General features: G+C 32.7%; 1 protein-coding gene and 2 long non-coding RNA genes across 3 annotated transcripts; all 3 read left to right on the forward strand.

Moving 5' to 3' along the window:
- Positions 1–2,501: 2,501 nt before the first annotated feature.
- Positions 2,502–25,315, forward strand: LOC127720065 (uncharacterized). The gene is made up of 3 exons (XR_007990610.1): positions 2,502–2,533; positions 19,858–20,028; positions 25,111–25,315. It is a non-coding gene; the product is annotated as an uncharacterized LOC127720065 (long non-coding RNA).
- A 4,932-nt stretch (positions 25,316–30,247) lies between these two features.
- Positions 30,248–57,374, forward strand: LOC127720902 (uncharacterized). The gene is made up of 10 exons (XM_052227642.1): positions 30,248–30,452; positions 31,331–31,373; positions 34,699–34,859; positions 36,518–36,691; positions 37,519–37,731; positions 38,175–38,217; positions 54,068–54,234; positions 56,000–56,164; positions 57,017–57,226; positions 57,328–57,374. Exons 1-10 carry the CDS (start codon positions 30,365–30,367, stop codon positions 57,372–57,374), a joined length of 1,311 nt encoding a protein of 436 aa, XP_052083602.1. The 5' UTR covers positions 30,248–30,364.
- Positions 57,375–57,539: 165 nt separating this feature from the next.
- Positions 57,540–60,047, forward strand: LOC127720063 (uncharacterized). Its single transcript, XR_007990608.1, has 3 exons — positions 57,540–57,574; positions 58,443–58,603; positions 59,886–60,047. It is a non-coding gene; the product is annotated as an uncharacterized LOC127720063 (long non-coding RNA).
- The last annotated feature ends 901 nt before the right edge of the window (positions 60,048–60,948 follow it).

The raw sequence follows: 60,948 nt of genomic DNA on the forward strand, positions 1-60,948 counted from the left end.
ACCAAAAACAAAGTTTTGATCTGTTCAACGTTTTAAAAATAGAGTAAGTATCAAGTTAATTTATTTATTTAATATATATATTTCCAACGAGACAAAATAATCTGTTCTATTAACTTATACTTATACTTCATATTTAGGGTTTAAAAATAGCAACCTCAACATTCAACCTATCTAGGAATGGATCAGTATGATAATAAACTGATTTGTTTACACTAAATTATAATTATATAAATGGCTAAGAATGTAACTTTAACACATAATAATGTGTGTTCTAAAAATACTAGTACTTACAGTATTTTGGTAGACAAACTAGCTTCATCAGGCATGCAATTCTCCTGGTTATGAATTTGAGGCTTAAATAAATACTAGGTAGAATTGTTTGCCATCATATTTAGCTGACTATATAATACTGTCATTTTGATTTGACCATTTTTAAAGGCAGTAAAGATGTAAGACAATATAGTGTCCTGTGGAATAGTGTCCGCCTGGACAGTTTTTCACAGAATTAAAGTATTAAATAATGTTCATTGCCATGAAATTTGATTCTCTTTAGTGGACAGAATTTTTTAGTAACAGTTATATGAAATAGTGTCTTAGCAGTTGATATTTAATTATGTCCTCCAAGGGAAGTAATACAAAGGTCATCAAAATGTTTTATTATATCTGAATATTAATTAATTAGGACAGGTGTATAAGAAATAGATGAATTTAAACATAAAAAATGGATGTCATTGAATAACGACAAAAGGAGTATGTTCATGAAGGGTTAAAATTGGCCATAAGATTTTGATGCTTTATTTAATTCGGTCAAAATACTACAAATTTCACATAGAAATAGTTGTGATATAGCTTAATACAAAGTAACTTCTTTTTGGCACATCACATTAAAAATAATGGAAGAAATGACCCCTCAAGTATGCGTTATTTGTGTTGTAACGTCAGTTTTGGTCAAATTTTCAATAATTTTTAGCAGTTTTTACTTTGTCCACCACCCTTGGTTTAGAATGTTTTTGTGTCTATGGATTCAATATCATCATTGGCAACTTTTGGCTACAGAACAATTTGGATCTTAGGTTGCTGCCAAAGGTTTTCTAAATGCTTAAAGGTAAGAAAAATGCACAAAATCCTCATTTTTTGACAATATATCAAAATGTGCTGAATTTGAAGCCTAGAATGTACTCTAATGAAAAGGTATGTTTAACCTAGTACAATGAAGTAAGTATTTTGAAAATATATCCATTTGGCCAGTTTGAAATTTTATGATAAAGTTGAAATTCAGGGCCATATTTGGTCTTAAGTGAACTTTGTCCTTTGCAACTATCTTTATAGTTCACAGAAATACCCAGAAAAATATAGTGAAAATGTAAGGCGAACACTATGAAGAAAATGTCAAAATTGTAAAATCATATTGGAGGAGTTATATTATACTTATAAAGACAGGAAGGCCAAAGAAAGTATAGACAAGCTTCAGTTTTTCACAGAATTAAAGAATTAAATAATGTCTATTGCCATGACATTTTGTCTCTTAAGTAAACAGTAACAGTTATGAAATAGTGTCCTCCCAAAATGCTTGATGAGGAACAGGCACAACAAATGTGATGGAGTTAAATATTATTTCATGGGGGACATTATTAAATCCTACATTATCACATTTACTGTTCAAGGACCAAATTTTATGGTAAAAAGTGTCCAGTGATAACATGGACACTTTTTCACAGCTTAGGACATTTTTTCATAGCTCAATTGTGTCCGGGACACTTTGAAAAAAGAAAATAGTGTCCATGGACACTATTTACTATGAATAAATGTTCAGTGGACATTATTTCATGGGGGACATTATCAAATCTTACAAAGAGACCTTGACTTTTTAATGCCTAACCATAGATGGAAGAGGGGCATTATATTTTCTCATCCCTGCATCCATCAATTATTCTGTTCTTCCATCCTTTCCGTATCGGGATAATGTTTTTGGTCAAGATGAGTTAACCTTGAAGTTGTATGAACTTTTTAAATTGTGTTTTCAATTACAGTTGTGACCCCAATTTAACTGAACATGGAAATGTTAGTGAAACTAGTACATTCTCAGGTTAAAGTTTTTTGTTCAGGTAGTTTACCATTAAGTGGTCACATCAACTCGAAACTAAGTACACATGTTCATTATATGAAAATTTTCAAATTGTATGCCAAATTACTGATTTTGGACTTCATTTCACTATTCAACAAGGAAAATGGTTCATACAGTGCTGTAAATTCATTCATGTAGGTGTACTGCTGAATCTGATAAATGTATCACCTTGCCTTTCATCTTATTATGAACATGAAAAGGAATATTATATACTAAAGCTTTTTAGAAATGATTTCAATTTCAGTTATTCTATAGATGACCTGAAGTCTGAAGGTTTATTGTTGGTCAACCTGGATGTGAGTGTATGTTTTGAATCCCATGGAAGCTGTGAATTTACAGTCAATGTATTGAAGGATGTTTTTTTACCTAAACCGCTGTGTAACTGGCAGAATGGCTCATTTAATATTGGTATACCTTAGTCTTTTTTGAAATAGGACACTACATTTTATTTATATTCATCTATTATGTTTATTTTGCTTAGAATTTGTATTTAATGTTATTACCAGTACTCCAGACTTCATTCATCTGTTTAAAAATATATATTGAATATTAACCTAATTGTCAGAAGAATTATTTTTTCCATCCATCCTTCAGTCCTGTTCTTGTCATCGCAACTCCTCTTTAACCACACAACTGAATTTCATGAAACTTTGTAGATAATAAGACCATACTATGTAGACTTGCATATCGACAGGAAATTATGATTTAACTTTTTTCCAGGAGTTATGCCCTTTTGAACTTAATAGAGATTTGGCCTAATTATACTACTACAACAGTTTGTCATCGCAACTCCTCCGAAACCACACAACAGAATTTCATGAGACTTTTTAGATAAAAAGGACATACTATGTACAGTCCGTGTAACGTAAAAGTTAACAATACGAACGATGCCCGAATCATGTACGGACGATGCCCGAACGATGTACGTACGCTTCCCGAACGGTGTACGAATGCAAACGAAACGCTGACCGAACGTTGTACGGACGCTGAACGAATGATGTACGAACGAAACCATATACCATAAACCATACCATAAACGATAACATAAGCGCCCTTTTATCGTACATCGTATGGTTTTGCGTACATCGTTTCATTAAGCGTATACCGTATCGTTTAGCGTATTAGCGTACATCGTTTCGTTTAGCGTATATCGTATCGTTTAGCGTACATCGTTTCTTGGCGTGCATAGTTTCGTTTACCGTATATGTTTTTTTTGAATATAAAACATGAATGGTGTTCTGTTTAATTTTTTTATATAGGTGATAATAGGCGTAAAATTTAGATTGGATGCATGTTTCAGTTTTTAATTAATAATTTAATAAATTATAATTTGATCTGACTCGATGTTGATCCAAAATTATTTACATAAAACGTTTGAAAAATAAACACTGAAATAAATTTAAACAAATTAAAAGATACGATTATGAATTGTGTTAGCCGTAGAAATACGTACTTGGTGAATGTGCGAGTAAACTGCAGTCTGCATGGTATTTAGTCAACATTTTTTGAAAATAGCCCAAGGTATTAACATTATTTTTTTTACCTAAATGAACAATTGATTTAAGATGGAATTCGGAATTAATCTAATGTTCTTACAAAAGTTTATTTGGGGTCTTAAGGTTGACCTTTTGTCCAAAAGGTTTGTTAAATATTTTTATGTATTCTCTTTTATCGCATGTATTTTAAAATCGACTGAATAGCAGTTGTATCCATATATCGTAATTAAACCAATTTTTTTAGATTATAGATTTTTTTTATTTATCTATCAAATCAGTCGAAAAAAAACAAATATTCGAAAATTTCAAATAAAAACAATTACTCGTTATGTGCCTCATCAACCCTAAACATAAATCCCTACCGATGTACATACGATTGTGTATTATTTTAACTATAAATGCACTTGACTTTAAACTATCATCAACAATTGTCCGGCAAAAAAACTAGACCCTCTATTCTTTCATTTTCTTATACCATTTTCCTCTGTTCTTTATTTTTCCCGTTATACTCTATTCTAATTTTATATATTTTTTCTTTATTTTCCTGTATCTATACCTCCTTTATTCGGAGCAACCCCACCCTAAATATACATATGATACACACGGTCTATAGGTCATCGCTTGTGCCGTGATACATGTTTGCATAACAAAGGATGTCCTTGTTCATATTTATAACATTTTAAATGTCCTCCTAATAATACATATAATAGTTGCCACTGGACATTAAACAGCTAACTCTAAATTCATCCGTCATATTCTTAGTTTTGTTATAATGTGTAAATCACATAACATGATGAACAAATAATTATTGCAGATTTTTACTGCCGAAATAATGGGAAATAATTGTAAACAAAACCACACAATCACATCCCTACGCCACAAAGTCTAGCCTTTTCACATGTAAATAAATTATTTTCATAAATCTATTTCAAAATAATTTTAAACAATTTTAAATCAAACGGTCATTTTTCTTATTTGCCAAAAAAAAAAAAACAACATCAAACAGTTATTTTCATTTCTTATTTTAAACAGATCGATTGTTTTCAATGGTCGGTGCCTGACAGCATCTATAAAATCTATCACCATGTTTGCCAATAAGAAAGCTTCATAGAACAGGAAAACAACAATGTCTTATAGAAATACTTCCAGGCCATATTTTCCAATTTCTGTTGTAATGTGGTTTAATGCAAAAAAGGTAACTCCTGAATACTGATTTGTACCCATCAAGCATTTGGGGTTAATAACAAATCTATGGTAGTCTCTTTTTCTTTACTCGCAAAGTATTCGACTAATTCATGTTTTATTTATGAAAATTGCTCATTGCTGACGAATGTTAAATATTGATCCCTAGATTTTCAATTGTTTAGTTGTTAGGTTACTGTCTGATCTCGCAAACCTGACATTTTATGGTCATTATGTTTTGCATCCAATTGCACCAATTTATTAAAAAGATATTAACGCGACACCGTACGAGAGTCGTTACTTTACATAAACTACTAGCATTTTTTTTTTTCTATAACGAAATAAGAAACCACTTCTCGCAATTCGCTTTGGGGTAATTGTGCTTCTCTTTTGACAAAATATGGCCTTGTCTCAAAAACAAAAAGTATAATATAATATAGAGTAATATATAAAACTGGACTAGAGTGAAGAGTTAGGAAGTAGGAATTCCGAATTTTAATTGAATGTTCTAAATCTTTGTGTATTTCTGATAAATGATTGTACAGACTCAAAAAAGTCTTTGTTTTGCTGAAATGAAAGGTCACCGTCACCAGCCAATAGAAGCAAAATGGATATAGTAGATCTTTCTAATTTTGAAAACAATATATCTGTTGCTTCGTTGATAAAAGGGCACTTAAAAAATAATGAATACTATCCTCAACAGGATGGCCACAACTGCATGCGGGATTGGGTTTAATATTAATAAGGGTTAAATTTGATTTGAAGAACTGCACCATATTTCTCAACTGTGTATCAATGATATTAAGATTTCTATCACCACAACTAAACTAGGAAGTGCGTACTGTGAATAAATTATTATACTCAGTTTACTATTGCTTACAACAATTTATCACATATAATACCACGTTAACAATAAGGCCCGAGAACACAGTTATTTCGTAGTGCATTTCTTTTAGACAATAAATTCAAATTAAAAAAATCGCACCTGATCTATCTCAAGAAAGATTTTTACAGTGTAGTGTACTACTATTGGGACAAATAATATCAAAATTATAGAAACTTCTACCAGCTCCAGAGGAGGGGCGACAGCCTTAGGTGCTGTGTGCAAATTTTTGTAGGTCACGTGGTACGATTTTAGCGTCTCTCGACAATTTTGAATCTGGAAAAGATCGATCTGTTCATGTTTTTATATCAAATATACTCTCTTGCACTCGCAGAAAGTATAGAAAGTTATGAAATAAAAAGATTAATCAATGATAGAAGATCACTTTATATGAAATATTTTCTTTATGTTTTTTATTTTTTAAGTAAATTCTATCAATAAAGAAATGCACTGTAATGGCGGGAAATTTTATTCGATCTCTGCGAAATCACGAGGCACAGATTTTTGTAAATTTTACAAATGTCAGCACGTGAAAATCATTCAAATTTATGCCAATTAAAGAACACTATTCAAACATTCTAAATCTTCTTAAGTCTCCGTAAGTCTCCAGCCGTTGCTTTGTAATAAGTCGCTAAAATATGATTTCCGGTAAGTAAAATATCAATAATATTTGTCAAATCCGCTAGTAATTATGTTATTTTAGGCATATAAACTCTTATATGTATTTTAATCATTTTGAAAACAAAATGAAAATTTTGTCTTATGAATAACCATCATGATAAATATAGTTTTTTTTTCATAATTGAATCGTGCATTATTTGTGTATTGGATTGCTGAATTGCCTTCTCTCTAGTGTTATCTCTGTTTTGTTAACTGACAAATGACGAAATAATGCAATATTTAAAATTAAGTATTTTACAAAACTTTGTCCCGATTAAAAACTTAAAACCGATTGAATAAATTGAGAATTCAGTGATTATCGATGTCGAAATTAGCCCTTGGTAATAAACAGTTAGTTTGGGTATAAATATGTTTATTGTCAAGAAATAACTAACAAATTTGTTTATTATGTATGTACAAAGTATATGTATATTGCATGATCAACCCTCCTGTATATTACTTGTTTTTTTTAGTTGATTCAACAAATTTCGTTTGTCCAGGTGTCATTAACGGTGATGTCAACACCACGAGTAGTTTGATATAAATGACACAATACCACCGCGACCGATCGATAATATAAGACAAATCTGCGTGCCGTGTGCAGAGTGTCGTCCCTCCTCTATACCAGCTCTAACTCAAAATATTGACAATTCTGTGATAAGGGGGTCTAAAATTCAGTTTGACAGCTTCAGACGTAATAATTTTTTACCTATTTTAACTGGTCCAAATCACTCCTTAACATAAAGATTCAGCACCCAAATTGTTTTAACATGTAATTTCATCCCCCTTCTTGATATTTCATGCATTAAATTTCAAGAAATAAATTGGGAAAGTATATCAAAAAAAAAATGCAAGTTATACACTGTTCACACTAGGGACTATATTCGTAGGGTGACGGTGTTTGACAGTCTGAAGGAGACAGCATCAAGGATTTAATAAGGCAAAGCTTTTGTTGTACTCAATCTTACTTTATTATATTTAATAGATATATATTCGAGATACGATAATGTAGTTTTCTTTTTTATATCAAACCTGATCATCTATGATATATATATATGGAACTTTTTAACGACCTTGGCTGGCTATACAGCCCTTGCACGGTCGGTTCATCTATGATGATGATGGGAGTTTTTAAAGAACTTGACTGGCTATACAGCCCTCGCACGGTCGGTGTGCAAATGATGTCATCTATAATACAAATGGAAGTTTTTAACGACCTTGACTGGCTATACAGCCCTTGCACGGTCGGCTATAATACAACAAATGGAAGTTTTTAACGACCTTGACTGGCTATACAGCCCTTACACGGTCGGCCCTGGCTTGCGCCTTTTTGGGCATTAAATAATTTAATTTTTACCATATGGTAATTGATATAGTTTAGAATGACAAAAAAAAATAAAAAAATTATTAAAAAAATAATATAGAGTAAAATTTGAATAACTAAATGAATAAATAAATTGATGAATAAGTTAATAAATAAAGAAAAGAAAAGAATATAAAAATAAATAAAATAAACTAATATAAAAATGAAATTTTTATATGAAACATAAAATAAAATAAAAATAAATACAAATCGGCTATAATGGGATATTATTCCACTTTTTATACATATTGATAGTTTAATCAATATCTGATTGGTTGAGACTTTCCCACGTGTCGTTGAACAAATCTTCATATTCCATTCTGAGGATCATATTCCCCTCTGAAATGTCGGGATTACATCGTGTGACGTTACGTGCGGTTAAATTAAATGTACATAACGTTTTGAACTTCTTATTCTTCTTAAAATCGCGATAGCAATAATCATTATCATGTTCAAATTTATTTCAGACGATAAAACAAAAAGACTTATAATTAAATTTTGATCCGTTCTGTTTATCAATGGGTATGTCGTGTTTTGTTTAACTTATAAAAACAAGCGGATAAGAAAACAAAATGTATGCAAAATAATATTTAATGTATTGATAGTAAACAAACCATAGGCAGTGGAATAAAACATTCATTTCCCTTTGCTTCTGGAGATATGAATATTTGCTCACCCTCGAAAAATCAGAGTTCCCTCGGGCAGAGCCCTCGTGAAATATGAATATTCTTGGGTGAACAAATCTTCATATCTCCCTCAGACACGGGAAATAAATGAATAATGTCTAATGAGAAAATTTAACCAGAGACTGAATAACGTAGAAATAACAAATTAAAGGTCACTGTACGGCCTTCAACAATGAGCAAAATCCATACAGCATAGTAAGATATTAAAGACTCCGAAATGACAAATGCAAAATACACTCAACACTGTTCAAACATCACCGCACGTCAAACTTTGAACAACAGAAAAACTTGATTGGACATTGTTGGCAATTTGTCACGCCCTCATGAATTGGCGTACATGTACGTCCTATCAAATACCTTCAGAAAGCTTCCATTGAAATTATTTTACACACAAGTAACTGTGTATTTTACTGACTTTCTTAATAAAAAAAAAACAAAATGTATTTTGCGTTAAATGTGCAATGAAGCCACGGATTCGTATATAATCTTCAAAAAATAGTTCAGAAACGGTTGATAAAATGTGGAATGTCTGAATAGAAATATAACAATTATGTCCAGTGCGCGTTTATAAAACGGACTCTATTTGGACATTTTAAGATACTATAAGTACTTGTTTTCTGTGTATAGAATTTTAATGGTCAATACGACTTTTCATAAGTTGGATTTTCAATTTTAATAAAAAATGAGTTCGGGTTTTCTTCTTTTCTTTAAATTTATATCATGATTCTTTGATATTTCCCATTATCTTCTGAATATTTTTTAAGATGAATAATTTAAAATTTGTATACCAAACATTTTTAATTTTACTCTGCGTTTGTAAATAGCATTGAAAGTACAACATCTTATAAACGATAAACATTGATAGAGAGTTGTCTCATTGGCACTCATACCACATCTTCCTATATCTATTAACAATCGAAACCCCTGAAATATCGTCTCATGACAAGCACGAAAAATGGCGAAACTGAACTTCCAACAGCGGGCGATGATTTTTAATTATACAATATTCTTTCAATGGATTTTTTAAATGCAATGTCGAAATTATCAATTAAGACATTTTTTATCCCTTTTGAAATTACTTAATCGAATATGAAGTCACATGTCACATAGTATGAAACTTGAAAAAAGGGCATGACAGGAGTTTAGAGAAAAAAGGCAGGATGGGCATCTTGCCAAAAAAAAAAAGGCATGATGACTTTATGTAAAACAAGTCAGGAAAAATTAATAACTAAGAAAGGAAGGACCGAATAGAGTGTAAAATAAAAAAGCAGGACTATATTTACATTGAGTTTACATTTAAAGAAAAATGCAGGACAACATTTTTCATCATATTACGCGTCTTTGATAATCTGATCACTACAACGTTTTTACAAAATATTCGTTCCCGTGAAAACTAAGATTTGTTAAACTTTCAAATTTCATCGAGGTCTCTTCTCAGGATATAACGGCCGTCTGTATGTTGGCTTTACAGTCGACAAGATAACAGGTCAATATATTAATGTATTCAAGTAAATTTAAGATTTGTTGCAATTCTAAAGTACAATGGGTAAATCAATCTTATCTTTGATGTGCCACATGGGCATCCCTATAAACATGATAAAGTAAGACAGTCCATGCGTGACCCATAGCATTAGATATTTTATGCATTTCATTGGATATTTTCTATCACAATCCAGGCAAGCTAATAACCTATATTATTTACGTGTCTGAAGACGAATTTGTATAAAACATTGTGTTTGATTTTAATTTCTGAAAATTAAACTAAACTCTAGAACAGACCTTTTATGAACGTTGGGTTGGGACTTAATTATGTGTGTGAATTCGGTTTTTACACGTATTAAACTCTGGAATATATGATCAAACTTTTCGGGATTCGGGAAAAAATGCTTCAGCAAACAAACGTGAGGAAAACAAAAAAAAAGAATCATTCTGTATCATAATTTTAATTTGTTAAATATTTGCAACTCTTAAAAAATTTCAAAACCAGCTGATTTTTTTTGTATTTCTTCATGTTGAATAACTTAAAAAAAAAAAGGGCAGTGTGGCGGATTTACCTGGGGCACAGGGGGCACGTGCCCCCAGTCCAGGTCACCAATACATTTTCTAACATGATTATATTGCTACTGAATCTGCTTATCTAGAGTGGAAATTAATCACAGCTAGATTTGACTTCTTAACTAGCCGTTAATAAACCCCAGCTTCAACATGCGTGATTATGACAAGTTATCGGTGGGTCTGTAAATTTTGACACGTGTGTGTAATGTCTCATTTTAAAAGATTTGATCAAGGAGGTTATATGAGATCTCATATAACCTCCTTGATTTGATGTACATGTTGATTGGAAAAGTACGAATATTTTTATTGGTTTTTAATACAATATCATCCCCTGACCAGGAAAGAAATTACTAACCAAAATCTGTGTTTTAAATAAATATGTACAAATAAATGTTTAGTGCCAAGAATATAAGTATCGATGTATGGGATATGTCTTCATAACAAAATTCTCACATTATCATTTTTATAAACTAAATGTCGTATTTTCTTTTCACTCCTATTTTCAAAGGAAACCAATAATTTGTTTTAAAAAAAACTGTCCCCCCCCCCCCCCCCCCCCCCTCTTTCCACGAAAAAAAGAATTTGGTTGTCATTGTTTCTAATTAAAACGCAATTGCATTTTATAGAAGATAATCTGGAACTAATACGTTTATCTATTAGTTCCAGCATACAGTAATATGACTGTATATTTTTCCTGTTTCAGTTACAATGTACGTATATATATATATGTATGAGGCTAGGAAAAGGTTATCATTTATGAGGATATGAATGGGGTCAGAGATATATAATATATGTCTCTGATGGGGTTTAAAGAACAGAGACTCATGGGACCAATAGATATAAATAAATATAGATAACAGAATAAAGAGGTGATTGTTTGTTGCTTAACGCCCAGTGGCAAAAGTTACATGTATGCTTAGGACAATTATTATACAGATTAATTGGCAGAAGAATAAAGAAAACTGAAATGGTAAAAAAAAAAAGAAAAAAGATATAGAACTATAGAAACGACGATCTGACCCCCCCCCCCCCCCCCCCCCTCCCTCACCACCACAACCATTTTTTATCAAATTCGAATACTGGGAGCTATCTGAAGTCAGTTCATAGGTCCGCAGTTTTAATATAGGCGTGGCAATCCATCACTTTTATCCAATCAACTGTCCTTTATAATAAAGATTGGAGTGCAATTGTGTCTGTATCAAGTTAGATAAATATAATCATATTTCTGGACGTACATATGTCGGGGTTTAGGCTATTTCATTCGATAGTAGTAGATGAAAAAAAAAAGAATTTTTCTGGTTATATCTATTTATAACTGATATGTGGAGTATAGAACATATTGAGCTTTCTGGATTTTCTTGTCCACTAGCAAATGTGGGCCTGTACCACGGGACTCCTTAGCAGTGTTTAGACGTACCGCTATACCACTGAAAATATATAACTTCCGGACTAGCAAACACGGACAACCCAGTTACTAATCTTCCTGCTTCCAACTAAACGTCATGTTCTAGATTGTCGGAATCTTGTTGAGTACAGCCATCCCATAACTCATATGCATATTCCATAATTAATCTTATAAGTGTTAAGTTTATACGATTAAGATAATTTCTAGTCAATACATATTTCAATTCTTTTTAGAAATTTAATCTTGTGCTTGCACAATTTAAAACGTTTTCTATATGTGTATAGAATTTACCATTGGAATCAAAAGTAATCCCTAAGTGTTTATGACAGGAGACAATTCTACTACTTGATTTTGAAGTTCTATTTTAATATTATCTGGGGAAGAATTACAGGAGAATAGCATAGTAATTGTCTTGTTAGGATTAAAATCAATAAGCCAATCTTTACACCATGCTGAAATTTGTTCTAAATCGCTATTAAAGACATCCTCTATTGTGTAAGGACTATAATACTTAAATTAGAAAGGGATGTTTCATCAGCAGACAATCGAGTTAGACTTATCAAATTACCAGCTATCTCATATACATCAATAAGGAATAGTGCGGAACCTAATACAGAGCCTTGTGGAACTCCTGCATTAGTATTCTAAAAAGGCGAATATGAACTTGAAACAAAAACGCTTTCTTGTATATTTGAAATATAACTAATTAAGTGATTAAATACATTTTAAATACAATTTTTTCAAATACTTTTCCCACTGTTGATAATAATGAGATTGGTCTATAATTTGAAATCAGTGATTTGAAGCACAAATAAATTTTCATACATTGTCAGATCAAAATATCTTAAAAACCCCAGTCCAGAGATACCGTATATATTCGACTGAATATACCAATTCGATAATTTTACATTCGAACTTGTTACATAATAAGATCTGTGTCCAGGTAAAAAGAACCAGCAGGTGATATATATTCTTAAGTGTTTATCACCTTCCATTAAACATCTCACGATGACATTTAGCTGTAGGGCCATTTTGTTTGAAAAATCATTTTAAAGGTAAACTGATAAGCATAACGTCCTTGCAATTTCTTGTTCAGATCCAGGGACACAGATGTCAGAATGAATAAGAGAACACTAAATTCTTAAATAATATATTGTAAAATGGACAGCAAGCACATTTTGATAGAATAGTGTACTAATAGATTTTCTTGTGTATTTTCTATGTTCTGGAAACTTCAACATCCCATCAAAAATACTTAAATTAAAGTCTTAAGTTTAATTAAATGGTTTTTTTTTTAAATATTATTTGCAAGGCTGCATGAACATTGCACCTATCGTTTTCGTATATTTCTTTTCCGCCATGCATAAGTTTAATGTTTACTGTGACTTCTATAATGCTTAAAAAATGATGCAATTATATTATCAATCTAAAAATATTAATCGTGAACAACAACAAAAATAAATTATATATTAAATGACTAAAGCAATTTAAAATTCTAAAGGATATTGTTACAATATTGCCAAAAACTGAGACTACTATAGATATAAGAAGATGTGGTATGAGTGCCAATGAGACAACTCTCCATCCAAGTCAAAATTTAAAAAAGTAAACCATTATAGGTCAAAGTACGGTCTTCAACACGGAGCCTTGGCTCACACCGAACAGTAAGCTATAAAAAGGGCCCCAAAAATTACTAGTGTAAAACCATTCAAACGGGAAAACTAACGGTCTAATCTATATAAAAAAAAACTGTTATAGTAGTCTCAGCCGAAAACAATACGAAATTGATAAGCAAGTATGACAAACCAATCAAAAAATTGTTGTTTTGGATTATTCATGGTTGACTAGTTCTATATTAACCATATATATAGTGGCACGTGTCCTAATTATTAAGAAAAGGGACAGAAAAGTATTAAACAGAAATAACCTGTTTTTCAAAACCATATTTTCAAAATTCACTGCATGATTTAAACAGCTTAAAAGTGTTTCATTTATTTTATCTGTGTGCGTATACGAAAAATTGATAGCAAATTAAACTTCAATGTACATGAATTACGAGTATTAGATTTCTTGTGAAATTGATCGATGAGCGGCTTTTAACAAATACCGAAAAAAAGAATACTGCGTAAACGTCAATTAATGGACAAGCAACCCAACGAGAAAAATAAAATTTAAAAGGCATCTACAACTAGTTTTGAGTTGGAGAAATCATTCAATGCCATATGATTGTTTCTGCGTTTTTCGATTTACGAATAAGTCAATTAGAAAAAAAATAAGTAATTGAAGCCAAAAAAGAAGACACAAAAGATACATGAAATAAAGTAATAACATAAGTTTACAAATACGTACCTAGGTGCATTTAATAAAGCAACATTTGAACTTATTATAGAAAAAGGAGAAATTAAATGGAAACATAATGCGCGCTGTTAAATCATGCTTTGCAAGGCTGTTTAGAGATGACTCGTGCACAATCATTTTAAATGGTGAATAAGATCACATACATGCATTAAGCACTCAGAAACTAGCCCGTAAATAGCTAGGAGGAGGGAATCCAGTTATTAATTAAATATCAAAACGGTGTGCAGAAATACCGCAAAGGACTTCTTAGTGCACTAAGACTAACGTGTTTGCACTAAGGACACTAAAACAATGTTTTAAGACCACAAAGAACATGGATAAAAGAAGATATGAGTATATAACTCATGAATATAAAGTTTGGTGTGAATAGATTTTATTATTTTGAAGTTAAATGACTTTGTAATCAGCGCGTGCCACTGGTACAAATCCAGGATAGTTTAAGAAAGTTTTTAAAAAATTTAAAACTTTTAACCACAGAGTGAAAATAATGTTAGCTGGCAGAAAAACTCCATTTATAAATAAAATACGATTTATTCTACAAAATTTACTTCTGGATACTATTTTGTGATCATAAACAAGCTTCTATCCAAGTTTGGTAGAAATCCGGAATATTTTAAGAAAGTTATTTAAATTTCAAAAACTTTAACCACAGAATGAATGTAATGTTAACTGAGAGAAAAAAAGTCCATTTATACATGTAAGTTAAACACAGATAACCAGGATTTTTTTTCCAAACTTTACTTCTGGATACTATCTTATGATCATAAACATTCTTCTGTTGGTAGAAATCCTGGATAGTTTAAGAAAGTAATTAAAATTTCAAAAACTTTAACCACAGAGTGAGTATGTGGATGTCGCTAGCCGACGCCGACGACGGAATGTAGGATCGCTATACGTCTCGCTTTTGCGACAAAAGTCGCAGGCTCGACAAAAATGTAATAAACTGTTAGAGAAATTAGAAGGAAAAAAAAAATAAAAAAATAGTAGAACATACATTATTACATTGAACTAAAAAATATAACAGTCAGAAAAACAAAAGAAATACGACAGTAACAAACAGACGAAAAAAATCAGAGACAATTGAAATATCATAAACATGTTAATTTAAAATACAAGCGGATTCAAAACGGGTCAAGGTTGAACGAACATGAATTGCTATCGATTACACAGGTGACAATCAACAGAGGGTGGCGCGTGTCGATAAAACATTAAATAAATTTATAATTACCGGGTACTAAAGATATGATTATAAAATTTGAAATTATATTCCTTCTATATGCCATGTTTTTTGTGTCAATTCTATCATTCCATCAGGACTGGTCCTTAGTGCAATATTTTGTTCTTAGTGAACAAGTAGAAATACCGCAAAGGGCCTCCTTAGTGCACTAAGAACAACAATTTGCAAATAAGTCTATAACATTTGCGCAATTACATGCTTGTTTTATTGGCGCAAATGAATGCTGCAGTTTTTAAAATAAAGTGATACGAAAAAAGAATTAGCGTAATTAATTTGCGGCGCAAATTAATTCTTTTTCAGCGAAATTGGATCATCAGTATCGGCCTTCAAAACACCGTGTGTACACTAACAAATCAGTATTCATCTTTTACGCTGTCTAGCCTGAGAATAAAAGTTTTGGCAATTTGTGTAGGATTTTAATTTTAGAATGTAATGAACAAGTAAGAAGATCGTTAAAAACCTTAAGTGATTTGGAAAATGAGCTATGCACGATTAAAGGAAATAGTTTGGTGCGTCGATATGAAATTTCATAGAGGCATGTGATATTTGTAAAATTTTAAGTCTTTCAATAACAACCATTTGTGGAAGTGGTTATTTCGATCCTTCAAATATGCGTAAAATAATTAAAATTTATATTATTTAGTCTCTTTCATATATACAACTGCAGTATGTTTATAAATACTGTAGATTTGTATTTGATCATCGATTGCATGCATAACGTCCAGTGACAAATATTTCATGTATTCGTACACAGAACAAATCAACAACTTTTAGAATACAATTGATTGGTTATTTAAGGTAAATGATTTGCGTTAAAATTGGTGAAAATTGGCCAGGAGCTTACCTCTAAAATAAAGAAATATAAAAAACGGTAGAGTTATTTTTTTAATTCTGTATTTTACTCATACATGGACTTAAGCACTGTTTACAGTCAAAATAACAGTTTTAACACCGACAGCAGGAATCACAAGCGACGCTGGTTCCATAGAAGTCTTCAACGAATTTTTATATATCCCTGGCAATTTTCGGTTTATATCAGACTGTGACATTGAGGGGAACAAATACCATGGATGTCTTGTCTTTTCTTTAAATACATTTAAAAATAAAACGTGTATCTCATATAAAGCCTCATTTATAGAACATTATATATAATTTGTTGTTTCAAGGAAATATTTGGTGGAGGAGAGAGAGAGAAAGAGAGAGACTTATTTCGCGGTATTTCAAATTGGTCTCATGTTATTCATGATCTCAAAATGTGGTGTAAGGAAATGTTTCCCCTTCGTTTTATATAGCAGGGTATTCTATAATGATATTAGTTGCAGATTGTTTTTCTATCGGTAAGATATGATTTACAGTTCGAAATCTACGTTAAGTTATAGTACATTTAAAGTAAGTTTATTGCATTGCTAAACGTTTCTCAATCAAGATAAAACGTTTACAACCAATACTATTTTTACGACTAAATATGTTTTATGTAAATAAATAGTTCACGTTTCAATTAACTAAGGGTATTGTATAGGTTAGTTTTTTTTTAACATTTTATAAGATCGAATTTGAAATGATTCAAAATTACAAAAAGACATCAAGAACTACGCAGTTAGTATGAAACAAAATATATAATAAATAAGATAACTTATTTGCTTTAATTAACAAGTGAAATGTTTCCAATCCAATCTTTCCAATCTAATATAGTCCAAAGGGTGACAAAAGGATATAAATATGGTCACTAAAGGTTTTCTTACGGCTGGTAGTAAATAAAAACTTGCCAAAGTGGGGGCACCCGTTTGGTTGTTTGGGATATACAAGTACGCAACCAACTTTCAATCAATCCAAACTAATAATTGTGTTTTTTTTTATCCCGCATCTTTTTATATTAATTTATTTTAACTCAAAATAATAATTGAAATAACTTTCTGAAATAAAACCCTAACATATATCAGACGCTTAACAAAACGATATACCATACGATAGATGAAACGCTTAACGATATCATATACCATACGATAAACGAAACGCTAAACGCTAAACCATACCATGTACCATACGACAAATAAAACGCTTAACGATACCATGAACCATACGATATACAAAACCCTAAACGATGACATTTACCATACGATGAACGAACGATGAATGAACGCTGACCGAACGTTGTACGGACGCTATACGAATGATGTACGAACGATGACCGAACTCTATACGAACGATTCCCGAACGCTGTACGTACGATTCCCGAATGAAAAAAGTGTTAACTTTTACGTTACAGGGACTGTAGATGTGCATATTGACAGGAAATTATGATTCAATTTTTTTCTCTAGGCCTTAACCACTTTGAACTTAAAATTTTGGCCTGAATATACTACTGCAACAGTTTGTCATTGCAACTCCTCTGAAACCACAAAACAGAAGTCTATTAAACTTTGTAGATAATAAGGACATAATATGTAGATGTGCACATCCACCAGAAATTTTATCAGTTGACTTTTGTAGGAGTTATGAGTCTTTGAACTTAGGAATCTGGTGAGATTTGGTTTGCCCAGTGAGAATATTGAGATGTTGGGTATGTGAGTGAGTTCACAAAGGTTCTTTCATTTTTTTTAAGCTGATACCTTATTTAAGATGACTGTTAGTTTAACTGATATTTTGAATGATGTGAACAGCAATTCAGATATGTACTAAATTGAGCAGTATCAACACAGTGTGATTTTTTTTAACAGATGACAAAAACTGAGATTTTGAGGTCATTAGCAGAAATGTACATATTAATGATTTGTTTTAATTAGGGCCTCGCCGAATGGCGGACGCCCTATAGTGATCAGTCTGTCCGTCCGTCTGTCTGTCCATCCGTAACAAATTATGTCCGCTCTATATCTAGAGATCCGTTATGATTTCAAAGTTTATACTTGACATGTATATTAACCAACACCAGAGGGTGTGTAATAATGTATGTACAACTTCCTAAGTCAAAGGTCAAGGTCAAAAACTTTGGTTTTAGTTGACAACCCCATGTCCTATGGTAAAGATCATCTCCGCTCTATATCTTGAGAACCGTTATGATTTCAAAGTTTATACTTGATATGTATATAAACCAACACCAGAGGGTGTGTCATAATTTATGTACAACTTCCTAGGTCAAAGATCAAGGTCAAAAACTTTGGTTTCAGTTGACAACCCCATGTCCAATGATAAAGATACAAATTTTTTACCACACATTATTCACAGCGGGGCCCACAGAGATGGCTCCCATCTCAATGATATTTAGTTTTTCAATTGTTCATAACATATAAAGAATATTGTCTACATTTTCTCATTTGAATATTTATTAGCAGCTTAAATTGGGAAAATTTCACTAGAATTTGCTTAAAGGACTTGAGCAATACACCAGACACGTGTATGTAGTCTTTATGCCCCCGCTGTAGCGCAGGGGGCATAAAGTTTTACCCTTGTCCGTCCGTATGTACGTCCCAAAGTTGGTTTCCGTTCTCTAACTTTAGTTTGCCTCAACCAAATGTTATGAAACTTATACACAATGCTTATTACTCCAAAACACAGATCAAGTTTGAATTTTGGTGGCGTCACCTAAACTGTTCTAGAGTTATGCCCCTTTACACATGGAAAAATTGCTGAATTTTTCGTTTCTGTTCTCTAACTTTAGTTTGCCTCAACCAAATGTTATGAAACTTATGCACAATGCTTATTACCACAAAATACAGATCAAGTTTGAGTTTTGGTGGTGTCACTTTAACCGTTCTAGAGTCATGCCCCTTTACAAATGGAAAAATTGCTGAATTTTTTCGTTTCCGTTCTCTAATGTAAGTTAGCCTCAACTAAATGTTATGAAACTTATACAAAATGCTTATTACCACAAAATACAGATCAAGTTTTAATTTTTGTGGTGACACTTTAACCGTTCTAGAGTTATGCTCCTTTACAAATGGAAAAAATTCAGCTCTCTAATTTAAGTTAGCCTCAACCAAATGTTATGAAACTTATACACAATGCTTATTACCACAAAATACAGATCAGGTTTGAATTTTGGTGGTGTCACTTTTACTGTTCTAGAGTTATGCCCCTTTACAAATGGAAAAATTGCTGAATTTTTCGTTTCCGTTCTCTAACTTTAGTTTGCCTCAACCAAATGTTATGAAACTTATGCACAATACTTATTACCACAAAACTCAGATCAAGTTCAAATTTAGATAGCATCACTTTTACCGTTCGTCAGTTTTGTCCCTTTATAACTATATGATATGCAAGCGGGGGCGTTCCTAATGAAGGAAAATCCAGAAAAGCGCTTCAGACACATGAAATTTTTAACATTTGGTTTTCATTTTTTTAAGTCCCTTTGAGTCTATCTGGTATTTGTCATATTAAACATACAATATATATGTAATATTGATTTTGCAGGATTTTCATTAAAGAATTGGACTCAGTCTTTTGGGATAGATGCAGATTCGGTGACAGACTATGTTGTAGATTTACTTCTGGAAGAACTTGGAATAGCCAAATTTATGTCTGAACCAAAATGTAACAGAGCAGTTTCTCCCTATAGTCCTAGTTATGATGGATGGAATACAAGTAAGAACAGTATTTGCACTTGAATGCCATGTTTGTTATTTGAATTATTTGAACCTTTCCAATAGCACCAGCCTCTCAAACAAGAAGTAGCCATATTAGCTACTAAATCTATACACACTGAACTATATTTCTTAAATAATTCTCATGTTTGTCTACATATGCACATAATTAATATATATAGAAAGTTCCAAATAATTATTAAAAGCAAGTTCCAACTAAATTAAACAAGCAATACAAATTTGGAGACAATAAACATTTGAATAAGTTATAAACTTAGTTATAAATTATTTTCTATAGTCCAATGTAATGACTCTTGTCAATATTAGGTGACTTACAAAATGAGAGTGACACAAATATATATTGTAATGGAAAGTCCAGTGAAGAGAAATTTAAGATATATTTATAGATCTGATATCTGTTAATTGAGAATTTTTATGGCCCCTGCCGATCGAGACCATTTAGTGTTACATTTATCTGTCATTCCGTCATTCCACAACAAACAGTTATACTGACTTTTTTTCTAAACACCTTCACATATTGAGTTGATTTTCAGTATGTGAGTGTACTATAATAAGTTACAAATGAGGTTTACGTTTGGTTTGGCTCCTCTGATTTTTGCCAAAATTCCAGTCTTTGCACTTTGAGAATTTCATGAAAATAACAGTTATATAGATTTTTTCTAAATGGCATCACATATTGAGCTGATTTTCAGTATACGAGTCTACTATGATCATATTGAGCTGATTTTTATACGACTGCAAAAAATTTGCGTTCGTATATTGCTATCACGTCGTCGTCAGAAGACATTTGGTTTCCGTACAATAACTTTAGTTTAAGTGTATGGATCTTTTATGAAATTTAACCAAAAGGTTCAATACCACAAAAGGAAGGTTGGGATTGTTTTTGGAGGTGATTGTCCCAACCGTTTATGAATTAGGGGCCAAAAAGGAGCCCAAAACAAGCATTTTTCTAGTTTCAGGACAATAAATTGTGTAGAAGTATTTTGATTGCTCTGAAATTGTACCACAAGGTTCAATACCACAAGTAGAAGGTTGGGATTCATTTTGGGGGTAATTGCCTAAACCGTTCAGGAATTAGGGGCCAAAAAGCGGCCAAAACAAGCATTTTTCTAGTTTTCATACAATAACTTGTGTTTAAGTGTATGGATGTCTCTTAAATTGTACCACATTTTACAAAAAGAATTTTTTTTCAAATTTATTTTTTTTAGGGGGGGGGGGGGGAAAGATTTTTGGGGAGGGGGGTGTCAATTTTTTCCCTCAAGATATAAGACATTATCAATTTTCCCAAAAAAAAATTGGGGGTCACAATTTATTTTGCTAATTCTTTGTATATAGTCTGAAAACAGATTTACTAAGTATTGTGCAACAGCACAGTGTATTGCACAACAGCAAGAAATCTTCAATTGAATATAAATTCAAATCATATAACCAATTTCAAGTTCTTTGACTACATTTATTCTGTGTCAGAAACCAATAATGTGTCAAATATTTAATTACAATCCAAATTCAGACCTGTATCAAGCTTGAATATTGTGTCCATTTTTGCCCCAACTGTTCAGGGTTGGACCTCTGCGGTCATATCCAGCTGCGCTCGGCGAAGGACATTTTTAGTACAGTTATTGATTTTGGGATGTACGGCGGGCGGGTGGGCGGCTGCCAAACAAGTGCCGTTCATTAAAATGAAAATGCTGTGACTAAATGAAGGTCATGGTTGATTTTCACAATTTTAGCTTTTATTGTTGTTGAGTTGTAGACTCATAACATATTTCTTTAATCATTGACTTCATGACTTCTTATTCCTACCCACCCCTGCTGAACAAATGTGTGTGTGTACTTATATACCTTCTTAAATTCCAATATAATGTCACTTATAATAAATAGATCAGTTTGACCTTTCCATTTCTGAACTTACAAAAACTTATTTATTTTTTTTACTTGATCTTGTTTGGGGGTCAGGGTTTGACACTAACGCTAGTCCTGTCGCCCATGGCTAGTGAAATACATGAAGGACTAGTAAACATGTCTACCTCAGTAGTCCTTTGGGCTAGTAAAAATTCATCTTTTCACCACCCTTCCCCACCCCAAATTATTTACTGTTTAAATCAGCGAGTTTTAATTTTTGACAAGCTCGACTGCGTGCTCTGTAACTGTTTAATACTGAACGGTGATAAATTCTCCAGCAGGAGCACCACAAAACTGGTTCCGTGAATATCGATTGGTAGAAGTAAACCAGTATGCGGAAACGAACATCCTAATTGCACAAGAGTTTGAATCGAATTAGTTTCAAATTGTTCAAATTTCCAGATACCCATAATCAAATTATCATATCAGAGGCAACTAAGAAATTAATTGGATAGAACACTGCCTAAATTGATAGCTGATTGCATTTATTTGCATTGTCTCTGATGGTTGAAAAGGCAAACATCGTATGACCATGTTGAAAATAAAAAATTGTATGCAAACTATTCTATTTCATATGATGAAGACATAATCTTTCAATCAGTTTAATTGAAGTCTGGAGCTGGCATGTCAGTTTAATAACTGCTAGTAGTCTGTTGTTATTTATGTATTATTGTCATTTTGTTTATTTTCTTTGGTTACATCTTCTGACATCAGACTCGGACTTCTCTTGAACTGAATTTTAATGTGCGTATTGTTATGCGTTTACTTTTCTACATTGGCTAGAGGTATAGGGGGAGGGTTGAGATCTCATAAACATGTTTAACCCCGCCGCATTTTTGCGCCTGTCCCAAGTCAGGAGCCTCTAGCCTTTGTCAGTCTTGTATTATTTTTAATTTTAGTTTCTTGTGTACAATTTGGAGTTTAGTATGGCGTTCATTATCACTGAACTAGTATATATATTTGTTTAGGGGCCAGCTGAAGGACGCCTCCGGGTGCGGGAATTTCTCGCTGCATTGAAGACCTGTTGGTGACCTTCTGCTGTTGTCTGTTCTATGGTCGGGTTGTTGTCTCTTTGACACATTCCCCATTTCCATTCTCAATTTTATTAATGCAAATGTTTGACTGTACCTTAAATTAAATATATATATCCAAATTAAATTAATAAAAGCAGTAATCCTGCAAACAAATCATGGACACATGCAAAATTTGTGTGTTTACATTTTTTTTGGCAGCCATGTGCTTTTAGGTGGGAAAATATGGGAAATACCTAAATTAAAGACAACGACGTATCTGGTTATTTATAGCCAGCAAAGAATTTTAATGGGATATAAGAGGGTGTGGATGGGGTTACATGATAGAGAATAATAGGCAAAAAATATAAAGAATAGAGAAAAATGGAAAAAAAAAGAAAGAATAGAAAATAATGAGGTGCTAAAATATAAAGATTAGAGAATAAGAGGCAAAAAGTATAAAGAATACAGAAAAATGGATGAAAAGAATACAGAAATGAATCCCCCCCCCCAAATCCAGACCCTTATATATCACATTTTTCATTGAAAATAAAACATTAAAAATGTAAATTTGAGACGAAAAAAATTGGTCAAAAGCTTTCAGAATGCAGGATTTTGCATCTTATTTTTCAAAATTTCCCCGCCCGCTTAGCTCAGGTCGATTTGTGACCTGAGCCACCTTGGGACTTCAACAAAACTAGAAGGACTAGTTATGTATTTTTTGGCCCCGTTTATGAGCATTATGTTTTTCAGTCTGTGCGTCCATTTGTCCATCCGTCCGTCTGTCCCACTTCAGGTTTAAGTTTTTGGTTAAAGTTTTTGGTCAAGGTAGTTTTTTATGAAGTTGAAGTCCAATCAACTTGAAACTTAGTACACATGTTCCCTATGATATGATTTTTCTAATTTTAATGCCAAATTAGAGTTTTGACCCCAATTTCACGGTACACTGAACATAGAAAATGATAGTGCCCGCTTCAGGTTAAAGTTTTTGGTCAAGGTAGATTTTGATGAAGTTGAAGTCCAATCAACTTGAAACTTAGTACACATGTTCCCTATGATATATTCTTTCTAATTTTAATGCCAAATTAGAGTTTTGACCCCAATTTCACGGTCCACTGAACATAGAAAATGATAGTGCGAGTGGGGCATCCATGTACTATGGACACATTCTTGTTTTTACTAGTCCTATAGACTACTACCTGCTTAAAGTTAGTGTCAACCCCTGGGGGTTCAGATTTCCAAATGTTATTTTCATGCAGGGAAATCTGGTTTGCTGTCAATTTGACATCCTCTTGTTCTCTGCTGATTTGTGTTGAAATTGAAATTATGGGCTATGGACTTTGAAAATAACAGTAAGGCCAGGCTTATAAACATTTCAGTTTGCCCTTACCCTACTCATCAGTAAGATACATGGGTAGGTAGGTAGTTTTTTTTTTTTTTTTTTTTGTTTTGTAATGACAAAAGAACCTCCACTGAGTCTGATTTTTGTTGAAATTACGGGCTTTGGACTTTGAAGATTTTGTGAAAAATAACAGTTATACAGACTTTTTTTCTAAATGCCTTCACATATTCAGCTGAATTTTAGTATATAAGTCTGCTATGATGATTTACAGATTGAGTGTCCGTTTGGATCTTCTTGACTGATTTTTGTATAAATTACAGGCTTTGCACTTTGAAAAATTCGTGAAAATAACAGTTATGTGGACTTTTGTTTTTAAACGCCTTTAGATATTGAGCTGATTTTTGGTATATGAGTCTGCTATGATGAGTTACAGATCAAGTATACGTTTCGTTGCTCTCCACTGATTTTTGCCATAATACAGGATTCAGACTTTGAAAATTCCCACTCCTGAAAATGGCTTCAAGCTTTTTTTTCAAGTGGTGCCTTTCAAACATTTCTAGTTTTTATTGATTTTTAGTTGCATTTGTTAAACAATGAATACAAATGTGAGATTTATTGTTGTGATTTCGGGAAATGCTTAGTCTACATATAATTAAAAAAAAAAATGTGAAAACATATGTTGCAATTTTCACATTAATAAAAAAAAAAATAAGATAATTCTGAATTAACAGTCATTTTGACCATAAAAATTAATGAATGTGTGTTACTGAAAAATATATATTCAGTTTGCAATTATTTATTTTTTCAGCTTGTGAGAAACCTATTGATCTTCAGCCACTGCCAGGACCAGTGACTTGTAATATTCCAGATATCTGTACAGGGGTAGAATGTTGTATTGATGTGGATCCTATAAAACGATCATTCCATATGTTTGTTTTCCTTGATGCTTGCTCTAACAGACTGAGGATTGGAATTGAAAAATATGAAATTGATATTTCACTGTTTGATTATAAATTTGGTGAGTTTTTTAATGATGATTTTTGGACTTAATATGAAAAAGGATGAAAATGATTCATACAGTTCCTTAGAATATTAGGGAAGAACAAACAGCTATACAAAGAATTCATATTATATTTCTGTGTGTCACAAATCAAGTATTGTGGGATGTTGTTACATACAGTGCAAATCTAGATAATTGTATGATGATTGAATGATGTGAGGGCAAGGAAACGGGGTTCCTATTTTGTAAAAAATCTAATCTTCTCACAGGTTTCAATCATTTTCTTAAAACATTCTAGTATGTTTTTTTTGAAACTTTGTTTATTTCCAGCATCATTCTTGATTGAGGATGTACCTTTTTTATAATTAACTTCAACAGTTTACATATAAATTAAGCTATATGTGAAAAATTTGATAATCCCTTTGCAAAAAGCATGTAATACTGTATCAAATTGCTGGTTCTAATTTTGCTACAAAACATTCAAAACATACCTCTTTACTAATTTAACTATAGATTCTTTTCAAACTTTTGTATTTTATATCTTTTAGGAATTGTTGACCAGTTTAAACTGCTGTCTGTGTTTATTATTGAGTAAGTAATTTGCATTGTGTAAAAATGTATCTAATAGATAAATTGAACTATTTTTTACCCCACTTATTATGCCCCTCTTAAGGGCATTATGTTTTTTTTCGGTCTGTGCGTTCGTTTGTTCGTCCGTCCGTTCGTTGGTCCATCTGTTCTGCTTCAGGTTAAAGTTTTTGGTCAAGGTAGTTTTTGATGAAGTTGAAGTCCAATCAACTTGAAACTTAGTACACATGTTCCCTATGAAATGATCTTTCTAATTTTAATGCCAAATTAGAGTTTTGACCCCAATTTCACAGTACACTGAACATAGAAAATGATAGTGCCCGCTTCAGGTTAAAGTTTTTGGTCAAGGTAGATTTTGATGAAGTTGAAGTCCAATCAACTTGAAACTTAGTACACATGTTCCCTATGGTATGATCTTTCTTATTTTAATGCCAAATTAGAGTTTTGACCCCAATTTCATGGACCACTTAACATAGAAAATGATAGTGCGAGTGGAGCATCTGTGTACTATGGACACATTCTTGTTATTCTTCTATAAAAATAAGAAAAAAGAGGTGGCAGATACCAACAGGATATTCAAACTCATAAATAAAAGACAAACTGACAACACCATGTCTAAAAACAAGAAAAGACTAAAAGATAAACAACAGTCTTCAAACTAAAGACAGCAACACGAACCCCACCAAAAATAGGGGGGATCTCAGTTGCTACAAAGGGAAAGCATATCCTGCCCAGATGAGGCACCCTCATGTAGTGTTACACGAAAATATAACTAGACTTGACTATTCTTAAATAGCCATGAAGGTTCAGCCTACTTTGAGAGGGCTCTTTTTAATTTACATGTATACAGTGACAGAAATTGAAGCTTCTCAAATATTGCTATTGAGTAGCTCATCAATAAATGCAATTTAAACTTGCTTGTATACTATTCTTTCAGCTATTCAATTATCAACCTTGTTGATAACGATGTTTTCCTTGTGAATATGAATGTGAGTGTATGTCTGGAAAGTGATGAATGTTTGATACAGCAAGTTGTTCTACAGGACGTGTATCTACCAAAGACCTTTTGTAAATGGAGCTCCACTTTATCAGGTATGGTTTTCAGTTATTATGCCCCCGCCGTAGCTGTGGGGGCATTAAGATTTACCCTTGTCCGTCTGTACGTATGTACGTATGTCCCAAAATTGGTTTCCGTTCTCTAACTTGAGTTTGCCTCAACCAAATGTTATGAAACTTATACACAATGCTTATTACCACAAAACACAGATCAAGTTAGAATTTTGGTGGCGTCACTTTAACCGTTCTAGAGTTATGCCCCTTTTTAAATGGAAAAATTGCAAAATTTTTAGTTTCCGTTCTCTAACTTAAGTTTGCCTCAACCAAATGTTATGAAACTTATACACAATACTTATTACTACAAAACACAGATAAAGTTTGAAATTTGGTGGCGTCACTTTAACCGTTCTAGAGTTATGCCCCTTTATAAATGGAAAAATTGCAAAATTTTTATTTTCTTCTAAATATCAAGTAATTTTTTAAATTGGAGTTATCTTCCTTTGTCCATGATTATAGTTGAATCAACTACAATCAATGCTTTATACAATGCAATGTTTAATTTTGACTTCCACTGATAAAACACAGATCAAGTTTAATTTGGGTATTGTCACTATAACCATTATTGAGTTATGCCCCTTTATAAATCAAAAGATTGCCAAATTTTTAGTTTCCATTCTGTAACTTAAGTTTGCCCCAACCAAACATTATGAAACCTATACACAATATTCATTACCACAAAACTAAGATCAAGTGCAAATCTTTTGTTTCCGTTTTCTAACTTTAGTTTGCCTCAGCCAAATGTTATGAAACTTATACACAATGCTTATTACTACATAATACAGATTAAGTACGAAATTTGGTGGCGACACTTTTACCATTTTTGAGTTATGTCCCTTTATAAACATAAAAATTGCTGAATTTCGTTTCTGTTATGTTTTGGATTGGAAAAGTATGGGTAACAAATGTGTATTTGGTGAAATTATGTAGATAGCTATAATATTGATAAAGCTTCACTAAAATTATGTTGTTGTTTCTTGACTGCAAAATGTTTCCTCAAAGAAGAAATGGACGGAAAACTGCGTAAGTCAGTTATTTTCTTCATTTTCATGAAAAAGAGACATACATGTTGTATGACGATATTGTGACGTCATACGATGTTAATGCCCCACTCCATTGTTGAAACCAATATTTTGTTTTATTATATAGTTTCTTTGCTAACCCATAAGGCTAGAATAGAAAATACTTGTGCTTAAAGTTCCCTAACCTGCCCTTTATTTTTATGATTCAAAATGCCTACCCCTGAATATTTTATTTTATTGGCACTCATGGTCGCAAAAAGGGACACAATTGCAGGTCTATAATAAAAAGAAAAAGAAATTCTAAATACTTGTAATATTTTGTTGTTTTGCCTGATCCACTAACATTTGAAGAAGAAAAAACAGGATAAAAAGTTCCCATGAAACTGATTAATAGTATTTCTTAATTTTACAGGATTTTCTTTGAATGGTTTCCTTGGTAACAAAGGGTTGTCAGTAAATGATAATCTGGAAGACATTGTCATTACTCAGATCATGAATCATTTGGGTATAACAGATAATCTACAAAGTCCACAATGTGTTGTGACAGGAAACACCTGGGTGAATGGTAAGATTATACATTTTTGTCGAGCCTGCGACTTTTGTCGCAGAAAGCTCGACATAGGGATAGTGATCCGGCGGTGGCGGTGGCGTTGGCTAACTTCTTAAAAGCTTTATATTTTAGAAGGTGGAAGATCTGGATGCTTCATACTTTGTGTATGGATGCCTCATGTTACGAAGTTTCCGTCAGTCACATGTCCAATGTCCTTGACCTCATTTTCATGGTTCAGTGACTACTTGAAAAAAAAAGTTAAGATTTTTTGTAATGTTAAATTCTCTCTTATTATAAGTAATAGGATAACTCTATTTGGTATGTGCGTACCTTGCAAGGTCCTCATGCCCGTCAGACAGTTTTCACTTGACCTCGACCTCATTTCATGGATCAGTGAACAAGGTTAAGTTTTGGTGGTCAAGTCCATATCTCAGATACTATAAGCAATAGGTCTAGTATATTCGGTGTATGGAAGGACTGTAAGGTGTAAATGTCCAACTGGCAGGTGTCATCTGACCTTGACCTCATTTGCAAGGTTCAGTGGTTATAGTTAAGTTTTTGTGTTTTTGTCTGTTTTTCTTATACTGTATGCATTAGGTCTACTATATTTGGTGTATGGAATGATTGTAAGGTGTACATGTCTAGCTGGCAGGTGTCATCTGACCTTGACCTCATTTTTATGGTTCAGTGGTCAAAGTTAAGTTTTGAGTTTTGGTCTTTTTTTCTAATACTATATGCAATAGTTCAACTATATTTGGTGTATGGAAATATTTTATGATCTATATGTCAGTCTGTCAGGTTTTATTTGACCTTGACCTCATTTTCAAGGTTTATTGCTCAGTATTAAGTTTTTGTGTTTTGGTCTGTTTTTCTTAAACTATAAGCAATAGGTAAACTATATTTGTTGTATGGAAGAATTGTTAGATGTACATGCCTGCCTAGCATGGTTCATCTGACCCTGACCTCATTTTCATGGTTCATTGGTCAATGTTTAGTTTACTTGGTTAATGTTAAGTTTATGTGACAGTTGTAATAAAGCTTTATATTTAGGACTATCAACATAATATCAATGATAAGTAAAGAAGGCGAGACATTTCAGCGTGTGCACTCTTGTTGTATTATAAACTTGTTATTAGGCCAACGAAAATTAACAAGTAGATTTTCATCAAGCTTGCTGATAAATACAGAGGCCTGTGAGAGAAATAATAAGCTGATATCATGTATATAGAAAGGATATTGCATACTTATTCAAATTTTAAAATGAATGTTTCTGATTGGCAAACACTGTTCTAAAATATGGAGAAAAGCTCTCCATTAGACTCCACCAAATTTGTTGTGTTTTCTAAGTTTTTTTTTTTATAATGCCCATAATATGAAGCATATGCACCGGTTCGAAACTCAATTATTATGAGTAGAGGGTAAAATGAAAACTCAAACTATGTTAAAAAGACTTTGGTTGATGCTCGTAAGATTTTTATGCAAGGTGCAAATATAATTTTATCAGAGACATGTAATATGCCTTTGATTTTATTAGCTAGTTATAAAGATACAACCTAAATCAGTAGAAATTTAATGCAGCGAGATGATTGTAAAGCTTTTTACAAGGATTTTGATTTTATATAAGAACATGAAAAGCAAATTATTGTATTATTGATTTTTTATTTCAGAATGTCCTCGCTCTGTGCAGTTGCCATCATTATCTGGACAAATTTCCTGCAGACTTTTAAAAAGTTGTACAGCAATTGATTGCTGTTTCACTGTTGCCTTCTTGAAAAGAAACTTCCATGTCATGTTGGATATTGATTCCTGCAAAAGAAACATTTCCTTTACAATTGAGAAACTTAAATTTGAATTTTCTTCGCTGAAGTTCCAGTGGGGTAAATAATTTTAAAATATGTCTTAAGAGTATATTTTGATGTAAAGAACTTTTGATAGAATTGCAATGGTTACATATGAAAAAAATATAAAGGATCTAAATGTCAATAAACAGCAACCCATCAACATAAGTTTAAAAAGAAACATCTGGAGTCTGTAATGACAAACTTGTGTCAATTCCATATGTCAAGCTCTAAATTGGTTAAACTAAAGAAACTTTAGATTAGCTATTCATGTCAAATTACTTTGATAATGAAATGCTTGCTGTTTCATAAAGAAATCTCAAAACACATGAAAAAAACAAAAACATCTGAATGTAGACTTCTACATTGGCTAGAGGTATAGGGGGAGGGTTGAGATCTCAAAAAACATGTTTAACCCCGCCGCATTTTTGCGCCTGTGCCAAGTCAGGAGCCTCTAGCCTTTGTTAGTCTTGTATCATTTTTGGTTTTAGTTTCTTGTGTATAATTTGGAGTTTAGTATGACGTCCATTATCACTGAACTAGTATACATATTTGTTTAGGGGCCAGCTGAAGGACTCCTCCGGGTGCGGGAGTTTCTCGCTGCATTGAAGACCCATTGGTGGCCTTCGGCTGTTGTCTGCTCTATAGTCGGGTTGTTGTCTCTTTGACACATTCCCCATTTCCATTCTCAATTTTATTCATCAATAGAAATTTTATTTTACAATACGTCATATGCTCTAAATTAGCTTTAGTTTATGACAAATTGTGATAAGTTTATCCTTCAATAAAAAAAAGTATAATTTTGAATTTTTTTAGTGTTTGATAATTGCACCCTTGAAACTGAGAGTTTGTTGAAATAATACTATTTCAAAATGCAAAAGAAAAATTTAAAGTAGTGCAATACTTTTTTTTTTCAGGTGTAAAAGACACATTAAAACTTGGTGAGGTTGTTTATTTAGAGTAAGTATGATGCATGGGCAAAAAAAGATGCTAGTTATTATTGAAATGATTGAAAATTATAATAATCACTTAAGTTATGATAAATAAAAAATATACTGCTGTTGTTCAATTATTCATAATCAAAGAAAGAATATGTGATTTTAGTCAGATAAGACAACTTTTTCTCAAATGATAGCTAATTTTACACTTTTGTAAAATAGCTATTAAACAAAAAAAACTAACAGGAATTGGTACCCAATGCAGAGGTGATTACTTGTACAGTTTGTCTGTATTTTTCATAGAATTTTGTGTCAAAATACACTCTACTGATTGTATTAAAAAATTTACGGAAATACGGGATCTCGAAAGAAATCTGATTTTGGTCCGATATTAGTCAACTACATGTCAGGAAAATAATTATGTGTTTCTATGACTTGTAGAAACTTTATACACCATTTTAATCATCAACTGCCAACTTTTAACATGTTATTTGTCCTTAAATTAAGAAAAGGTTGGGCGAACAACTTCTTTATTTTAGATATACGCTTGCATATAGTTCCTTTGTAAATCAAAATTTATATTAAATTGCCATTTATTAGTTAATGTGGAAAATGTGATTTTTCAAATTTAAGCAGTTGATAATAATAATGAAAGTGTTTTATCAGTATCTTATGTTCCTATAAGTCATTGAATAAAATTTGGTTCCAGAAGTGTATTGATATCAGAGTTGATTCCCACACTTTTTTTGAAATGCCATTATTCCCAGTCTTTCATTAGGAAAATGAGATTATTACAATACCAGTATGATGGACAGCTGTTACGATTTTCAAACAATTACACTCAGAGGTGTAAGTATTAATTGGATTAAACTCCACTCAAATGCAGTTTTTATTGACCACAGTTATATTAATATATCATGACAGTTGATAATCATACTGGTATTAATTGAGTTCAAAAAATTGAATACACAGAATCTTGACCTCAATAGTTGTAAAATCAGTATCATAATCATCTGACATAAGTTAATAATTAAGGTCTATTTAAGTTACAATTATCAGTAATTTGGTTGAAGTAATAAACACACACAATTGCACAACTTTTACCCATGGAAGTATTATATTGACAGGAACTACAACGATTAATTAGCACTTATTCATAACCCGGGTAGTACTGTAGAAAAGATATGGAAACTGTCTAATTAGTACGCTGTCGTTAATTTCTTTTGTGGCTATCTGCAATGCCGCGATCATAAATTGACCAGAGATACTTCTTATCAATCACATGGTTTTTATCGAGACACGTTAACGTTGATACCTGTGGAAAAATACCTTTGCTCATTTTAATGGCATCGGTTGACCTTTATTCATAAACAACTTATTTAAACAAATCGACTGATGCATAAAAAATGAAAATCGGCCCAGAATTAATTATTCTACAACGTTTCAAAATTGTAAGTGACATTATTTCATTTCTTCAGGGGTTAAGTTTTAACTGTCGTAAGGGTGTGTTCCAGTTACTGCCGAGTCATGAAAATGTTCCTGATATAAATATACACCAATTGATTAATATATATAGTAAAGGACCTGGATTATCCTGGATAGTAGAAATTTTCAGTTTTAAATGTGAAAATTAATCGATCAAGGACTAAATAACACAGAAATCAAATATAGTTAATAAAGGACGTACCTTGTTATTTATATGTATATATGTGCCTATTAATTTTTTGGCATTTGTTAAATTCAAAACTGCTAAAATATTTGTATTTGAACGAATTTTGTCCGATAATATACAGCCGGTGTCAGTATTTCTATTTGTACATTTATGAATGTGCCAATCATGACTTATGATTGGACCCGCATTATCAATTTGAGAAAAAAACGAAGACATATAAAATGTTATGGAATGGTTAAATCATCTCTGTCCCATATAATATTTGATAATTTTCTGTCCAAATGATACCACTAAATATTACTTTAGAGCTACAGTACTTAAATAAATTTGAACACACTGGGGCTCAGCAGAAATATTCGTATGCCAACAACTAATGATCGTACCCTGGATTTAAAGCGAAGTCTTATATTTCTTACATCTATTTGAAATCTCTTTGATTTTTTTATTTTAATCACAACAATCATTTTACAATCGTCTTAAATATGCATGAAATGTATGCCACTGGAGTTAAACAAACGGTAATTAATCACAACTTGTGATATATATTTAGATAGTGCAGTTTTTACCAAAAATAAATCAATAAACATGGTGTATTTATTCAATTAATATGGTACAAATTTCATCGTCAATGTTTTTTTCTAGAATTAATGATGTTGCGCACAAATCCATCAATCTATCAATCGACACACATAGGCAGATGTAGGGTAACGAAATCTGCCGAGGTTTGCCGATTGCTGTTTCCTTAGAATTTATCACAACTTTTGATTTCTTTGTTTATTTCCGTAATCACGAAAGCAACCAAGAATTACATTATTGTAGGCACCACACACTGGTGTGTAAATAATGTGCCATGTTTCAAGTTAATTAACATGTCATTAAATTGCGCACAGCATTGCAGATGAAACGGTTGAGTTGGGTCGTAGTAGTTCCTGTCAATATAATACTTCCATGCTTTTACCGGAGCATTTTCTGCAATAAATTTATTTGTATATTCCCCATTATATTGCTATTTAACAGTAATTTGAATTATCTCAGCATCTGGTATTTGTACATGTATATTTGATTACAGGAAATATATTTTTCCTTAATGAAGAATGAACACCAATTTAGATAAAAGTTAGTTATCTATTTTTGTTGTTGTTGAGAAAGGGCATTTTTAATGCCTCTTTCTGGAAATTATTAAGCCAATTATTGTTAATGGCATATAAAAAATAAGCTACACATTTGAAAATTTCGCTTAACATTCTTGTAAAAATCATTGAATTTCAAATGTTTCTAAAAAAAAAAAGATGTAAAAAAATCTGACATAGTCTTCAATTGAAATACCAAAATAAATTGCATCAATATTGCAAAATTCTCCATCTTTTGGCAATAGAATAGAAATTTTACAGTGAGATTATGGAAATGAAGAAAACAAAATAATTATTGAAAGTATGGTCAGAAAAATGTCAGACTAGCTTCAAAATTGGCTGAATCACAACATCCATGATGCTTTGATTTTAAATTTTGAACTCTTCATTCTCAAAAGTAAGATGGGGGACCGATATTTTTGAATGTATGTTTTTAAACTGTTTGAAAAGTGTTAGATAATTATTGTATTAATTTGTAAAGTCCCCATGATACAGTTTTTAATTATATTTCAATTTTACTGAGAAAGTGCATTGTTTAATTTCAGTTACAGTTTTGATAACATGGAGGATGAAAAACAGTTCAAAGTCAGTCTTAACATTAGTGTACAGTTTAATCCAGGGGAGACAATGTTCCATTGGGTAGTACTGCAGGATTCACCTCTTCCAAAGATACCATGTGACTGGAATACTGGTTTTGATATTGAAGGTGAATTAGATTGAAATATTGTACTTTAATTTTAAATTTGCTACATAAAATCTTATATTAATGAACTACCACTAAGGTTAACTAATCTTAAGTCTTCGGGACCCTGGGTTTAGTCCAGGGCTTCCAAAACAGTCGTATTGTCCACACAAGTCTGATGAATTATATTTTCAACCGGTTGTGCCGAGCCTGAACATGGGTTTGCAATTTAATATAATTTGCCAAAAATTGAAGTTTATTCTATCCTTTTGACCTGACCTTTTGTCTTAAACAGCCACACATTTCCGGTCATAAAAGTGACATGATGAATGAGCATTATAAAAACAAGCCCAATTTTAACACCTACTTATTACAATCAAGGTTAACTAGTTGTCTGACAGCTGAGATATACCTGTCCAGATTACAGGTAAACTATATTGCACCAGACATCGATTTGTCTATTTACAGTTATTTTTTTTAAATTTCACTGGTTTGAATCTATATTTAATTTAGTCTTTCAAATTCGTATTAAAATATCATTTGATGATAAATTTAAAAGGTAGTAATAAAAGTTTTAAGGAAAAATCACCAGAACCATGTAACAATGTTGTTTGAACTAGGACACATGTGCGCGGGTGTAAGATTTAATTATGCAACCAAATTCTTCAAAAATACTAAAAATATCATTGATCTCTTTATCTTACATTTATTTCAAGTATTTTCTTGAAGAAATAAGGTGGAAGGAACTACTTAAGCTAATTTGATGCTTTGTAAACTAGCTGTCCTAAGTCAGGAACCTGATGTTCAGTGGTTGTTGTTTGTTGATGTGGTTCATATGTGTTTCTTGTTTCTCATTTTTTATATAGATTAGACCGTTGGTTTTCCTGTTTGAATTGTTTTACACTAGTCATTTTTGGGGCCCTTAATAGCTTGTGGTTTCGGTGTGAGCCAAGGCTCCGTGTTGAAGGTTGTACTTTGACCTATAATGGTTTACTTTTTCCAAATTTGTGACTTGGATGGAGAGTTGTCTCATTGGCACTCATACCACATCTTCTTATATCTATTTACAAAGAATTTACGTATCTGTTTTTAGTCCATGTTTTACCATTGTGAAGTCAACATCCATATTAGGAAAATGTGGTTTTTAAAAACAAAGGTAAAGGGTTTTACAGCGTGATTTTGCATTAATAAAGAGTCTAAGGCTGATATAATTACGCTGAGCATTTTGTGTGATGCACTGTCAATGTAACAGTTTAGGTCAGAACATCAGATTTATATCAAAAGAGATTAAAATTTGAATAAGAAAAAAAAATTATCTGGCTGTCTCAAATATATTTTGGAGCCCTGGTCTAGTCCCTAGATGAGTTGAACCAAAGACATATTTTCATATTTACTGCTAGAAAAGACATGAAGTAGTTAGGAGTAAGAGCAAGGACTTTTCATGGGTTGTCATATGTATTCTTGCGACTTATTTCCATGTTAACTTTCACTTATATTGTATGACTGAGAGTTTTGATTTTATAGTAAAATTAGTTCTTGCCCTTATATCATGTCTCTGGAAAATTAACTCACTTAGTGTTCAACATTAACTCCAGGTTTTATATCCTGCTTGCTAATGCCAAAAGTAAAATATAAGTTGGATCTGTTTATCAAGAAATTTGCAAAGTACATTTATATTTCAGGGTTTTCTTTAGAAAATTGGCTGGAGAAGGTCAGTATTCCATCAGGACAACAGCTGTCAAAACTTGTAATTGCTACGCTATTTGAACAGCTTGGTATTGGTAGACTTCTAAATGAAGAGTCATGTCAAAGATCTGGTTCCAAGTACAGCCCAGTTCTGAATGGTTGGAAGAAAAGTAAGTTTCAATGAGTAACAAAATCAAAATGATTAACATAAGAGTATTCAGCTAGTATTAGTTTTTTTGAGCTAAATGGAATAGTTTTTAATTATACCCCCGCTTTAAAAAAGTGGGGGTATACTGTTTTACCTCTGTCTGTCATCCGTCAGTCCGTCCGTCAGTCCGTCCTTCCGTCCCAATATTTTTCGTCGCATCTTTCTCAGGAACTACAATACAAGAAATTTGGTTTCAGGGTTTATATAAGTCAGCTATACCGTGTGATGCATTTTCAGATTCATCACTCAACAACTTCCTGTTTAACGAAATGTTTGGGGGTATCATCAGTGAGCAGTAGCTCGCAGTTTCACTTGTTAGTTTTGTTGTGAATATATCCAATATCAAATTAAATGCCTCCACTTTTTCAGGAAAGTCAATTAGACCAAATTGAAACATCTCTCTCAATGGTACAGTATAATTTGCAAAATTGAAAGTCTGGTTTATTGGGTAAAAATTACAGTCTGTTCTTTTGGTAAAGTTTATTAGGCATAAATTAAACATCTGAGAATCCGTGATCTGAATTTCGAAAAAACGAGAAATAATACTCGCAAGTCATATAAAAAAGAAGATGTGGTTTGATTGCCAATGAGACAACTCTTCACAAGAGACAAAATGACACAGAAAAATACAGTAAAAGAATTAGAACATTAATATAATGGAATATGAATATTTCAGTATAATTTATGACCAATCTTTATAGTTGTAAGATTTTTTTATGAAAAAGGCTACTGTTCTAGAAGTAAAGTCTATTGGGCAAATTTAAAGTTTTACTTTTCTCTGTATTTCAGCTTGCCCACTAGATGTATCTTTGACACCACTGCCTAGTCCTGTATCATGTATGATTCCATCACATTGTACTGCAGTGTACTGTTGTATTGATGTAGATTTTCTGGACAGATCATTTCATGCCTTCCTGGATGTGAACATGTGTACCAATGTCATGACAGTAGGACTAGAAAAACTTGTAATTGATCCAATAAACTTGTTGGACTATGAATTTGGTGAGCATTTGACGTACCTTTTCATATGTTTTTATATTCAAAATGTCTTATTCTGTTAATAGTAGTTCCATAGGAAAACAATGACCTCATGAAAATCTAGAGCTCTAATGTAAATACTGTAGATTCAGAAATTATTGTGTGCATTTATTATTGCGATTTTTGTAGAATGGACATAAATGCGAGATTAATTATTGCGTTTTAGGGAAATCTGCATACAGATATACATATAAGATATCAGAATGTGAGTTCTTATTATTGCGATACTCAACTAGTCACATTATTTGCATAGATAAAAACCTCGCAATAATTTCTGAATTTACAGTAGTATAAACATCAAACTACCTTTCACAGATTGATTTATTCATTAAAATAAATGATATTTTTCATTACAGTAATATAGTTTTCTTTTCAAAATTTATAATATTGTTTTCTTCTTTATAAAGGTACTACCAAGCACTTCAATTTGAAGGGGATATTGAGAATTACGTATGTATGCTTCTTCAGAATGATTTAGTTACTTCATAATCAAAAGGGGAAAAAAGTTACTCAAAGAACAAATGAGCTTTCTAGAGTATAAAAGTTCAAATTATTGTAAAGATGGTGACATTGAAGCACAGTTAAAGAGCAACTTGTAATTGTCTGTAACTTAATAACAAAGTAACATAGTAAAGCAATTAGTAAGGAAAACCATGGGATTAGTTATTGTACCACACTTTTTGTAGGTCTAGTAATACCATACCTGTCAACCTATGAAAATGAAAATGCAGGTCATGACCTGCATTGAAGAAGAAAATCTTAGGTCATAACGCGTACAAACTTTTTTTCAGCTGAATTTAAGTATTTAGGGGACATTTCTTTATATTTTAAATCGAACAGTTTCCAAATTATGTTCACATGGTTAAGTACTAACTGAAAATAATTTAAAACTTTAATTTTATTCCTTGCATAAGAAGCCATTGAAATATTAATGTGTTGTACTTTATCATTACAAGCCAAGCCATACCCTCTCCTTGTTTCATTCATAGTTTAATATCAATTCTCAAGCTACTTGGTTTATTTTTTTTCTTTAGAACTTATTTCTCAGTATGTATCATAATGTGCAGCTACTCAGAGTTTTTTTATATTGAAATATAATAAAAAAAAATTAAGCATTTAAAGGAAGTAGAGATAAAAAAAATAATTTTCAAAATAATTTTTTAATTGTTCTAAGGTAGATAAATAAAAGAATGTAATATTCTGATATTCTGATATTTAAAAAATCCTGGGTATGGGGTGAAATTCACGGGTCTCACCCGTAGTATACGGGTCAGTTGACAGGTATGTAATACTAAGCATTGAACGTAAATCAATTATCTGAAATTAAAGTCCCCCCCCCCTCCCCCCCCCCCCAAAAAAAAAAATTAGTATTAACTTTCAAATTAAAGATAAAATATGCCAAACATGGTATATCACATCCTACAAAAAAGTTAGGAAGTATGAAAATCACATGAAACTCTAAAAGGATGGCATGGATGTTGTTTTTTTGGGTAAAGATTGCATGAAATGCAATCAAAACCCTATGGAACTTACTTGAAATCTATATTTTCCAAGGTTGATCACTACCTTTGATAGTTCAAACAAAATAGTGCAGTGTAGTGATCATTATTTTTAGATCCTATCCAGTGAATGTCATGCAATTTATTGATGATAGGATGTGGTATGTCAGTGCCAATGAGACAACTCTCCATCCAGGTCACAATTTGTAAAAGTAAACCATTATAGGTCAAATGTTATACTTTGATATTTAAGCTACAATATGATGTGTATTTGAATTCCCAAACTTGTCAAGAAAACATTTTTTTATTAAAAATTTCATAAGCAATGCATGGTGTATGAATCTGTTATAAAAATAAGTTCAACCACATGTTCAATCACATACATGTGATTCTTCCAGCGGGAGTCAAAATCTCCCGCTTTTCAGACTATCTTCCGTCCCTCCCGTTAAAATTTGAAATCTTCCGCTTTTTGAAAATGTCAACCTCGTAAAATTTTCATTAGACATTTTTGTTTACAAAATCGATACGGACAGAGAAAAAGTCCGAGAAACTCGAAATTGATATGAGAAAAGTCCGAGAAAAACGGAAGTTTCCTGTAATGGATTTTGTGTCAAAAGTTAAAATAGGTAAATTTAGCCTGAAGTGTTTAGGATTAAACTGTATATACAGTCCTTGGATGGTGTAAACTTCCCACTCACACCATACACCATTACACCATTCACCATACACCATTACACCATACACCTTGTGCCATTACACCATACACGTTACACCTTTGCACCATACACCTTACACATTACACCATTCCCCATTCTATCTACACGATCCGAAATTACCCATAATGCAATTAAATTTCAAAGAAAGCGTGCGACTACAAAATTATTTATTTGATTTAAAAAACGAATTTTGATCACAATATTGTAAATTAATGTATAAAATTAAAATCTCCGTGGTCATGCCTATGATGGTTATATAATCAATACAGATTAAATATATATACATGTATTTGTAAATAAAGTACGCATAAAACTTTGCTTGTAATGCAAATTTATCCGCGATCTGCCTATCCATAAATTAGAAACGATATTGGTTACAATGCTATTATTATCGGTTTTAACATGTATGGTAAATCTTATAAACTTGGTTTTCAGATAAAACCGACAAACAATGCCAAAAATTAATACTTCAGGATGACTGGTACATGTACAACATGTACAACAAAATTATTTTAAGCATCAACCAAAACTGACCATATTTGCACTTATAATTATAAAATTGAGAATGGAAATGGGGAGTGTGTCAATCTGTTAATTTATATAGGGTTAAAAAATTTGAAAATATTTTTGCCCTCCTTTTATTAAAAATATTGTCTCGCTACAAAATTTCAGTAATTTTGATACCTCAGGCTGACTCATATAACAAAATTATTTAACTCATCAACCAAAACTGACCATTATATTTTCACTTTATTATATAGATCTATATAGCCGCATAGTAAATCAACAATATTTTGATATCAGGGTGGATTGTATAATACAAATGACAGCAACATTGCAAAACAACATGTACAATGACAAAAATTTGTCCCCATCAATCTAGATTGCCAGCATGTCCTCTTTTTATTCAATATATTGTCTCGCAACAAAATTTCAGTAGTTTTGATACCTCAGGTTGACTCGTATAACAAAATTATTTTAACGCATCAACAAAAACTGACCATATTTGCACTTTATTATGTATATCTATAAAGCCACATAGTAAATCAGCAATATCTTGTTGTCAGGATGGATTGTATAACACAAATGACAGCAACAGTGCAATACAATGACAACAAAAATTTGTCCTGATCAATCTAGATAGCCAGCATGACCTCTTTTATTTAAAATATTGTCTCGCAAGAAAATTTCAGTAGTTTTGATACCTCAGGCTGACGCTTATAACAAAATTATTTTAAAGCATCAACCAAAACTGACCATATTTGCACTTTATCATGTAAATCTATATAGCCACATAGTAAATCAGCAATATTTTGATGTCAGAATGGATTGTATAATACAAATGACAGCAACATTGCAACACAATGACGACAAAAAATATACCCATCAATTTAGATAGCCAGCATGTCCTCTTTTTAATTAAGTCTCCCAAACGAAGTTTGGGAAGACTTATTGTTTTTGCTCAGTTCTTATTATTAAGTCTCCCAAACGAAGTTTGGGAAGACTTATTGTTTTTGCTCAGTTCTTATTATTATTATTATTCTTCTTCTTCTTCTTCTTCTTCTTCTTCCGCCGCTTTTAAATTTGAACTTGTCCGCACCCGTTCTCCAAAACCGCTTATCAGATTAACTTAGGGTTTCACAATATGTTAGACTAACATGTCTAGTGGTGCAATCAGGGTTTTGTTTGTGCAATGGGGTTTATAAAGGGGTACTTTGAGGGGCAAAAAGAAAAGAGGGTTTTACTATAGAACCCTATGGGATTTTATTTTTTAAAATTTTCAAATGATTATAAATTGAAAACCGTTTGTGATAGACACAATCTTTTTAATTGAAAATGTTCTAAATGATAAAGCCCATTAAATGAAATACAGGGTTAGTCCCCAGGGGCCACCCCCACCCCCTGCCATTTAAGAAAGTTCTAATACCTTGTAAGTGGTCAAGATCCCCACCCCTAAACCATATATATTTTGGTTTGTTATGCTAAGATGGTTTGAATGATATACAGGGTTAGTCCCCAGGGCTCATCCCGACCCCCTGCCATTTGAGAAAGTTCTAATATCTTGTAAATGGTCGAGATCCCCACCCCTAAACCATATATATTCTGGTTTGTCATGATAAAGCACATCAAATGTAATACAGGGTTAGTCCCCAGGGGTCACCCCCACCCCCTGCCATTTAAGAAAGTTCTAATATCTTCTAAGTGGTCAAGATCCCCACCCCTAAACCATATATATTCTAGTTTGTCATGATATAGCACATCAAATGTAATACAGGGTTAGTCCCCAGGGGTCACCCCCACCCCCTGCCATTTAAGAAAGTTCTAATATCTTCTAAGTGGTCAAGATCCCCACCCCTAAACCATATATATTCTGGTTTGTCATGCTAAGATGGTTTGAATGATATACAGGATTAGTCCCCAGGGGTCATCCCGACCCCCTGCCATTTGAGAAAGTTCTAATAAGTTGTAAATGGTCGAGATCCCCACCCCTAAACCATATATATTCTGGTTTGTCATGATAAGGCACATCAAATGAAATACAGGGTTAGTCCCCAGGGGTCACCCCCACCCCCTGCCATTTAAGAAAGTTCTAATATCTTGTAAGTGGTCAAGATCCCCACCCCTAAACCATATATATTCTGGTTTGTCATGCGAAGATGGTTTGAATGATATACAGGGTTAGTCCCCAGGGGTCATCCCGACACCCTGCCATTTGAGAAAGTTCTAATATCTTGTAAATGGTTGAGATCCCCACCCCTAAACCATATATTTTCCTATTTGTCATGTCTCGAACATTTGAATGACGTATACGGTCAGTCCCCAGGGGTTCCCCCACCCCCAATGTTCTAATATCTTGTAAATGGTTGAGATCCCCACCCCTAAACCATATATATTCCTGTTCGTCATGTAATGAACATTTGAATGACGTATAGGGTCGGTCCCCAGGCGTTCCTCCCCACCCCCAATGTTCTAGTATCTTGTAAATGGTCGAGATCCCCACCCCTAAACCATATATATTCTGGTTTGTCATGCCAAGATGATTTGAATGATATACAAGGTTAGTCCCCAGGCATCACTAATGCATATAACTTTACTGGACCAAACCAATTTTCACTGGATGTTGCCCAATGTCAGGCGACCCTGGGAATTACGAATTATGGGAGCTTCGTTTGGGAGACTTCGTAACAGCATCCTGTTACAATCATTTCTTGTTATTATTATTCTTCTTCTTCTTCTTCTTCTTCTTCTTCTTCTTCCGCCGCTTTTAAATTTGAACTTGTCCGCACCCGTTCTCCAAAACCGCTTGTCAGATTAACTTAGGGTTTCACAATATGTTAGACTAACATGTCTAGTGGTGCAATCAGGGTTTTGTTTGTGCAATGGGGTTTATAAAGGGGTACTTTGAGGGGCAAAAAGAAAAGAGGGTTTTACTATAGAACCCTATGGGATTTTATTTTTTAAAATTTTCAAATGATTATAAATTGAAAACCGTTTGTGATAGACACAATCTTTTTAATTGAAAATGTTCTAAATGATAAAGCCCATTAAATGAAATACAGGGTTAGTCCCCAGGGGTCACCCCCACCCCCTGCCATTTAAGAAAGTTCTAATACCTTGTAAGTGGTCAAGATCCCCACCCCTAAACCATATATATTTTGGTTTGTTATGCTAAGATGGTTTGAATGATATACAGGGTTAGTCCCCAGGGGTCACCCCGACCCCCTGCCATTTGAGAAAGTTCTAATATCTTGTAAATGGTCGAGATCCCCACCCCTAAACCATATATATTCTGGTTTGTCATGACAAAGTACATCAAATGTAATACAGGGTTAGTCCCCAGGGGTCACCCCACCCCCTGCCATTTAAGAAAGTTCTAATATCTTCTAAGTGGTCAAGATCCCCACCCCTAAACCATATATATTCTGGTTTGTCATGCTAAGATGGTTTGAATGATATACAGGGTTAGTCCCCAGGGGTTATCCCGACCCCCTGCCATTTGAGAAAGTTCTAATATCTTGTAAATGGTCGAGATCCCCACCCCTAAACCATATATATTCTGGTTTGTCATGATAAAGCACATCATATGAAATACAGGGTTAGTCCCCAGGGGTCACCCCCACCCCCTGCCATTAAGAAAGTTCTAATATCTTGTAAGTGGTCAAGATCCCCACCCCATAACCATATATATTCTGGTTTGTCATGCTAAGATGGTTTGAATGATATACAGGGTTAGTCCCCAGGGGTCATCCCGACCCCCTGCCATTTGAGAAAGTTCTAATATCTTGTAAATGGTCGAGATCCCCACCCCTAAACCATATATATTCTGGTTTGTCATGATAAATCACATCATATGAAATACAGGGTTAGTCCTCAGGGGTCACCCCCACCCCCTGCCATTTGAGAAAGTTCTAATATCTTGTAAGTGGTCAAGATCCCCACCCCTCAACCATATATATTCTGGTTTGTCATGCTAAGATGGTTTGAATGATATACAGGGTTAGTCCCCAGGGGTCATCCCGACCCCCTGCCATTTGAGAAAGTTCTAATATCTTGTAAATGGTCGAGATCCCCACCCTTTAACCATATATATTCTGGTTTGTCATGATAAAGCACATCATATGAAATACAGGGTTAGTCCCCAGGGGTCACCCCCACCCCCTGCCATTTGAGAAAGTTCTAATATCTTGTAAGTGGTCAAGATCCCCACCCCTCAACCATATATATTCTGGTTTGTCATGCTAAGATGGTTTGAATGATATACAGGGTTAGTCCCCAGGGGTCATCCCGACCCCCTGCCATTTGAGAAAGTTCTAATATCTTGTAAATGGTCGAGATCCCCACCCCTAAACCATATATATTCTGGTTTGTCATGATAAAGCACATCAAATGAAATACAGGGTTAGTCCCCAGGGGTCACCCCCACCCCCTGATTGAGAAATTTCTAATATCTTGTAAATGGTTGAGATCCCCACCCCTAAACCATATATATTCCTATTTGTCATGTCTCGAACATTTGAATGACGTATACGGTCAGTCCCCAGGGGTCCCCCCCCCCACCCCCAATGTTCTAATATCTTGTAAATGGTTGAGATCCCCACCCCTAAACCATATATATTCCTGTTCGTCATGTAATGAACATTTGAATGAAGTATAGGGCCAGACCCCAGGGGTTCCTCCCCACCCCCAATGTTCTAGTATCTTGTAAATGGTCGAGATCCCCACCCCTAAACCATATATATTCTGGTTTGTCATGCCAAGATGATTTGAATGATATACAAGGTTAGTCCCCAGGCATCGCTAATGCATATAACTTTACTGGACCAAACCAATTTTCACTGGAAGTTGCCCAATGTGAGGCGACCCTGGGAATTACGAATTATGGGAGCTTCGTTTGGGAGACTTCGTAACAGCATCCTGTTACATTCATTTCTTGTTAAAATATGGTCTCGCAACAATTTTTCAGTAATTTTGATACCTAAGGCTGACTAGTATAACAAAATTATTTAAACGCATCAACAAAAACTGACCATATTTGCACTTTATTATGTATATCTATATAGCCGCATAGTAAATCAGCAATATTTTGATGTCAGGATGGATTGTATAATACAAATGACAGCAACATTGCAATACAATGGCAACAAAAATTTGTCCCCATCAATCTAGATAGCCAGCGTGTCCTCTTTTTATTCAAAATATTGTCTGGTAAGAAAATTTCAGTAGTTTTAATACTTCAGGCTGACTTGTATAACAAAATTATTTTAAAGTATCAACCAAAACTGACCATATTTGCACTTTTAATATTATGTATATCTATATAGCCACATAGTAAAGCAGCTATATTTTATTGTCAGAATGGGTTGCATTATACAAATGACAGCAACATTGCAACACAATGACAACAAAAATTATCCCCATCAATTAAGATTTCCAGCATGTCCTCTTTTTATTCAAAATATTGTCTCGCAACAAAATTTCAGTAATTTTGATACCTAAGGCTGACTAGTATAACAAAATTATTTAAACGCATCAACAAAAACTGACCATATTTGCACATTATTATGTATATCTATATAGCCACATAGTAAATCAGCAATATTTTGATGTCAGGATGGATTGTTTAATACAAATGACAGCAACATTGCAATACAATGACAACAAAAATTTATTCCCATCAATCTAGATAGCCAGCATGTCCTCTTTTTATTCAAAATATTGTGACGCAACACAATTTCAGTAGTTTTGATACCTCAGGCTGACTCGTATAACAAAATTATTGAAACGCATCAACAAAAACTGACCATATTTGCACATTATTATGTATATCTATATAGCCACATAGTAAATCAGCAATATTTTGATGTCAGGATGGATTGTATAATACAAATGACAGCAACATTGCAATACAATGACAACAAAAATTTATTCCCATCAATCCAGATAGCCATGCTTTTCATTCAAAATATTGTGACGCAACAAAATTTCAGTAGTTTTGATACCTCAGGCTGACTCGTATAACAAAATTATTTAAACAAATCAACCAAAACTGACCATATTTACATTTTATTATGTAAATCTATATAGCCGCATAGTAAATCAGCAATATTTTGTTGTCAGAATGGATTGCATAATACAAATGACAGCAACATTGCAACACAATGAAAACAAAAATTTGTCCCAATCAATCTAGATTGCCAGCATGTCCTCTTTTTATTCAAAATATTGTGTCGCAAAAAAATTTCAGTAGTTTTGATACCTCAGGCTGACTCATATAACAAAACTATTTTAAAGTATCAACCAAAACTGACCATATTTGCACTTTATTATGTAAATCTTTATAGCCGCATAGTAAATCAGCAATATTTTGATGTCAGGATGGATTGTATAATACAAATGACAGCAACATTGCAATACAATGACAACAAAAATTTGTCCCCATCAATCTAGATAGCCAGCATGTCCTCTTTTTATTCAAAATATTGTCTCGTAAGAAAATTTCAGTAGTTTTGATACCTCAGGCTGACTTGTATAACAAAATTATTTTACAGCATCAACCAAAACTGACCATATTTGCACTTTTAATATTATGTATATCTATATAGCAACATAGTAAAGCAGCTATATTTTATTGTCAGAATGGATTGTATAATACAAATGACAGCATACTTGCAACACAATGACATCAAAAATTATTCCCATCAATCTAGATAGCCAGCATGTCCTCTTTTTATTCAAAATATTGTGACGCAACAAAATTTCAGTAGTTTTGATACCTCAGGCTGACTCGTATAACAAAATTATTTAAACAAATAAACCAAAACTGACCTATATTTGCATTTTATTATGTAAATCTAGATAGCCGCATAGTAAATCAGCAATATTTTGTTGTCAGAATGGATTGCATAATACAAATGACAGCAACATTGCAACACAATGACATCAAATATTTGTCCCCATCAATCTAGATTGCCAGCATGTCCTCTTTTTATTCAAAATATTGTGTCGCAAAAAAATTTCAGTAGTTTTGATACCTCAGGCTGACTCATATAACAAAATTATTTTAAAGTATCAACCAAAACTGACCATATTTGCACTTTATTATGTAAATCTATATAGCCGCATAGTAAATCAGCAATATTTTGATGTCAGGATGGATTGTATAATACAAATGACAGCAACATTGCAATACAATGACAACAAAAATTTGTCCCCATCAATCTAGATAGCCAGCATGTCCTCTTTTTATTCAAAATATTGTCTCGTAAGAAAATTTCAGTAGTTTTGATACCTCAGGCTGACTTGTATAACAAAATTATTTTACAGCATCAACCAAAACTGACCATATTTGCACTTTTAATATTATGTATATCTATATAGCAACATAGTAAAGCAGCTATATTTTATTGTCAGAATGGATTGTATAATACAAATGACAGCATACTTGCAACACAATGACATCAAAAATTATCCCCATCAATTTAGATTGCCAGCATGTCCTCTTTTTATTCAAAATATTGTCTCGCAACAAAATTTCAGTAATTTTGATACCTAAGGCTGACTAGTATAACAAAATTATTGAAACGCATCAACAAAAACTGACCATATTTGCACATTATTATGTATATCTATATAGCCACATAGTAAATCAGCAATATTTTGATGTCAGGATGGATTGTATAATACAAATGACAGCAACATTGCAATACAATGACAACAAAAATGTATTCCCATCAATCTAGATAGCCAGCATGTCCTCTTTTTATTCAAAATATTGTCTCTTAAGAAAATTTCAGTAGTTTTGATACCTCAGGCTGACTTGTATAACAAAATTATTTTACAGCATCAACCAAAACTGACCATATTTGTACTTTTAATATTATGTATATCTATATAGCCACATAGAAAAGCAGCTATATTTTATTGTCAGAATGAATTGTATAATACAAATGACAGCAACATTGCAACACAATGACAACAAAAATTATCCCCATCAATTTAGATTGCCAGCATGTCCTCTTTTTATTCGAAATATTGTCTCGCAACAAAATTTCAGTAATTTTAATACCTAAGGCTGACTAGTATAACAAAATTATTTAAACGCATCAACAAAAACTGACCATATTTGCACATTATTATGTATATCTATATAGCCACATAGTAAATCAGCAATATTTTGATGTCAGGATGGATTGTATAATACAAATGACAGCAACATTGCAATACAATGACAACAACAATTTGTTCCCATCAATCTAGATAGCCAGCATGTCCTCTTTTTATTCAAAATATTGTCTCGCAACAAAATTTCAGTAGTTTTGATACCTCAGGCTGACTCGTATAACAAAATTATTTAAACGAATCAACCAAAACTGACCATATTTGCGCTTTATTATGTAAATCTATATAGCCGCATAGTAAACAACAACATTTTGATGTCAGAATGGATTGCATTATACAAATTAAATGACAGCAACATTGCAACACAATGACAACAAAAATTTGTCCCCATCAATCTACATGTAGATAGCCAGCATGTCCTCTTTTTATTCAAAATATTGTCTCGCATGAAAATTTTAGTAGTTTTGATACCTCAGGCTGACTTGTATAACAAAATTATTTTAAAGCATCAGCCAAAACGGATCATATTAGCACTTTATTATGTCATGTATGTAAATCTATATAGCCGCATAGTAAATCAGCATATAGCCGCAAAGTAAATCAGCAATATTTTGATGTCAGGATGGATTGTATAATACAAATGACAGCAACATTGCAATACAATGACAACAAAAATTTGTCCCCATCAATCTAGATATATATAGCCAGCATGTCCTCTTTTTATTAAAAATATTGTCTCGCAAGAAAATTTCAGTAGTTTTGATACCTCAGGCTGACTCGTATAACAAAACTATTTTAAAGTATCAAACAAAACTGACCATATTTGCACTATATTATGTAAATCTATATAGCGGCAGCCGCATAGTAAATCAGCAATATTTTGATGTCAGGATGGATTGTATAATACAAATGACAGCAACATTGCAATACAATGATAACAAAATCTTGTCCGCTTTAATTTAGAGTGCCAGCATTTCATCTCTGTATTCGTTATATAAAACTGTCACTAAAGTCAGTATCAGTATCTGTATTTCCCACTTCCATGACTTCTGAATATGGACGGGTAGACATCACAAATTCCTTTTGGGCTATTGTGTGATGGGTTGGTCTGCGCATAAATTAGTCGTGCTTGCTGAGGTGTGATGATTTAAACTCAGTAGTTCAGGATGGTTTGTATAATAAAACTATTCCACCTCATCATCCAACAGTGTGACTGACATGACAGATTTCATATGTACTTTATAATGAAAAGTATGAGAAGTTCTCTTCTAGGAAAAGTATACTGTTAGTATATTATGTCGGTTGGTTGATTTTGTTGGTGGCTAAATATCAAGTGGCAAATATTTCATTCCGTTTCACATAAGTATATTTTTTCGGACGTTCAAGATATCATTTATAATCCGTAAAGACAAATCTAACGAAATTGACGAGATTGTTCATAATTATACAACACCTTATGTGCAATAACACTGTACAATTTTCCTTTGAAAATTTTTTGGAAAACAGAATCGTAAATCCAAGGCAAACATAGGTGAATGACGATAAGATATTTATAAAGAGACTGTCAAAAGTGGGGAACGAAGCAACTTTAAAAATGATGTTGATAACCCGTGATATAAAAATACTGTTCCGATGCGTGGATAACCTTTCTATCCGCCTTCTAGTTTAAATAAAATCCTTTCTTTTATGATAACTGCATGTGATCACAAGTGTGTAATTTTAAAACCATTGTTTAATGTAAATAAGAATATGAAAAAAAAAGATTTTTTAATATGTGTATATTAAATATATATGACATAGAGTCTAACGAGTAAAGTAATTTGCTTTACTGGGAAAAAAGAACAATAGGATTATTATTATTGTTTATGTTTACAATCCGAAAAATTAAAATAAAATGAACTTCGGTTTCAACCAATGAAATGTCGTACACCATTCATTCACACCATTCCCGATCGCACGTTACACAATCACACCATTCCTCATACACCATTACACCATTCCCCTTACACCATACACCATAGCACCATACACCTTCTACCATTGCACCATATGTCATACACCATTACACCATACACGTTATTTTGGGAAGTTTACACCATCAAAGGGCTGTACAACAATAAATAAAAGATAATAGGCAATTACCTAGTGATCAACTAGCTAGTTTAAGACACAAGCCAGGTTGATTAAAAGTGAAATACTGACAATGATTAAATTGTACAAGTTGTATAAACAACGATTTAATTTGATGCTGTTGAAAACATGGAACATTTACTGAACCTCAAAGACAAATGAAATCAACTCAAATATGATATTTATGGCTTGTTTTCTATCCTAGCCAATGGAATACCTATATAAGTACAGTTGTCTTGGACTATTCTAAAATTTTAGAATTTGACAAAATGCAAACCGTATTTTTATATCACCAAATACCCCAGCAGCAAATAAAAGAAGACCAAGTATCTAGCCAAATTCAACTCTGCCTGGAGATCTGATTTCAAATGATGCAGATTCAGTACCAAGGGTCAAGACCATGCTTACTACACTTCATGCAAAGCTGACTGTGGTGGCCCTAATGATTTGACCAAACTTATGGGGACAGCTACCCACCAGCAAGCCTACAACTCTATCAATTTAACACCTTCTGTTACAAGCATGATCAGTAGTGGTACCAAAGTTGACAATGTAGCTAAATCAGGGGTACTTTTTGCCAACTCTGTATGATGGCTGATCGCTTTATCTTGAATTATATATTATGAATAAATATTTGAAAACCCCTTATCTTCTATTTTTATCAAGTAAAAATGGATATGGAGTTGTTGATAGGTATGGAATTATTGTTCTTTTAACAAACAAAAAAAGAAGACATGCAGTTTAAACACAAAAAAACCATTGCGTAGGTCGATAAATAGGTCGATAAAAAATCTCCAGTTATGAAGCCCAAACTCCAGCTGAAAATTTCCAAATCTCCAGTTGTGGCTTGACAACTCTGTCACATGTCTGCAATCATGAACAAAGGAAGATAACTCCAACTCAAATTTTTAACTTGTCTGGCAAAATCAATTCAAATTTTATTTAAATATTCACAAAATTGCAAAATGAAAGCGATCTTTACCCTTCAGTGCTCACAAGCACTTTGATTTTTAGGCAGTTAAGCTGCCTTATGCGAGCACCCTAGATTTGTGTTCTACCCAATAAATGCTGAAATACGAGCGATTGTTATTATCTAGCTGGCTATTATGTTATTTATAACTAATTGGACATTTTTTTAATACTTTTATTTCTGGAATACAAAAAATATGACCAGAAAAACCTTAAATGATCGTCGAACTACCCAAAACTTTTGAAGTTGCACATAGGAAGTAGTGCTCAATAGAAATCCGTACGTAGTTTATTATCCCCTGTGCTTTTGGCTACGATGTCAAAGAACAATTGTATGAAATATTTCATCTCTGAAAATCGGTAATTACAAGTGGTTTATATTTCCTAAATGGCAAAATGCGCAGGAATATTGTTCATGTACAACAAATCTCTATGATAGAGGAAATAAAGTTATATAAGTGGGCGGTAATTTTTAACTTATCTTGCCAAATAAGGTTGTTGTTATTTTATGAATGAAACGAAGTCATGAAACAGATGCAGAAATCGACGTTGATGGGATGTTTAAGTAATGTGGACAACTCGTCCCCGAGACAAGTTGGACCGAATCCACTCAAACCGTCTAAGAAGACAACTTTGACCGTTTGTCAGATTTACCTAGGGTTTCATAAAATATTAGACTAACATGTCTAGCGGAGCCATTAATCTTTTGTTTGTGCATTGGGGTCTATTTAGGGGTATTTGGAGGGCCTGAAGAAGGGAGGGGTTTACTATAGAACCCTATGGGATTTTATTTTTTTTAATTTTCAAATGACTATTTCTCGAAAACAGTAAGTGATAGACACATGCAGTCTTCAGTAATGAGAACAGGACAGTAAAAAAAATCAACCAAAATATAGGGTGAGTCCCTGGGGGTCATCCCAACCCCCTTCAATTTGAAAATGTACTTTTATCTTGTAAACCGTTGTGATCCCCACCCCTAAACAATATATATACTTGTATGGGACAATAAAAAGAAATCAAATGAAAATAATTTGGGGGAGTCCCCGGTGTCGTTCCACCCCCTCCTGTTTGAGAACTTGGAAATGGTCGAGATCCCTACCCCTAAATCATATATATTCATGTATGGGACAATAAAACAAATCAAATGAAATATAGGGGGAGTCCCTGGGGTCACCCCACCCCCTCCTGTTTGAGAACTTAGAAATGGTGGAGATCCCCACCCCTAAACCATATATATTCATGTATGGGACAATAAAACAAATCAAATGAAATATAGGGGGAGTCCATGGGGACACCCCACCCCCTCTTGTTTGAGAACTAGTAAACAGTCAAGATCCCCACCCCTAAACCATATATATTCATGTATGGGACAATATAACAAATCAAATGAAATATTTGGGGAGTCCCTGGGGTCACCCCACCCCCCTCCTGTTTTGAGAACTTGGAAATGGTCGAGATCCCCACCCCTAAACCATATGTATTCATGTATGGGACAATATAACAAATCAAATGAAATATAGGGGAGCCCCTTGCGTCACCCCACCCCCTCCTGTTTGAGAACTTGTAAACGGTCGAGATACCCACACCTAAACCATATTTATTCCTGTTCATCATTTCAAAAAGATTTGAATGACATACAGGGTCAATCTCCTAGGTGTCACATATGCATATCACTGTACTAGACCAAACCAATATGAACTGGACTTTGCCCAATGTCAGGAGACCATGGGAATGACGAATTATGGGGGCTTTGTTTGGGAGACTTCGTAACGGCATCCTGTTACAATTATTTCTTGTTTATTATAAAATTTTATTGATGCAAAAAATGAGTCTAGGCTAATTGAATTTACTTTAACTATTTATTAAATTATTTCTGGGCCTATAATAATTTTCATTTATCGCTCATTTTGAAGAAAACATATAAATCTTTCAAGCAGTGTAAAGCCCGAGAATGTTAGACCAACTGTTTTATAATCACCTGTCATTTTATTCCAAACTTGGTATGGAATAACATCATGCACTTGGGGGTGAAGATGGGGGTCATTTACATTGATATATGAGTTGCTTTTGAAAACCTTGATGAAATATTAATTAATTTGCCTTAATAATCAATTCATTTAATGAACATAAATGTACAATATACGAATATTTAATGTTTGTTCTTTCAAATCTTAAAAAAAAATTGAAGCAACACTGCCACAGTTTTCATAATTATGTTTGCCTTGGTTTTTGGTTAACTGCCTACAGCACTTACAGTGCTTTGATATATTTCAGTATTCAATTGGAATAACATATCCATTTACAAGATGTGTAATAGTGAAACAAATTTAAATGTCTTTGTTGAATTATTGCTCTTAAATATTTTAGATACAAGATTGATGACCTTCAAGAGGAGAAGAAACTTAGGGTCAGCTTGAATCTCAGTGTGTGTTTTGAGTCATCTAAACCCTGTTTATATGACCTTACAGTATTCCAAGATACCCTGGTACCAAAACCTCTCTGTGACTGGGAAGCTGATTCTTTCTTTACAAAAAGTAAACATGTTAATATAACTAAAATAATTATGTAAATCATATTTCAAACTGAGTTGTAAATTAAAATATAACTAATGGTGAGTATCTGTTCTTTAGCCTTTTTAGCTATATACACTCTTGACCATGGCTTCCAAAACTGTCATATATTCCGGACTTGACCGAAATTTATATAAAAAGTCCGGCTGCTCTCAGCCTCAAACGGTCAAATATCATAGGTTTGCCACTTTTGTTATTCAAGGCATTTTCATAAAACAGTCATTTCACTTTTTTTACCAACTATCGATCGATAAAAATGTCCATTTGGGCATTATAGTTTATAATTGTGGCAATCTATTTCACAAAGATATTTCGGTCATATTTGGGTTTAATTAAACAGATGCAGCATATTTCATACTGTGAAGTGTCTCAGTTAGTCTAATCATCTGGGTACACAAATGCACGGCTTGGTACATCAATAAAAAGTAGAAAAAAACCTTTGTTCTTTTATTTAAAAAAACAACAAGCTGTCAAACAATTATCCCTTCAATAAGTAATATTGAAGCCATAAATCATTCACTGATTACAGGTCATTACCTTTGATGAGGTGACCTTAGCTTGTCTTAATCAATAGAATTGATGATGCATAACAATGAACATAAACAGGTGATAAAGGTGATCAGGTAAACGAGGTCAAACATGTAAGCGTGTATGGAACAACATCGTATTTAATTACGCTTTGTAGATATTATTGTAAATGAGCATTCAGTTTTAAAAAAGTATCCTTAGATTTTAAAATAATTCTTCCAATAAGAATATTTATAAATGAATTCGAATTTGTATATATTCATTATTATATTTAAAAACACTGTACATCGTGTTAAATACTGGGGTACGCTAAAGGGTATTCAAAGTTATTTTCTTACATTTCAGCGGGTTGCATCTAATTAATTTAGTCTAAAAGATTGAAATACTAAGAAATACGTTAATAAATATGATTTGATGAAAAATTTGACAAGGTTTTAAACTAATAATCGTCAGAACCACGTTGTTTGAACTAGTACACGTGTGCGCATGTGTCTATTGTTCGCTGGTGGGAAATTTAATTATGCATCCTAATTCTTCAATAATGCTAAAATTATCATTGATACCTTTATCTAACTTTCATTTCGAGTATTTTCTTGAAGAAATAACTTGAAAAGGCTACTTAACTCAATTGTAAACTTACACGGATATTACGTATCCGTCTCTGATCCTTGATTTACCATCATCAATTCAACATCCGGCATTAGGAAAATGTGATTTTAAAAACGAAAGTAAAGCTTTTGACAGCGTTATTTTGCACAAATAAAGAGTCTAAAGCGGAAATAAGCAGAATTAGTACGCTGATGTTGCACACTTCGAATGCTGCACTTTCAATTTAACACTTTACGTCAGAACATCGAATTTATATCAAAGTAAAGTTTAATATCGTTTTAATGTCAATCAATGGTTACATGTATATCATATATGATGGCCAACTGATTATCATAGTTGCCTAATTTACTAAGTCCAAAGGGATAAAAAATCGGGATAAGATATGAAATGTCCGGCTGGCTCAAAAAATTTTGGAAGCCCTTGACTGTCGTGACAATGAATAATTGTAAGGTGTCTGGATAATATCTTGCAAATCTATCCTGAAGCTTGGTCAGGACCAGAATTTCATGAGAATTGAAATGCAGGTCTCTATTGAATTCATGTGCAGTATAGTTATACGTTTTACTTATTATTCATATTTGTGATTATTCAGATTTTTCTTTGGAAAATTTTATGGCAGAAGAAGGATTTGACATCAATGACATCCTGCCAGAGGATATTATCAGGAAGATAATAGAACAGTTAGGACTGTCATCTTACCTAAACAGTGACTCTTGTAGCTTGGAATATGAGCCTGATAAAGATGGATGGATCAAAGGTATTTTAAAACCAAAAAATGGTTAGAATTTATTGATAACCTGTGTTAATACATAATTACTTGGGTCAGGCTAACACACATTTATTTTCATCTCACCTTGCCGAAAGGGGTGAGGTAGTGTCATCAGTTATCATCCATCATTATCCATCTTCATTATTGTCTGTAAACATTTTTATCTTATTCTCTGAAACCACCTCTCCAATGTTAATTATACTTTCCAGGGATGATGGATAGAACTTTTTCTGCAAGAAGCTTCATTTGTTTCTGATACTGACCTTGATATCAAACTTGTCTCAGTAGGGGAAGTTTTGGGAAGGATCCCTTCCCAGGACAGACCACATGTTAAAAAATTACTATAAAAAGATGGTTCTATGATGAGCATTTTTAAAACATAAAGATGAACAGTTAGTGAATGTCTTTATACCAGGTTAGAATGTTGGTTTTGTTCAAAGCATGGTGCATTTTTATCAAATTAATACAAAATAGACAAATGGACTTACCGTTACTTTTTACAGTCAGCTTTACACCTTTACACTGACAGCAGCAATTGTAGGCGAGACGCAGGGTTACAAACATTAGGAATTTCTGCTTCTGCTGGAATGTCAGTTGATAGGACACTCCATCTTTTGAGAAGCAAGTACTTTGTATTTGCATGACAACTGACACATTTTGATGTATAGGTTTTTAGTTAATAAATAAGGTACATAATTGTATTAAAATTGATGTTGCCATTCCCTTTGCAGAATTGACCTAATACAGTTTTGATTGTACTATTAGACCCATTTAGTTTTGAAGCTTATATTAATTTATGTATTAAGCTTAAAATTAGCAAGACTTTTAACTTATTTGCAGGTTGTTTTGAAGATGTGATATTACCAGACTTACCAGCTGATGCCAGGTGCTATTTTTTGTCATCTTGTTTAGGCATTGATTGTTGTTTAGATGTAGATTTCTTGAAGCACAAATTCAAGGCCTCATTTGAACTGGATACATGCCATCATCAGTTACATTTACAGATAGACAGATATCAGAAGACATTGAATTTGACAGATTATACATACGGTATTTTTAATTGTTTTATAGTTTTGAGTATTTATAATTCAATGCTTATTTTAAACCAGCAGTATAATTACTGAATAATGTAATATGGGAGTCTGTTTTAGGATTCCCAATCTACCTTGAAACTGGAAAAAAAACTTGGAATTTCTAATGTTGAGTAGAATGTTTTAAATTTTTAAGATAATTCCCTTTGGCAGTTATGCATTTACTTAAGAATTACTTGTGAAGTCTTTTAAACATTTATAAAAGGCAGGATTTTTTTCTTTGATGAGTCAGTGACCATGACCATATTATTTTACTATTTTCAGGAACAATTCAGAAATTTACCCTCTTGAATGTTGTGAGAATAGAGTAAGTTTTAATATATTGAATATAAAAGAAATTAAATATATTTTTATACGCCCGTTTATGGGACATATTATGGTATACCGTCCGTCTGTCCGTCCATCATCAACATGTCGGACAATAACTCATAAATGCTTTAACTAATTTGCATGAAACTTTGGTGAATTGTTTATATCTATTGACGTGAGCTCCCTTTCCTTTTTTATAAATTTTTGATTTTAATTTTCCAAGTCATGGGGTTTTATTCATTAAAAAAAGGGGGATTTTCCAGTTTTCGGACAATAACTCAAAAATGCTTTCAGCAGTTTTCATGAAACTTTGGTGAATTGTTTACATCTATTGACGTAAGCTCCCTTTTTGAATATTATGAATTTTAGATTTTACGTTTCTGAGTTGTGGGATTTTATTCATAAAAAAGGGGTGATTTTCCAGTTTTCGGACAATATCTTTAAAGTGCTTTGAGGAGTTTTCATGAAACTTTGGTGACTGGTTTATATCTATTAAGATAACCTCCCTTTAGTTTTTCATAAATTTCTGATATGACATTGAGAAGTTATTGAACTTTATTCTTTTAAAAAGCAACGGGCGTATCATGCGCTCATGGTGCAGCTGTTTATTTAAGCCTGCCAAGAATGGCCTATAGTTTAACATTATCAATTTCTGAAACTAATTATGTTATATCTCTTATGTATTACTGCTATAATTAATTTATAGGAATAACTCTATTTAATAACATTTGGTTTTTATGACCTATATTTTAAGCATAAGAAACTTTATTTACAGGTTTATAGGATTTCAAAATACTTAAAAGGTCAATTGACATATCCATTTATCTTTAGTTTAAAAGTTAATAACATTCAAACTTTCATTATAGGTATTTGGTAATAGATCTTACAGCTGAAAAAAAATTCCAGTTCGGTTTGAATATCAGTCTCTGTTTTGAAACTAGCCAGGACTGTTTGACAACTATTGAAGTCTTCAAAGATACCATGCTGCCTAAAATATTTTGTGATTGGGGATCTGGTTTTCCACAGGGTAATAATTATCATTAGACAAATGTAAATTCAGATCTTAATGTGTGCAGTTATTATGATGATTTGTAAAGCAAAATATTGTCCTAAGAAATGTTGTCCTTCAAGACAATATTTCATGACTTTGTATCATGAAATTTTGTCCCCATTTATGAAGTAATGTCCAGAGAAGGACAAATTTCCATATGAGATTTTGTCCATATACAAACTTTATTTCATAGATGGATAGTATGAAACTTTGTCTTGTTAAAGGGAGGTTATCCAAGGTAATATGTTGTGTATATTGAGACAAAATTTCATAGATGGATTGTCGTGAAATTTTGTCTCATGAAAGGGAAGTTATAAACATTTAATATTTTGGATAATGATATCCTTAAAGTGTTTTAATTTATTGATAATAACAAACAAACCTGCATAATTAATTTATGCAGCAATTTATGATTATACACATACTTTTTGTGAAAAATATTTTTTTAAATTCAGAAACGCTCACAATTTCATGACAGAGGATTTCTCAGGGAAGACAGAATTAAGAACTATTTTCATGGACAGTATTTCACAGTGAAATATTTTCATGGACAGAATTTCACAGCGACATATTGTCATGGACAGAATTTCACAGCGAAATATTGTGATAGACAGAATTTCACAGCGAAATATTGTCATGGACAGTATTTCATAGTATAATATTGTCCAGAAGGAGGTGACAAAATTTCATGGACAAGGACACTATTTCATTGTTTTATTATGAAATAGTGTCTGCAGACAATATTTTATATGCAACTTTGTCGGATGGACAATATTTCATGGGGGACATTATTTTATGTTACAGATTGTTGATCAATAAAGAAAATACAAGATTAATTGTTGTGATTTCAGTAAACACTGCATGAAGGTTTGAATTTGAATTATGAGGTCGTATTATTGGAATAGGTATCCAATCTTTTAATTTCCCAATAATAAAACAGCAGAAAATTCTGAATTATCTGCAATAAACATCTTTTGGCTTGACAAGCTGCTTTAAATTGAAATAAAAAGATTAATTCATTAGTGGCTAAAGTTCATTTTGTTGTAATAGTATTCAAAACTTTATGTATGTTTAATATTTGGTTCTTATTATTTTTTTAAATGACATGAAAACATTCCTGACAGTTCCTTGAATACATGTTTTTTGCTGTGAAAAGCTTCACCAGAATGATATCAGTATTAAGCTGACGAAAGAGACTTATAATAAGATAAAATGGTTTTCATAGCACACTTATATTGTTTTTTTCTACTCTTTCTAGAATTGTCACTGACAGCATTGTTAAAACAGACGACAGAGAAAATTACAGATGTATTACCTATAGATATTATCAACACTATTTTTGATAGACTTGGGCTTGATGAATTTTTACTTTCTCCAACTTGTTCTAGAGCTTCATATCCATTTTATCACAATGCCTGGAAAAGCAGTAAGTATGCAATTTTTTTTATATATATATATTAGTAGAGAGAATTTTGTTTTCTGGTCTGTCCATTAGTCTCTAAGTTCTGTATCGGGTATAAATTTTGGTTAGAGGTATTTTACCACGATGGTGTGGTTTAATCAACTTGAAACTTAGTGATTATGTTCATAATGAGGTGAACTATTCGAAATACCATATGGCAATTTAGGGTTTTGATCCAGATCTTGCAGTTCACAGAACTTGAAAATGTGATCTTGCCAGCATGTCATGCTGTACATTGGACAAATATTCTCATTTTATATGTTTTTTTACTATAAAGTTATTAGGCCTTTTTGGTTTAAGTTTGTGTTTTATCTCCAATACTTTGCCTCACTTAAACAGCTTTATATAAATGGTTGGAGGATAATGTTTAATAATTTAATCAGTAGAAATTTTTAAATACTTTTGTTATATTATGATTATAATTTTTGGCTAGGGGGGATAATGATTAACCAGTAAAAGAGGAATGAAACTTTGTCATTGAGAATATCTTTGAGAGATTCATTTAAAAAATTTGGCCACCTCATTAAAGATCCAGACATGAGTTTTGTCACTTCATCCTATATATTATGCAAGAAAGGTTGTTAAGATACAGCTTTTGCTAATCCTTTGTCAAATTTGAACACAAGAGGCCTCGTGCATTTGAATTCATGTTAAAAATGGTTCTGGGGTAGTGCTTCTAGCAGGCAATGGATTTTGGATTCACAAATTGACTTGTGCACAGTGGTAATTTTCTCTGTATTTTCAGACTGTTCCTTGCTAACTGATATACCAAGTCTGCCATCAGGTGTATCATGTTTTGTACCACAGTCCTGTTTGGCAATAGAATGCTGTATTGATGTAACAGTTATTCAAAAAAGTA

The sequence above is a fragment of the Mytilus californianus genome, unplaced genomic scaffold (assembly GCF_021869535.1).
Source record: "Mytilus californianus isolate M0D057914Y unplaced genomic scaffold, xbMytCali1.0.p SCAF_11, whole genome shotgun sequence".
In the NCBI taxonomy this organism is placed as follows: Eukaryota; Metazoa; Mollusca; class Bivalvia; order Mytilida; family Mytilidae; genus Mytilus; species Mytilus californianus.

Bases quoted from the DNA above. Each gene is read 5' to 3' on its own strand.
- LOC127720902 (XM_052227642.1), top strand. From the start codon at position 30,365: ATGTTGGATATTGATTCCTGCAAAAGAAACATTTCCTTTACAATTGAG. The intron at 36,692-37,518 runs GTAAGTTTCAAT...TCTGTATTTCAG, and splicing joins TCTGAATGGTTGGAAGAAAA to CTTGCCCACTAGATGTATCT. The intron at 56,165-57,016 runs GTATTTTAAAAC...ACTTATTTGCAG, and splicing joins TAAAGATGGATGGATCAAAG to GTTGTTTTGAAGATGTGATA.